Raw genomic sequence first — 70433 nt, 5'->3', positions numbered from 1 at the left:
TTTCATGCATTGGAGAAGGAAATGGCAACCCACTCCAGTGTTCTTGCCTGGAGAATCCCAGGGACGGGGGAGCCTGGTGGGCTGCCATCTCTGGGGTCGCACAAAGTCAGACATGACTGAAGCGACTTAGCAGCAGCAGCAGCATTGTCTTCTTCACTTGTGACCATAATTACTGTCACCATCATCTACCAATACTACCATCACCCTCCAAATTATTGCTTCTGTCACTGTGAGCTTCAATATCACCACTTCTGTCATCGTGAAAACAATTTCCATTACTTACTCCCTTTATCACCATGGTAGTGATCACTAACAAATCATAATAACATCATGACCACTCATCAGTCCATTCCTGCTATTACCATAATCATACAAGCGCTATAATCATCAACCTCACTATAGTGTTATAACAACCACTTTTGCCATCACCACCACTAGTATTGGAACCTCCAACATCTCCTTCATCTCATTTTATAAAGTCGCCCCAAGCTCTCCTTGTCCTATCTAGAAGTCCTCAGAGTGTACCGTGAATTCCCACCTCTTCAAAATAACCTCTTGTAGGCACTGGGTCCCAGCATCCCCATGACTCATCAATTCTTGCCTCAGGGTCAAGTATTCATTACCTTATATGACCTTTTAGATTCTAGACTCTTGCCTCCCCTGCCCTGTCCATTGAAACCTGAAGTGCCTTTCTGCCTGCTTGGATTCCCTGGCTTTTGGAGCCCTGGTTTATCTCTAACTCATGGCCACTTAACCCTGGGCATTCTGCCATCAGTTACAGAGGTCTTCTGGCCAGGCCTGAGGAGCTTGGTATTGGCATGCTCTCAGGGGACCAATATCCTGCCAACATCTTTTCTTGGATTTCTGCTGAGTGAAAACAGACTGGATTTGTAGAGTTGGTCCCTAAAGGCTGGTTTGGTGACTCCCACGCCCAGAGGAAGCTGGGAAAGGGTATTTCCTGGCAGGACTTACCAACAGAGAAACCTGGTATATAAAAAATGTCAGAGGAAGGAGAAAAGATTGTGGGGAGGGGACAAGCTCTTTGCTCTCCCTGGTTTGTTTAATAGAGAGCACAGCATGACCATTGTCCTATGTTTCTCTGGTTGACCCCAGAAATAACAGGAATACTGCTCTTCTATGGAAAGCTGCTGTAGATAAAGACCCTGGACATCCCATGTCTCTTCCATAGAGTGAGATCGTGCGTCTGAAGCATTTGGGAAGAGGGGCCTCCTCTGGTATTACTGACGGTGGTGGCCGTATAGGAGGCAGCCAAGAGCTCTCATCTCTGCCCATGCCTGCATTCTGGCTACTCACTCCAGTTGCCCTCTTAACGCGCCCAGGGAGCCGCAGGTACCTGGGTCTTCTAAAGCAAGCAGTCAACCCTTCCACTCACATGTGGTCCATGGGGATAGAAAGGATGGGCATCTGGATTGAGTTCTGACCCCCAAGTACATCTCTTGCTCTGATCATGTACCCAAAAGGAGTGGATTTTCAATCTCTAGAGCTGAATGTCATTGATCAGAGGGAACCAAGAAAGAGGGAACTAAATCCTCGTTTTATACATTTTGAGGCCAGACCCCTCCCCAAGGCCTGGCATAGGGCTTTGCCCAAGGCAAAGGTGATTGATTTACTGCTTGCCTGCAGAGAGAGTGGGTTGGCGGCTCCGAGGCATGTGAGCAAGGCCGCCTACACTTTTTTTTTTTTTTTAATATTTATTTATTTGACTACACCGGGTCTTAGTTGCGCATGCAGGATCTTTGATATTCATTGTGGAATGTGGGATGCTTTTTAGTTGCAGCAGGCAGCATCTTTAGTTGTGGCATATGGGATCTAGTTCCCTGACCAGGGATCAAACCCAGGCCCCCTGCATTGACAGCATGGAGTCATAGCCCCTGGACCACCAGGGGAGTCCCCACCTACACTTTGAAGACATCCCAAATGCTCATTAAAGTGACAGCCTCCCTCCCCAGATGCTGAGAAAATGGATTGTGAAGTGACTCAGGTCAGGGAGGTGGCCAGGTAGAAGGGAAAGAAGCAGTAGCTCTTTGCCACTACAAGTAGACCCTATGGAGATAATAAACACAGGTAATATACAAAACTTCCTCTCCATTATTATCAATGGAGAAAAGGGGGAATTCATTCTCTACTCTTTCATTCATTCATTTGTTCTACATTCTTATTGACCAATTACTACGTGCTGATCACTGAGCTGGACCTTGGAGACACAACGATAAATAAGACTTGGTTCTTAACGTTAAGGAACCCATAGTCATGGGTTTTCCTCCATGAAAAGAGATGAAGGAAAAACATGTCCCTGTCCTCTCCAGCTCATCAAGGGTCAACCACATGTCTGAGCTGGTGCCCCTGAGAGGGCAGTGGGTGAGATTCCATCAGGTAAATGGACAAGTGCAGTTATACCCCGACAGGGAAATATCCCCTGCAATTGGTTCCAGTTATCCATGAAGCCAAGCAGCTTTGAAAATGTGGGGAGAATAGTAAGGGGGAGAGCAGGCCCTAGTCTGTTCTGATCCCCTCCTCCAGGGAGAAGCAGGTTGTGGTCTCCTAGGGCCAGTGCAGAGCAAATACCTTTTACCTCATCTCCTGGCTAGGTTGGTCTCACAAGTTGGGAACTGCTCCCAGTGGAAGAAGCACTGAGGGTCCTAGGAGAGAGGGCAGAGGTCAGAGGCAGGGGATGGTCTGCTCCTGAGGTCAGATTCCAGAGCAAACAGCAAGCTATCTGCCTTTCCAGACTCTGAAAAGTTGGACATGGAGGCAGGAAAGAAGGATAAGAGGTTAGGGTCCTCATGGTCTAGAGAAGGGGCCTCTAGGGTCTAACAGGCACCCCTGGGACATTGTGTCCGAGCCTTTGCTGGAAAAGTAGAGGCCAGAGGCAGCCCTGAGACCAGTGAGTGCAGCCCTGAGATCTGGCCACACAATCAGAGTCCCAAAGGCACAGTCTGAGCTGGAGGAAACCTGGCAGAGCATATGGTCGTCCTCTCTCATTTAGAGGAAACTTAAGGCTCTGGTAACGTAAGGACAACCATCAGCTCGGGTCTCTTCTGTCGGATTGCTTGGTGGTCTCTCCTGCTGCTCTGACACACACCATCTCTCCTCCAAGGGCCTCTGAGCACAAGTCCTCAGCTGGGCAAGTCCCCTCCTCCATCCCTAGGGTGCTAGTGTGAGTGGACCTTGGGAACCATTTCAGATTTTAGGGGGAGGGGTGGGGTTAGCTGTGCTGATGGCCACCTGCACTCTGGTGAGCTCTAGGCTCCCTGCATCTTCTACTCCCAACCTGCCCTCCACAAGAACACTCCTGGACCTCTGTCCTGAGCCATTCACCTCCTCTTGGCCCAATCTTTTCAGCCCACTAGAACTTTTGAGTTTCTGCCCCTTCATGCCTTCTGAGCTCATTTCTTTCTGCTCTTTTGCCAGCCTCTCCCAATCCACCCACCTTGACCTTTTTCATCTCTAGACCCACCCCTGTGCCCACCTCCCTCAAATATGGAGTCACTGGCTTCTTCTCAGGACCTAGGCCATGCCCTAGGGGGTGAGGCTAGTGTGACCCTAGCTACTCTGTTGCCTTCAGGAGGCAAAAGAATCCTGTGTCACTTGAGTAAGTCACGTGGGGACCAAAGCAGGACTGGTGGTCTGAACCCCAGGGTAGGGTATATGGTGTGTCAAGGGCTGGCCGGGGACGGGGGCTTGCACAGCCTGGATGGCGGTTTTTTCTGAGTCCAGCCCTGGGAAGATTTCTTGAGCCTCAAAGGGGCCTGGAAGATGAGGCAGGAGAGCATCCAAGGGCATGGGTTAGGCTTTGACCCTTGCTGTCCCTCTAGCCAATGAGCCCAGTCCTGCTGCTCCCTTCACCCTGGCCCACACACAGTGCAGACGTGGGGCTCCTCTTCAAGTGTCCTTCTGTCTCCAGGCCACTCCTGTCCTTGGCCGATTTGGGAGTGAGGTTTAGAAGAGAGGAGAAAAGCCTTCTGGGAATGACAGTGACGCTCAGCCAGCAGAGGCACACACCTGGCTCAGGCCCACACTTCTGCAGGCTGATTTACACATGTGAACACACTCCCCATGTCCTGGTTATTTCTTTAGTCATCCAGGAAACGTTTATAGAGCAACTCCTCTGCCTCAAGCACTGGGCTAGATGCTGGCGTTAGGACAGCAAACAAAGACTTAAACAAGTGGTCCTCACCTGTGCAGAGCTTCCAGTCTAGCTGGGGAAAGGCACATACTTTGACAAACATGGTAAAGACATTACATCGTGATAAGTGAAATAAGACAAAATTCCACTGGATGATAAGAAAAGAGAGTGGGCCCCCACTTGGAGAACTGCAGACTGCACTCTGTTCAGGAGAGCTGCAGAGCAGCACGGTTGGGGGCTGTGCCTTCATGGAGGAGAGGGCAGCTTTTCCCAGCTCTCACAAACATACTTCAGGGGCTGGCAGTGGCCCGAGACTAACCTCACCTGGGGTCAGTTTCACATCTATCACCTCATTTTCAATCTCATGATGTCTCAAGGCTCAATGTCATGTTCACAGAGTGCACAGTACCCTAGCATACACTTGCACCATCACACACAGGCTCACAGGGGCTCCAGCACCTCATTACAGACTTGACTTTGACACACACTTACAGAGCCCTCACAGTCACACACAGACTGTCACACTTGAACAGTCACATGTACAGTTACAGTCTCACTACAGTCACCCACCATCCTTCACCTCCTGTTACACACATGATTTCTCTCACACCGTCACCATATACCTATGGCTTCACTATAGTTGCAGAGTCCCTCATACCCTCTCTCTCTCTCACACACACACATACACACTCTCTCGCACACATAGGCAGCCACGCTCCTGTTAGGCTTCTGGAGACAGGCGTGTGCAGCCCCTGATCACAGCTAAATGTCAGCGAGTCCCTCTCCTCCCAGTTAGAGATGAATTGTTGCTCAGGAGATATTTCATCCTTAATGCCTCCTGCTTGAACTGGAGCATGCGTCTCGAGGAGGTTACGTTTTCCCAATCCGTCTGCTGCCCCCCTGGCTGGCTCAGGGAGCTGCGCTCCTGCCTCTCAGCTTTCATGGGGGGAGAGGAGGGCTCCCTCTCCCCTTACAGCCTCTCCTCCTTTCCTCCCCGCCAGCTCAGCTCTTGGCAAAAGAACAAAGCCCAGGCAGCCGCGCAGGCCCCCTCCTCAGTTCCCTACACAGGAGGTGTCCCCAGAGCCCAGGGGCCATAGCCTGGCCACACCCCACCCCCACCCCAGCTGCTAGCTGCATTCAGGGCCGATGTGGACCCTGTGGCTTAGAGAAGAGCAGAGCAGAGAGAGGGGTATGGCATTGAGGGACAGCCCATCTTAAAGGTCTTCTGTATCTGCCCCCTCCCCGTCATGAACTTAAAAAAAAAAAAAAAAGGCTGAGTGACGCTGCTGTGAGGGTAAACGGGCACCACCTTTCAGTAGGCCAGTGGGGTAAGATGCATCCACAGCCTCTACAGAACGTATGCCTTTTGCCCCGCAATACCATGTTTATGAATGTATCAGGAGGAAATAAGCAGGCGTAGTCCAGACGATTTAGCTTCAAGGGGCTCATCCCAGCCTGGTTCATAAGAGTGAAAAATTGGACAACCTAAGCATCCCACAGTAGGGATTGGCAATGGCACAGCCATCAACAGAAAACCACGCAGCCATTAAAATGATGGTGTGGAAGAATGTTAGCATCATTGAAAGGTGTTCACACATAATGGTAAGTAAAACAAGCAGGTTGCAAAACAGTATGCGTACTAAATGCGACGTGAGAGCCTGGATGGGATCCTGGAGTAAGTAAGACATTAGTGGGAAAACTAATGAGAGCCAAATAAAGTCTAGAGTTAGGTTAATAACAATGGACCAAAGCCGCTTTCCTAGTCCTGGAAAATGTACCATGGTAATGTGAGATGTTAGCATTAGAGGAAACAGGGTAAGAGACATATTGAAACTCTCTGTACTATCTCTACAAGTTTTCTGTAAATCTAAAATTACTCCAAAATTAAAAGCTTATTTAGGAAAGCATTAGATATATATAATGTGATCCTCTAGTTTGGTTTTTTAAATATATATGTCAGTAAAAGAGATAAGCAACAAGGATTTACGGTAAAGCACAGGGATCTATATTCAATAACTTAAAAAAAAATAACTTCATAATCTGAAAATAGATATACATAACTGAGTCACTTTGCTGTATACCTGAAACTAACACAATATTGTAAATCAACTATACTTGAATTTTAAAAAATAGTATATATATCAAGGTCTAGAGAATAAGCACCAACATGTTAACTTAAGTAATATCTGAGGGGTGGGATTATGAGCACTTATAATTTTGATCATTTGAATGTTTGTTCAGCTTTATTGATGTTATATTGACATATAACATTACACATGATGTACAATGCATTGATCTGACATACGGATATACTGCATGCAACTTTAGCTCTACCTCCATCACATCACACAATTACCATTTCCTTTTTATTCTCACATTTACGATCTACTCCATTAGCAATTTTCAAATATACAATATAGTACTGTTAATTATAATCATCATGCTGTGCATTAGATCCTCAGATCTTTTTTTTTTTTCAAATAAAGGAACATGTACCAACTGGTGAAATAAAAAAAAGGTCAAACCTGAAGTGTCCCTGGGGACTCTGAAAGCAGCTCAATTCCCAGTCAACCCACCCAGCCTCCTTAGTCCTCTGAAGGTCTTGAACTCAGCCATTATGGACAGTTTCCTTTACTTCTAATTCTAATTGGCATGACCACCCCTCACCTCTGGAAACTCCAGAATTTCAGGATCTGAAATTCTCTTCTTTGATCCTAATCTCCTATGCTCCAACCTCACTCATTCCCCCCATTCCTACTGGCTCATTCTCTGGTCCCTTAAGGCCTCCACCTTCTCCCACTCCATTGCCCCCAGTCTGGCCTTTCTTGCTCCTTTCCTACCCTGGCTCCATATCCATTATATGAACAACGTGCTTCCTGCCACCCTGTTAACCCATCTTCAGCCTTAAGCTGCACTGCCATCTACTTTTCTGGCTCCTACTCCTGGACACTGTGGAGAGGGTGGAAAAAAACCCAGCCCATTCATGTGGCCTCAACTCCTCCTACACCAGTATGTTCAAAACAGAACAAAAATTTTCTCTTCATCTATAATTAACTCATTACAGTTCCACAACTATTACAAATTTCTCTGCAAGACTTCCACTCTAACTTATCAAGAATACTTCGTATTACCAAGAATACAAAGCCCATTCTTCAAATAATATTCCCCTCTCCACCTACCCCAAACCCACCAGTCCACCCTAGAATTTTCCTGGATAATCACTTACCCTTTTCCCCCTCTTCTTCTCCTTACTGAGAACCCAGTCACCCCAGCCTCTTCCCAGAATTTTCTCCATCGAGCATCTTCCACATATTGTCCATTTTAGCTCTCCATCTTTCCTCCTTCTCCTGGATAAACTTTATGAATGAGAAATCACCCTCATTACTTCTAGTTCTTGGTCATCAACTCTTCCTGCGATATCCCACCACTCTGTAGTCACTTGTGGTTAACTGTGGCCTGAGAATAACCAAACCCATTGGCCACTGACTCTGTCTTCCTCACTGATCACGCTTCAGAATTTAATACCAGTTTCTTTCCTAGAAACTTCTGTCGTCTCCAGGCCACTAACTCTTTTCTTCTCCTAACTTTTTGACTATTCCTTTTTAGTCTTTTTGATTTCTTTCTCTCCTTCAATTTTCTAAGTACAGGAATCTCCTGGGATTTATCAGGTTGGCCAAGAAGTTCTTTCTGGTTTTTCTATAAGATGGTATGGGAAAACCCAAACAAACTTTTTGATCAACCCAATAGTTTTCATCTTATCTTACTCCACCTCCTGGTCCATTGCAGGCAAGCTCAGCACTCCCCTGGCTTCCACTAGCCATCTCTTCGGAAGAATCCCTAACTTACAGCTTCTGCATTCCCATCTAGAATATCCAGCTTCCTGCTGAGTATCTCTGAGTGGACGTCCCAGAGCACCTCAAACTCTCTGTAACTACAGTCATATTCTCTGTCCCCTATCCCTGACAAACCCTACCTTCAAACTTCTAGTGTTCTTTCAAACAAGCTGAACATCTGGAAGTCACGTGGACTCTACACTCCCCCTTCCATATCTCTTCCATATCTTCCAAATCCATTCACTGGTCAGGTCTGGGAAATTCTACCCTAGCCCTGTCTCTTGCTCACAGCCTTTTGTTTTCTGTCTTTTCTGCCCTCATCTGGTTCTGACTTTCTTTACCTGGACTATGGCAACATCCTCATCCAAGACCATCCTGCCTTTCATCCTGCCCCATTCACCCAGTCCTAGCAGAGCAACAGCCTATAGCCCTTACAGCTGGGGCAACCATAGACTTTATTACCCAAACTAGGATGCTTTTAAGAGTCAAAGGGGACTCTGTAAAATAATAATAACAATGGCAACAATGAAAAGTTAAGAATAAAAATTAGCAATGACAATGGGACAACAGACATAAATTGGAAATGCCCTGGGTATATGATCATCTTACCCATCTGATCACACTCCTCTCTTGCTCAAAGACCTTCCATAAATCCCACTAAATTTAGATTCATGCTAGCACTCAAGTCCTACATTTCCAGCTTCTGTCTCATGCACACCCTTCTTCTAATAAGAACTACTCACTGGCCCTTGAACATGACTCATGCCATCCCAGTCACATGCCTGTGTTCATGTTCTGCTTTCCAGAAATCCTTGCCTTTAACCCTGCCCCCCAATCCTATTCGTTTTAAAACTGAAACCATAAATGACCCTCCATGAAGTCTCCCCTCATCCTCTTCTTGCACCTTTCCTGTAGCACTTTGCATTTCCTCCTTCGTAGAATATTATTCCTACTCTTGGCTCTATCAAAAATGCCGAATAGTGGCTGCACATGGCTTCACTCCCAACCAGCTCTTTGCCTGGGCAAGCTGTTTACAGTGTGGCCTGGCATTAAAAGATGAGCTGGGCCAATCCGACATCCTCTCCTGGGAATTTGAACTATGAAATACAGAGAGACTAGAGCAGTTAGCAGAGGTGATGTAGAGAGAGACTCAGAGAGGCCGGCTGGTCAAATGCAAGTCACAGTTATGAGAAATTATGAGGATACCCAGGAAGCTCTCGATGCTGCACGGGGGTCAGAAGCAGTTATGAGCTGGGGCCCTGGGGGCCAACCTGAGTGGGAATCCTGATTCTTCCACTTCCTGGCTTGAACTTGGGGCAGAGCACCTAACCTCCTTGAGCCTCAGTGTTCTCACATGTAAAATGGGGATAACGAGATTAGCTGACACACAGTTCTTAAGAGGATTAAGAAAGAAAGAAAACCAATCTGTCTAGCTTTCAGTAAGTGTTCAGAACTTGTTAGCTGTCACTCCTTCTCCTCCTGTAACAACAGTTTAATGAACATTAATGAGGAGAGACAAACAGATAAAAGAAGACCCAGTGGGGTGCCTTTTCACCTTACCATGAGGGAGAAGTCAGTGCCAAGAGCTGCCTGGGGCCATTGCTTCCACAGAAAGACCTTCCTTTTTCTTTTAAACTTGAGGGAATCTGTTTCTTGTAAACAGAAGGACTCCTGCCGAGACAACTGTCTTTCTCTTGGGTTACAGTCTTGGATGATACTCCTGCCTGGGCCTTGAACACAACTCATGGTCAATGCTTAGTGAACAAATGAATAAGATTCCAAGTCATTTCTAAGGAACCTACAAAAAAGCTGTTCTTCAGGGACTTAGAAACGCCAGGGGTACACATCTGGGAGAGAGTCAGCCCCCTGGTTCATGGCCTCAACCCTCAAGCTAGGGAAGAAGGCAGGCCAGGACCAGGATCACTCTGGAGGACCGATGCTGAGGGGTGTCCTGAGTTCCTGTCTTGCCTGCATGCTGCTAGGCCTGGCCTCTTCCTTTCCTCACTCCCTCTGGGCTCAGGAGGAGGAGCTGCAGGGTCACAGGAGGGGCAACTGGGGGAAGAGAGTCACTGGGTCAGGTTGCCAGTCTGCTGAAACAGGGCCAAGACCTCAGCTACCAGCCTCATCCCCTCCCCTCCCAACCCCGTACCCAACTCCAGCACACTCAAATCTATTCTGACCCTTCCCTTCACCACGCTCTTTCTTACTATGTCATTGCACATGCTGTTCCTGCCCTCTCAGATACCCTTCCCTGCCTGTACCTTGACCAAAGCCTCCTACCAGTCTTTTAACACTCAGTTCAGAGCTGGCCTCCTGCTGGAATCTTCCCTGGATCTCCCAGATAGGGTTAAATGCTCCTGCTCTGTGCTTCTGTGGTCCTTGTGGAGACTTTTATGAGCCAAGGCTCATCACTCCAGTTATCCACGTACTTGTGTGTCTTTCCCCAAGAAGGTCTCAAGGACAGGAATTTTGTCCTATTCATCATTGTGTCTAGCAAAGGATCTGGCACATAGTAGGCTTTCACCAAGTGTTGACTGGATGAATGTATGAACAGGGTAATGGTTTCTTCCAGCTGGATCCTGTTTTCTCTTCTTCCCTGGATATCTTGACATCATCTGCAGTTCTGTGAACTGTTTCTCCCAAAGGTACTTCTATCTACCCACAGTCCCAAGCGACATCTGGTGTCTACAAGGTAGGACACGGCAGGGTTAAGGGTCTGGAGTGTTTGGGGGTTAGAGATCTGGGGCTTAGGGATGAAGCAGGGACCACAGGAGAATGAGGGCAAAGTGGGGTGGGCTGGGCGCTTGAACGTCTTTACTGGCCATTTGGGTCCTGATGGGTAGGCCCAGACTCTCTCTCCCAGACAGGCCTCTGACTGGGCTCCCAGGCATGGCTGCCACTCTCCTGCCCTCCTACCTCCCCAGGCCCACGGCTGAGCGGCTGGCAGAGGCAGGACTGGGCCAGCCCGAGCAGACAGCCTTGCGCGATTGCTGGCTCCAGGCCTCCCAGCCCAGCTTGTAGCTCCCCCCAGAGTGGCGGGATTGATTGGCTGCAGCCGGAATGGGCACCAGTCTCCCTGGCTTGGACAGAAACGGGGCCATCTGTTACACCTCTAGTTAAAAGTACATAAAGTTGAGCATTTGTGCGCCGACAATACCACCCCTGACACCCTCCACGCGGCACAGCGCTCCGGCTCCTTGGCAGGCTTGTGCTCCATGACAGGCCGGCACAGCAACGCCTACACGCTGGCTGGCATCACGGCTCCACCCCCCAGCGGCCTAGCCCAGCTGGGTCCAACCTAGAAGCCCTAGATTCTACCTATATCAGAGGATGGAGGAAGGAAAGGGGACGGGTGGAAGGGTGTATACTGGTGGGTGACTCGTGGCCCAAGCTCGGGGCTCCTGAGTGGCAGATGATGCCAGACTTAAGGTCTGATTTGGGAGAACCTGGTACAGCTACTCATGCCAGTCCTAGGGCATGGGGCTTCAGGTGGGCCTAGGCTGGCTCTGAGCCCACACCAGGCCTTGCATTTCCTGGGCCAAGCCAAACAGAAGAGTCCATCTTGTGACCCAGGTCACTCATGCCTCTTGAGTTTGGAGCCCATGATGGCATCTCACATCAACCCAGAAGACAGTTCTGTTCAAGGCCGAGTTCTGGACTGTGGCTTTGGGCTCGGAATTCTAGACTCTGATTTCTGAACCCCAACTTCTGGTCTCTGACTTTGGGTCAGGACACTCAAGGCATTCCACAGACATCTTTTCCACTTATGTCCTCTGGTGCTCTAGCCAGGCCAGCCTACTGTCTCCCAAAACTGTTACAAGGAGTCCCGCCTGCCTCTGTCCTTTTGCCCATGCTTTCCCTCTCTCTAACCTGGAATACTCGATCTCTTCCCTCTAGCCTCTCAGTCCTTCCCATCTTCCGAGACTGAGCTCTAGTCCCAGCTCTGCCAGGCAGGCTTCTCTGGCTACAGGGCTTTTGCCTGCTCTGATCTCCCAGAGGCCTCCTCCCCAACCCAAATGGTTTTTTCCAAGGCTTGTTCAGTATGAGACTGGACTACTCTGCACAGGTGGAAGCTGGGCTGGCCTTTGCCTTGCCCACAGACTAGAAAAGAGCTGGGAGTGTGAGTGGGGAGGAGGCTTTATAAGTGCCAGCCTGAACTCAGCTCAGTTGCAGGGAAAGGGGGACAATGACTGCAGAGGTGGTACTGGCTCTCCCAGGGGCCACTTCATAGCTCTGATGGGCACAGCATGGAAAGCGAATGGCCAGGTAGACAGACAGCTTTTGACTACTCATGTGTTTTTTTTAGTACACATTTATTAAACACATGCTACATGCTTAGTTCTGTGTGGATCATGGAGGAGAAGGAATAGTTTAAAAAAAAATGAGATTAGACACAGTGCCTGCCCTCAATGAGCTTACTCATTAGGAAAGGCCACAAGACAAGTTCAAATAATAACTATAATTTGAACTATAATTAACTAACCAAAATCAACAGAAGTGTCCTTTATCTTGTGCAACAATAGACAGTCAGAGATGGAAAGGATCCAGAAGGTCAGAGACTTTAATACCCATCCTCAGCCAAAAGACATTTAATACATTGCTTGAGATAATGTGGGTAAAGCTCTTACTTGGCACAAAACACACGATGGAATTGAGTTGGCCAAAGTTTGTTGGGGTTTTTCTGTAAGATGTTATGGGAAAACTGGGATGAACTTTTTGCCCAACCCAATAAAATGATGAAGAATATGATGATGGCAATAAGACTGATTATTAGCCTTCCAGCTGGTTCGAAGCATACTCTACCTGTTGGGAAAGCTCACTGCCCTCCCCCCACCCCTGGCAGTTCATTCCATTGTTTACACTTCTACATATTCATTCATAAGGGTAAGGCGAAATCATTCTCTGTCCCTACTGCAATTGTGGTAATTCCAGCCCTGGGGCCACAAAGAGGCTGGGACTAGGATAAGACAAGTGAGATGCCCAAGCACAAAATTTCAGGGGTTGTACACAGCACTGAGAACAAGTACTTCCTTAAACTGTGTGCCCTAAGCACCTTATTTGCCTCATCCTAGTCCCAGACCTACCGCACAGTGAGTGGGTACCCTTCCCCAGCCAGCCCCAGGCTGGGAACTGTCAGATTTCTCAAGTACCCTTAGCCTTCAAAGAAGCTCCTACCAGAAGCCTACATGAGGGGGTGATAGGGGCAGATGGGGACTGAGAATTCTAGGAGGGTGTTAGTTCCAACTAGGGGGACTTATCTGCCCATCCCAATCCTTTCCTGCACCACACCTCCTTTTGGCCTGGCCTGGTTGCCCCCAACTCCCACAGCCCTGGAACAAGGGAACAAGGGACTAAAGGAAGGCTGGTGTGCCCAAATCAGTGCCGGAAAAACAAACAGGAGGCATGTGGGTTCTAAAGTACATTGAGCAGTGAAAGTCACTCAGTCGTGACTGACTCTTTGTAACCCCATGGACTGTAGCCCACCAGGCACATCTGTCCATGGACTTCTCCAGGCAAGAATACTGGAGTGGGTTGTCATTTCCTTCTCCAGGGACTCTTCCAGACCCAGGGATCTTCCCTGGGGGATTGAACCCAGGTCTCCTGCATTACAGGCATATTCTTTACCATCTGAGCCACCAGGGAAGCTACTGAGCAGTGGGCCTGGATAAGAAAGTCATGTGACTGTTTCTTCTTCTCACGGGTATCCCAGGTAGGAGATGTATGTGTGTGTGTGTGTGTGTGTAAAACAGAATGGGAAAGCTTACATGCCATGGACAACTCTGGAGGTCTGGGATGAGGGGACATTGAGGGGAGAGGTGGCAAGCAGGAGGGCTGGGGGAAGGGAGAAGTGGAGTCTAAAGACAGGTAGATCTGCTGTGCTACTTTCCAGCTGGATTCCTCAAACAAGCCACTTGAACTTCTGAGTCTCAATTTGCTAGCTGTAACCTGAACTTCAAAGACTGTTATCTACCTACAGGGAAGACCATGTCACCTACTGTGACATGCCAAGATCCTGACTCCAGGGGGAAAAAAAAATGCTGATTCCGGTCAGTCACGTTCATCAGGCTCGGGGTGAGGCCCAGGCAGGCCAAAACCTGGCCTCTGCTCAAACTGGAGTTGCACTCTGCTCCCCAGCCCGGGCTGGGATTCAGCCTGGGGGTCTATTTTGCCTAGAACCACTTTTTGTGGCCTCCTTGTTTCTCTCTATCCCCCATCAACCCCCGTGCTGACAAATCCTCCTCTTTTTCCACTCCAGCTTATAAAGTCCTGTTTACCCCCGCGGCTTCTTCAGCCTCCCAAGACAGAGCCCTGAGACGCAAGCGGCTATAGGATTTGTCTTCCCATTTTCATAGTCGCAGACCGAGGCCCGCAGCGAGTTAGAAACGCTGGAGGGAGCTTGTTTCGGAGCCCCTCCCCCAGGCTGGGGCCCGAGGGGCCACTGAGAGACCGCGGTCTGGTAAGGGCACCGTGTGCTGGGGGTGGGCGCCGGCGCAGCACCCAGGGCCTGCGCTTCCCCCCGGCCGCCAGCAGCAGGCGTTGCGGCGGAGGCGCCCTCCGTACCCGAGCATTAACTTAAGAATAGCTCACACTAATCCCTGGCTGTGTGGAAACAGCGTTTTATTAAATGCTTCACACAGATTTGGTATAATAAAGATGAATATATTATATCCTTTGCCTCCCCCAGAGTGAGACAATAATAAGAGAGGAGGAAAAAAAAACAATAAAGTGAAACATAAATACAATGTAATGGGACTTGTGTCGAGGGACACGTGGCCTGTCGGGGCTGCCATGCTGCGACCTTGCAGCGGGAGCTTGGGACAGGGTCGCCTGGATTCCAGCCTTCCTTGCCCAGCCAGCGGTCCCCTCCTGCCTCCCTCCACTCCCCCCAGCCAATTCCTCTGCCGCTAGGAGGACCTTCCCTCAGAGAGGCGCCCCTGGAAGGGGTGAAAGAGTTGGGCGTCGTCTGGCCATACCTGTACCCTGGAGGGGGCCTTGTGCCTTCTCCTCTACCCCACAAGACCTGGTCTTCTGAAGACGTGGGCTACACAGGACAGACTGAGCAGATGGATAAACTCAAAAGAGGAAAAATCCAGGTGCGAAGGCTTCATTCAACCTGGGCTCTGCTTGGGAGAAGAGCTGCCCTCCGTGTCCCGCCCTAGGGGGCTCTCCCTCAACAAGCTGGAGGTCCCCGCCGGGTGTCCTTTCCATCCTTCCCGGGGCGTGGCCAAAATCGTTTACCTGAAAAATTTTTCAAAGCTTTCCCGGCACACAAAAAAAGAATGCTTAGTGATTCAGCCTAACCCCTCCTCACTCAGGTGGTGGCCAGCCCTGTGAGGGCTCGATTTGCCAGTCCAAGGGAGGCTGCCTGGCTCAAATTTAGGAGCGACTCCTAAACGGAGGCAGGTTCGAATCCCACCTGTGCAGTTGACCAGCAGGACGCAGTCTTAACCTCAGTTTCCTCTTCGGTAAAATCAAGATGTGGTGAGGACTGGAGAAGTTTCTAATGCCTGGAAACCCATCAGCTGTAAAAAAAGAAAAATAAGCAGCTACCAGCTGCTCTTGAAATATTCGTTAAAATAAATGGTCGTTTCGGACCTAGTATTCTCCCGAAACTCACTCCTCAGGCCCCAAAGCAGGCAACCCCTTTTCCCAAACAAATCGAATGACTTAGTCTCTCATCCATCACTCTCCCTAAATTTCTTGACCTTTGCCCCGTAAAGGCTCAGAGAGGTTAAGAGACTTACCCAAGAACACACTGAGGGGCAGTGGTGGAGCCGTCTGGGGTCCAGGTGCCATCAGTCCTCACTTGCCTCTGCAAAGACACCCCAGCCTGCCTCGTCCCCAGCGGCCTGGCCTCCGGAAGCCCAAGGAACCCAACCAAGAAAAACAAATGCGTAGAGACGGAGGAAGTGGAGGAGGCAGCGGCAGAAGACGAGGATTCTGCTGGGATGGAAGGAGGGATAAGGCAGGGAGGGAGGGACGCGAGGTGCCTTCGGCCGGACTTCTCGTCGGGCTGCCCAAGACCTCCGGAGACCAGACGGGGGCCTCGGTCGAGCCGGCCCCGAAGGGCCACTGGTGTCAGCTCGAGGGTCTCCGGCGGCCCGAGGTTCACTTCGTAGGAGTGGGGAGGCTGATGGAGAGAGGGCGGGGCCGACTGCCTGGAAGTGAACGGTTCTGGAGAAGAGCCGGAGGAATCAAGCGACAGTGGATGTTGGACGGGATGAGTGCAAACCCTCAAGATCAGAAACCCAGGGGCTGGTGGAAAGTGGAAAAGCCAGAGGAAGCTGGCTCTGCTCAAACGAAATAAGGTTGAAGGTGGTGTGCATTTAGACAAGACCCCGATTCTGGGAAAGACTGAAGGCAGGAGGAGAAGGGGACAACAGAGCAGGAGATCGTTGGATGGCAACACCGACTCAATGGACATGAATTTGAGCAAGCTCCAGGAGATGATGAAGGACAGGGAAGCCTGGCCTGCTGCAGTCCATGGGGTCGCAGAGTCGGAGAACAACAGGCCTAGCGGCCTCCGGTGCTCCTTTCAGCGCCGGCTGACGCGAGGTGGGGGCACGAGGGTGGGCTGCCGCCTGGGTCTATGGGTGGGTGGGTCAGTGGGGGTGGGGTGGGGGAAGAAGCACAACCTGGGGATCCACCGTGGGTGAAAAGTCCCTCAGCGTCCCTGGAGCTCCATTCTGAGCACAAGGAAAATCCCGGCCCAGACGAAGGCAGCCCCTGGGCACCCGGGCTCTGAGCACAGGAGCCCACCTTCTCCTCTTTGCTCAGAGCCACTCCGCCCACGTTTTCTGCGCGACTGGGCATTGCCGCAGCTCAGTTGCCCACAGGTCGGGCCCCTTCCTCCCCTATTCCGGCCCTGGTCCCGCTGCCTGTTTTCTCTTGCCTGGGATCTTAAGAGCGGCTTCACTGGGACAGCCCTGCCCAATAGGCGCCCTCTTACCGGTGGGGCCGGAGGGATTCGGGGGACCAATGAGTCTCCTGGGATTGGGCCGGGCAGAACCCAGGATGCTAGTAGGCAGGAGTCTTCTATCTGGCTCCCTCGTCAAGCGCGTTAGTGACCCCCCTCCCCGCCTTCCCCTCAGCCGGAAGGTGAGGCGCTAATGCAATGAGCCCCCGCGTGCTGGTGCTGAATTATTCACGTGCAGTTTATTATGAGAAGCCTGACTCAGGCCTTTCTGGAGCCCTCCTAACCACGCTCGCTGGCCGGCTCCTAGGTCTCCTCCCCCCTCACCGCTTAGGTTCCTCCCCCATCCACCTGGCCTGGCCCAGGCTCCTCTGCCTGGCGCCCTCCCACTGGCAGAGACCTCTGTGGTAGCCTGACCTTTAGCGGTTTGGGGAGCTCAAGGACCCAGGAGTTAGGTTTAGTAGGCGATCAGTTCTTGGTGCTTCCGTAGATGGCATAGTGGCATAGTGAATGGAACCCCTATTGTGGACCCAGGACCGGCAAGGACTGGGGTGCAGCCTGTCCCCAACTCCCCCCTGCAGTCCCAAACAACCATCCCAGAAGCCCACCAGCCCATGCCCCAGGCTGCAGACCTGCTGAGGTGCACAGCGGACCAACCAACCTCAGCAGCTTGATGCCCAGGCCAGGGAGTGAGGGGCACTCTTTCTCCCCTTCTGGGTTGGCACTTCTGGCCTCCTGCTCAGCTTTTCTGCTTACCAGGAAAGTGGTCCTCACTTCTGCACCTACCCCAGTGCTTCTGGATTTTCATGGCTTATTTCAAATGCTACTCCCCGTGGGACAGAACCAGACACTACTCCCCCCACCCCACCACCCCCGGCCCCTATCCTTTACCCTCTTCATAGTCCCTTGGGCTACTGGGGAGGAGGTGTATTTCCTGCCACTCCTACTGGCCCATCTCTCTCCTCCTTCTGTCTGTTCTTCTCTGCTTCTGGGCTCAAAATAGGATGGGAGCCTTTTTTTTTTTTTTTAAAGAGAGAAGGTTAACAAACTCCATTCCTGAGTCAGGCCATACCACAGCTGGGTCCAGAACTTAGGACACTCCCCACCCCCATGGCCAAAAAGCATTAAAGAATGAGGTCTCTGTGCCCCTTCATGTATATTAGAGGTACTAGCCACAGGAGTGCCTCACACATCTGCATGCAGCTGGAAAAACAATGCACCTACCCTTCCCTTACTCCCTTCTTCGTCTCTGAGGGGGCACAGGCAGAGGTCCCTGCCTAGTTCTCCCTTTTATCTATTGTTCATTTAGTTTATTCATTCAACAAATGCATAGAGAGTTCTTCATATATGCCAGGCTGACACAGGTTATGGAAAGGAGTTTCAGGTTCCCAAGTTCACAGCTAGGTGGAGAGAAGTAGAAGGACAACAACCAGCAGTTCCTGGCAATCTGACAATGTCTCCATGGGGAATGTTTGAAGGGGCATAGAGGACAGAACAGGCAGGAAAGTTTCCCCAAGATGAGTTGAGCACTAAAAACAGCAAGAAGTACCAGGAGGGAATTCCTTGGCAGTCCAGTGGTTAGGATTTCGCACTCTCACTCTCAGGCCCCAAGTTCGATCCCTGGTCAGGGAACGAAAATCCCATAAGCGTGCAGCATAGAAAAAAAAAAAACAAAAAAAAAACAAGTGCCAGGAAGGGCAGCAATAAGATTTACTTCTGGTCTCAGGGTGAGGGAAGCAAAGGCCTGGGACCGAAAAGAGGGCTGCAGGAATATGGTCACTTGGGTCTTGAGCATCTTTCCTCATCTCTATCTGTCTGTGTTACTCAGTGGTCTGTTGATCCCCCTACACTTTCAAAGGGCAATCAGTTACCCCATGCAGGACCAAAGGGCCAGAAAGAGGTTGACTCATATGGTGGGACCACCTGTCACTAGGCTCTAAAGGAGTTCAGTTCATGAAAGAAGTTGGGGAGGTGAGAAGAGAGAAGGAAGGAAGGGTGCTCTCCAAAAAAGTGCCCTGGTCTTAGAGCCTGCCCCCATCTCTCTTTGCCAGAAGAGGTCCCGAGAGCTGGTCATGGTCAGAGACAGCAGGGCAGGTCCAGAAGCAGGCTTGGAGCCTGGCATGAATTTCAGAGCAGCTGGCTCCCTGCTCCCCAGGCCTGCAGAGAGGCAGCTTCTCTCTCCCTTCCCCTATTGGCCTGCTTCTGGCCTTAACCTTTTCTGGATCTCCAACCCCTTTTGAGAATCCAGTGTGTTACATAATATTGCCCCTGAAAAAATATGAACACTTGGGCTCATACATAATTTTACACACAATTTCTGGAATCTGCAGAGCCCCTAAAGTCCATTCAAAGAAACTTTGGGCTCCGATTTAAAATTTTATGGTTCTAGGATTAAGATTTGAGTCAGGGGGAAAAAAAAAAAACAACAGTCTTTAAGTCCTAACTACTCCCAAACAGGCTGTGTGACTTTGGCTGTGTTACTTAACTTCTCTGGGCTTCATTTTCCTTATATGTAATCAGGGTAATAGCAGTAACTACCTCATAGGGTTGTGAGTAATAAGTGAAATCAATAAAACTCTTAGTCGGAAGCCAAGCACATGGTAAGGGCTTATGGTGTTTATTGTCATGGTTATTATTGTTGTTGTTACTGCAGAAGGTGGCCCAGGGCAGAAAATAAAAACCAAGTGGGCAGTTCTGGTTCCGCCAGGGTGGCAGGAGTCTGCTTCTACAGCAGAAGAAACACTCTCTGAATTCCATGAGGAGTGTCACAGTAGCAGGTCCCTGGGGGACAAAAATGATCGCACTTGGTGGTCAAGTTAACTCATTTCCAGCAATGTCAGAACTTTTTTTTCTCAGGGAAGCTCTGGCCTGAAGGCCAACATGATGCTTACACAAATAATCTGGAAATGAATGAAGCTACCAAGACAATCTGGATTAAAGCTGACAGAGCCTTTGGGGATTTATTTGAATTACTCTCCCATGCCAAGGAATAACTCCTTGTGTGTCAGTCTACAGTTTCCCCTATCCTCACAATTCATGCAATGTCCTTTCCCTCCTCTTTGTCTGAGGAGGGAAACTAGGGGAAAAGCAGATCTGGGGCAGAATAATCCCTTCCCCTTGCAGTGGAGCTGGAATAAGGCTGGAATACCCTGGTGGTATAGACAGTAAGCAGGAATTCGGGAGTCAGGATGCAATATTGACCAGGCTCTGAAGACGGGCATTCCCTCTGTGGAACAGACTCTGGGACCAACTCCAGGGGAGAAGACAATGGCCCCGCTGACTGGAAGCTGGGGAACCCTATGGAGCCTTCCAGATCCAGCATTAGGTGCCTGGAAGGGGGTTGAGCAGAAGGTGAGATCCTGGAGCAATGACATATTCCTTCCAACCAACCCCTACCCTACCTGTCTCTGAGTTACTCCCCTTTCCAAATCTCACGATCTCCAAAACTCCTCTGAGGTGGGACCACCAAAGCCCAAACCTTTCCCCTCGACACAATTGTCTATACTCCATTTGCCTGACAAAAACTCATTCAACCAATACTTGAGGGTGTCCCCCTTCTTGCCTAGCCTGTGAATGTCTGAAGTGGACAACCCCCACATCAAGGGCCCTGTCCAAAGGGATCTCCCATTCTGGCAGGAGAGGGAATGAGGCTGAGGGCAACCCCCAACACAGCCCCTAGCTCTGCAGATGGGTTTGGGCTCTGCCGGTGGGTTTGGGCTCTCATGAGTTCAAAAGAGTCCACCCTTCTACACATTGGGGTCTGGAGTGAGTTGGGGGAAAACAAACCACACAGTGGACTGGCTTTTGAAGATAATCTCAATGAGGTGATGGATTTAGGGGACCCTGAACAAAAATGGGCAGGTGATACCATGTGCCCCCTGATTCCCCAGCTATGCTGGCCAGAGCTGTTTGGCCAGCCAAGAGTACAACCAATTAGGCCAAAAACCCCAAAACCGTGGGATTGGACAGCAGGTACCTGCCAAGAAGGGAAGATGATTTGGCAATGGTGGTTAGAAGGGGTAACGTAGCAGATGATTTCGGAATGTCCTGTGTACTTTGACACAACGTGGCCATAAACTAAAGGTCCAGGGAAATAGGGCTCCAGGGGAGGCACTCTATGCTGCCCCTCTGCTCCCCAATTCACATGCCTCACCTTCCTGGCAACCTCACAATAATCCCGAATTCTGCTGGTCCTGAGGGGCTGGGAGACAGGAGGAGCAGGGTTGTCCTTGCGATCCTGTCTTGTAGACCAATGTCAGGTGTGGAGAGATGAACAGACTGGAAGAATGGGGGAGGAAGAGTAGAGGTGAGAGCTCCTCCGGAGGATAAGGACCAAAGAGTCCCCATTCCCTGATGTGGAGGGGCCTCCTCTGGATATGGCTTGCCTGAGGCTCTGGGTCATGGCTTTGGGGGTTATGGCAGGAATGGGCTGTGGGCGAGAGGTGAGGTGGAATCCTAAGAGCAGGAAGTGAGAGGAGAGAGCAGACCCCTTTCCATCTCAGAGCTTCCAAGCCAGCAGAGTTCAGCTCCCCGGAACCCTCTTCTTCGGGTCCCTCTTCACCATCTCTGGACTCTGACCCCAGGCCCAACCTCACCTCATGGCTCCCAGAGTAACACTGATGCATCAGAGACTGGCCTGCCTGGGGGATAGTTCTGCATCTCTGGGGGAACATTCTCACCATTCCTGCTTCTAAAGTACCTGTGCTTTCCCCAAAATGCAGGACAAAGACAGGGAGAGGGTAAATAGCTCTTCCCAACACTGCCAGGCAGGCCTGGGGCAGTCACTGGGGTCCCAAACAAGAATCCTCTCTCCCTACACTGTCCTTTTAACCGGGAGATAAAGACACTGATCTCTGATGCTCAGAGGTCCCTATGCTAGAGGCATCCAGGAAAAGAACCTGTTCCCTGCCCTGCAGCCCAGCTTGGTCTTCTCTCTGGAGCAGGTAGGACAGGGCAAGAAGCCCAAGAGGTCCTATTCTTCCCATCCCAGCCTCTGAGCTGGGCCACGGTCCTCTGCACTGGCCTCTCTGGAGCCGTCTCTGGACCAAGCAGGGCTGTCAGACTGCGCTGCCTGCCCCGGAGTTTACAAACAAAGCCAGGGAAAGGGCTGGGGCCGTGTATGAGGACAGCAGCTATTCCTCCCTCAGCTGCAGCCAGTCCCCTCCTCCCCTCCTTTCTACAGGGGCAGACACAGAAAACTAGGGTGGCAGGGCAAGTAGCTGCATACAAACCAAAGGAAGGACTCAAGAGAAAAAAAAAACAAAAACAAACTAGGGGCACAACCCCCTTGGATGCCTCAGGGGAATGAAAAACAGGCATGCCCAAATACCCACAAGTTCACATACGTTTACACAAATATATCCGTGGAGAACCACACACATATATACATATCCGAACACATAAACACATTCAAATACCGATGCACACAAATGCTCGCTTGATACGCAGAGTTCGGGCCATAGGATTGCCAGAGTCCAGTCTCACTCGAACCCCAGCTCCCTGCGGGTTCCTGAGAGCGCAGCCCCAGCAGTGACCCGGCCCCCTCTGGGCCCCCCGCCCCGCATCCGGAACAGCTGGAGTCGGCCTGGTGGTTCACTCAAGCCGGGCGCTGGGCTGGGCGGGGCCGGCAGCGGGGCCCCGGCCGGGGCCCGGCAGAACGCAGCTGGGAGGCCCTGAGCCTGCCCCGTTAGCCCCGGCACCCGGCCTGGCTACCTCGGTCGGACGCCGATCACCAGACGGGCCGTGGCCCCAGTCGGCCCGGAGAGCAGAGGCCGGAAAAGAGTGTGCAAGATTGCGAGAGGAGGTAAGGCTGTCGCTTCGGCTCCGGCCAGTGGAGAGGTGCCTAGAGCCATCAACAACTACCCCCGCTCTACCTCTCCGCTGGGTAAGGCTGTGTCCTCGGACTGGCCTCCTCCCCCAACCCCTGGGACTCCTCCACCCCTGTGTCCTGTGTCGCTTCACCCAGGGCTGCAGAACCTTCTCGGACCTACCGCGGGCCACCCCGAGGGCTCCAGATTCCTTCCGCCAGGCGCGTCGCCCAAGGCCGTGGGTGAGGGGTAAGTGGGTCTAGGGGTAGGGGCGCTGTGTCCTTGATCTCAGCTCGACAAAGTCTGCTCTGGGTGGCGACGGGGCCCACCCAGGCTCCCGGTCTTACCTGGCCCGCGCGGCGGCTGCATACCTCCCCGGCTGTGCTCTTGCCGCCCTTATCGGGCGCCAAATCCAGGGTTGGAGAGCCCGAGACCTCCGGGCCAGCGCTGCCATCACAGCCAGGCCGGCGGGAGGCGGGTGCTCCGGGAGCGCGGCTCGCAGTTTGGGGTGGGGGCGGCGGCTTTTCTGTCGCCGGAGGTTCGGGTGCAATAAAGGCGCGGCTAATGTAATTTACAAACAGCTCGGGCCGAGCGCGGCGCAGCGCCCGGACTGACAGGCGCATTAGGCAGGCTAATTCCAGCCGGCTCCTCCTACCCCAGGCCCGCTAATTAATGAGCTTCCCAACTTAGAGCCGCCTGCATTGGACAGAGAGTGAAAGAGAGGACGAGGGAGAGGGAGCGAAGGAGAGAGACGGGGGGAGCAGAGAAGAGAGAAGAGGGAGGGAGAGAGGGAGGGAGAGAACGGGAGGAGAGAACAGAGAGAAAGAAGAGAGAAAGACGGAGAAAGAAAGAGAGACAGAAGTGCCGCTGCAGATAATTGATTACTCCTCGATCAAGGCTAACTTGTTAGCAATAGTCAATTGCCCCATCTCTCCGCCTCCCCTCGCAGTACGGGATCGGCGCCCTCGCCTCGGCTCTTCCAACTGCTGCCGCCAGGACCGTGGGCCAGGAACCGCCGCGGAGCCACCTGACACCTTTAAATAGCACCGGGGCTGGCGAAACTGGAGCCTCGCGCGGCGCGCCCCGGCTCGGGCCTCGGATTGCTGGAAGCCCCGGCGGCGGCAGCGCCCGTGTCAGCGCCCTCCTCCTGGGGCCCCGTGCGGCTCTGCTCGCCTCTGCTGTTGCGCTAATCGGCCCCGAGCCCGGCCCGCGCCCTGCCCGGCGCGGCCTCCTTCCCGTCTGCTTCCCGCCGCGCCGTCCGGCGCCCGAGCTGCCCGCGGGCTGGGTCCCCGAGGCCCGAGCCGCCCGGGCCGGGCCCCCAAACGAGGCCGAGATGACTTCCAAGGAGGACAGCAAGGCGGCGCCGGGGGAGGAGAGGCGGCGCAGCCCGCTGGACCACCTGCCGCCTCCCGCCAACTCCAACAAGCCGCTGACGCCGTTCAGCATCGAGGACATCCTCAACAAGCCGTCTGTGCGGAGAAGTTACTCGCTGTGCGGGGCGGCGCACCTGCTGGCGGCCGCGGACAAGCACGCGCCGGGCGGCTTGCCCCTGGCGGGCCGCGCGCTTCTCTCTCAGACCTCGCCGCTGTGCGCGCTTGAGGAGCTCGCTAGCAAGACTTTTAAGGGGCTGGAGGTCAGCGTCCTGCAGGCAGCCGAAGGTAGGCGCCGCCACTGGGTTCCCCCGCGCCCAGCACCCCGCGACCTGTTCCGTGTGTCCCACGCTTACTGCCCTGTGTCTCTGCCCGCCTCACCCCACACGCCGGTCGTCAGGGCCCTCCAACCCAAGCCGCTGCCACTGGGAGTGGAGATGCGTGGAACAGGACCCAAACCCTGTCTCCTAGGGACCTCGGGATAGGCTAGAGTCGAGTGCCGCGGAGGGGAGGCGGGAACCCAAGATCTCTCCGCAGTCTGCCTGGCTTCCTCTCGTTCTCAGTGGCCTGGTAACTCCTAGCCCTGTTCCTGGGGTGCAGAATGGAGAGCCTTTGCTGGGACCTTTTTGGTAGCAGTAGAGTCGTGTTGATTGCGACGAGGTGGAGAGCCAACATTCACACCCAGTCAGAGCATCCCTGTCTGGCTCTCTTATGTTCTAGCGACTTCGGTTCTTTCAAACGAACTCTCAGGTGACGGGGCAGAGATCAAAACAATTTTTCCTAGGGACTTCCGGTAGACGAGAGATGGAGGAAGGGGGCTTGTCATAGCCTAGGCTTGCCCTAGTCCAGGTGGCCGAATCTAATCCGAGAAGGGAACAGCGGCAGACTGATGGCCGGATGGGTCTAGGTGGGGTGAGTAAGAGCCGGGGTGGGGTCTCCTTTCCCCGTGCGCAAGACTATACTCTGGTTTCCTCGCAGGCCGCGACGGGATGACCATCTTTGGGCAGCGGCAGACCCCCAAAAAGCGACGAAAGTCGCGCACAGCCTTCACCAATCACCAGATCTATGAGTTGGAGAAGCGCTTTCTCTACCAGAAGTACCTGTCCCCCGCCGATCGCGACCAAATTGCGCAGCAGCTGGGCCTCACCAATGCTCAGGTCATCACCTGGTTCCAGAATCGGCGCGCCAAGCTTAAACGGGACCTGGAGGAGATGAAGGCCGACGTGGAGTCCGCCAAGAAACTGGGCCCTAGCGGGCAGATGGACATCGTGGCGCTGGCCGAACTCGAGCAGAACTCGGAGGCCGCGGGCGGCGGCGGCGGCGGCGGCTGCGGCAGGGCTAAGTCAAGGCCTGGCTCTCCGGCACTCACCACAGGCGCCCCGCAGGCCCCGGGCGCTGGGCCCCTGCAGCTTTCGCCAGCCTCCCCGCTCACAGACCAGCCAGCCAGCAGCCAGGACTGCTCGGAGGACGAGGAAGACGAAGAAATCGACGTGGACGATTGAGCAGCGCCCAGCACCTTCCACCGCCCCCGGGCTCCGAGCGCCGGATGCCCGCCGCCTCCCGGACCGGACCGCCGAGGGGAGCTGGGACCTCCTCTGCAACTCCCGCCTTCTCCCCGTCCTTGGCCCGGACTCGGCTCCCGGCAGCCGCCTCTTCCCTCTCGAAGCAATAAACCCGGGCTGGCCGGCGGAGCCGGTCGCCGCGCGCGGCCTCCACCGCCCCGGGAGCCCTCGCCGTGCAATTCTGTATGGCTTCTGTATAAATATTTAAGCCTATATACCGGGTTCTTCCCACCGCAGCCTGACTTCTTCCTTTCTTTCATTTGTTAAAGTTTCGGAGATTTCCTTGATTTCAAAGCTCAGGCTGCCGGCTTTGCTGAGGGCGAGGCAGAATCGAGGGTAACAAACACTTAACCTCGAGGTCTGGGGGAGGGGGCCGCCCCGACTTTTTTTATTTTTCTCTGCATGTGGCGAATGCACCGGCCCTCTCCCTCCTCACCTCCCTAGACCTATTGCAGCTGATTTCTTTTATTCCCTTCTGCGTTTATTTCCCCCCCGCGTGGGAAGGGACTGAGGGGGACAACCGGGTCCTGACTTGCAAGTTTCAAATCAATGTTTTCTCCCCCAAACCTCCCCCTCCGCTAGAAAAGTCCGTTTTCGATGCCATTTCTGCCTCCTAATGCCCAGAAATGTTATTTTAAAGATTCCTTCCCACCCTCTCTTGGTTGCCTTGGACTGACTACTGGGGTCCGGGTCTTAGGGACAAAGCAGGGGGAAATCCAACAACCAACCAACGAAAACGGAACCCAAAGTCCAAGCATTATTTTTTACTCTTTTTAGAATTTCTTTGCATGTGACAGAGACTGAGAGGAGGCCCGCCTAAACCCTCACCCACCTCCTCCACAGCTCTGGGTCTGTCTTGCAGTCTCCAATGCCCTGCTCCTAGCTCGTCTTGGCCAGACAAGGGTGGCTGGATGAGGGTGGGTCCCGCGTGCCACTCCCCTTCTCCTGCCCTGCCCTCTCCCTCCCGGACTGTAACTAAGGCCTCTTTCTCCGATAAATAAAGTCTTTGCCATTTTACTAGAACCGGCGGTGACCGTGTCTGAATGAGTGGACCTTCTTCAGTGAAGCCGCGGCAGGCTCGATGTCTCTCGGCTCCTGCTCTCGGGCTGCCTAGGCCTTGGCGATTTGGAGGAGTTTCAGGGCGGGCGTGAGAATGAAGGGTGAGGGGGAAGTGGTGAGAGAGAGGAGGCGCTTGTTGCCCACGAACACGCGGCAGCTACCAAATGGTGAGGGGGCGAGAGAAGCGGGCTTCGCCAGGTCCGGGTAAAAAGTGAGGCGTACAATACTGGGAGGAAATCTGTGCGTACTTTGAGGGCGCCACGGGTGCGAAATTAATTTATGTGGGGCAAAGGCTGAGGGTAGGGGCACTTGCCCTGGGGTTCGTGCATCGCAGCCGGGACCCAAGGGTATTCTTCCTGCGCTCCCCGGGACACCGGCTAAGCCTTGGGTGGTACAGCTCAGTCGGACAGCGGGGTGGAGCCTGAGGGCTCCCAAGTTTCGGTTCGCCAGAGGGCCTCAGCCTTGAGGGAGGGAAGAAAATAAAGCCAAAGGCACGAGGGCAGACTAAATTGCTGACATGGGCACAGGAAGATGTGAGCCCGAGGCGTCTGTGAGTTGGGATGGATTTCTGGTAACGCTCACAAATTCTGGGCCCCGAACGCTGCTGGGGACAGAGACATAAATCTACCAAGAACTCTGCGGGGGGTTGGTGGGGGGTGTCCCAGCGTCCCGAATGCGGCTGGGGCAGGAACAGGGGCAGCTTTCACTTTTCCGAACGGACCGGGTTTCTCTCTGGGCTTTTGTTATCACTGGGCTGGCGAGTGGCCGCTGTCACTAGAGGAAGGTCCCGCCTCCAGGCCACTCGGCTCTCTTTCTAAGCAAAATTGATGTGAGAAATGCGCATCTGTTCTCGGGCAGGCGCTGGGCCCCCCGGGCCTGAATCCGAACGTGCGAGTCCACGAGGAAACTAAGGGAGAAAAATAGGAAAAGGAGAACAGAAAAAAACACTTCAAAACCTGATCGAGAAAGTGGAAAGCCACAGAGACGAGGGGAGAAAGAGGAAAAGCTACACACGGAGAAACAGAAACACAGACGGAGAGAGAAAAAGGGAATGGGGAAAAGAGAGGAGCGGCGAGAGCGAAAGAAGGAAAGAGGCGGCCGGGCAGCCGGGCCGGCGTGAGGCCGGTTCCTCCCGGGCGACATAAATCGCCCTCTCAGGATGGATGGGTCTGTAATTCGGAGCGCGGACCATGAAGGCCGGGACGAATGGACCCGGGCGGCCGCTGACAGGCGACAATAGCCGGGCCCAGCCCCCCGCGGCTCCGGGTGCGGGCGCGGCCACGGCCCTCCGCAGCCCAGAGCGCGCCGGCGCTGGCGACCATATGGTTTTTGAATTTTCTTCACAATTTGTAGACAATTTGATGGATTAGGTCCCCGCGCGCGCCTCCCCGGCACAAAGACGGCGCAGGGACCGCGGCGCGGCGGTCACTCGGGCATCTGCGCCCGCCGTGCGCACCCCGCCCCCGCCCGGCCCCCGCCCCGCGCCCGGAGCCCGAGGCCGCCCGCCCAACACGCCCATGAATCCCAATGAAGCGGCCCTGGCACCTCCGGCCGCTCCCCGCTTCGCGGCCCCGGGCCCGGCCCTGCTGGGTCCCTTCGGGCTGGGGGCGGCGGCCCCGGGGCTAAGCCCACCCGAGCTGCGGGGCCCGCGGGGCGCGCAGCTAAGCAGGCGCATCGGGGCTGAGGAGAAACGGGGCCATTTATCCGCCCGTCTAGTTAAAGCGGGTTATTTGTTTGCTTCCCTGGCCTCCCCCTCCCCTCCCCCTTCCCTCCTCCCCCTCCTTCCCCTTCTGCCTTTTATTCTTTTGTCTCTAAATGGATTTAATGAGCCTGAAAAACATGACAATTGAATATAACCAAGAAATAAAAAATAACGAGGGAGGAAGGAAGGAGGAAAAGAAAGAAGGAAAGAAGGAAGGGGAAGGATTAATAAAATAAAGGGGAAAATCCACTCAATTCAGCAAATGTTTGTTGTGCATCTTTTCTGCACCAGGCCACGCTGGGGGCTGGGGAAATGCAAACGAATCAGATCCAGTTCCGGCCCTCAAGGAACTCCCAGTCTAGCGGACGGGGCCCGCCGTACCCCAGCGAAGACAGAGGAGACTGGGCCGAGAGGCAGGGAAGCGCCTTTTGAAGAGCTCGGAGAAACGACTTCGGGCTCGGGGTAGAGGGGGCTTCAAGGAGGAGGTGGCTTTGGACCCAGGCCTGGAAAGACGAGGAGGAATTCGTTGTTTCTATAGGCCAGAGAGAAGGCGGGCGGAAGGAGGGACTGCAGTCGTCGGAGGGAAGGGGAGAGAGGCGAACGCTGAGCCCTGGGCTGAACCCAAGGAGGCCCGGGGAGAGCGCGCCGTGAAGGGTCCCACACCATTTGGGGAGCGGATTCAAGCCGCCCCGGCTCAGTCTTCTCGGCTGCGCTGGATTCCATGCCTCCGCCAGGCTGTCCGTGGACTTCCGGAGCCTCGCTGACAGCGCGCGTGGCCTTGGAGGTCCGACTCGTTCGACCGGGCAGCGTGGTGCGGGGCTAGTCTCCTGGCTCCATCGCGCAGGGAGGCGGCGGCGACCGAGGGCAAGGGCTGAGGGACTTGTCTGGGGACTGGAGGGAGGAGCTAGGATCAGGGAGGCCTGGGCTCTAGCTCACCCTCTCCCAGGCAATCCTGGCTCCGACGAGAGCAACTACCCGCGCGCCGCCCCGGGCGCTGGGATGGCCTTGGCCGAGCTTCGGGCGCTACAGCAAGAACCTGTGATGTGAGAGGCCCTCCAACCCAAGTGCGGGCCCTGGTCTCCTCGCAGGCGCCGGCCCGGCGGGCCTCGGGTGCGGCTGTGCGTGGCGTGTTCACTGCATGTGTGCGCTCTGTGGGGGCTGGGCGCGTGCATTATGTGTTTATTCTCGGAGAGTGAGTGTACGTGCAAGTGTGGCCTAAATCGTGTGAGGGGCTGTGGGCCCTGCGCCCATTCTCGGGGCGAGGTTCGTTAAGGTTTGGGACCCTCCAGGCCGCCAGCCCTGTTGCCCGAGTTACTTTACCGCCCCGGGCCGTCGCGGGCCTGCGTACTCAGGATTCTGGCCTCTCTGCGGACCCACTTTCGCTTCCCCGCTGCCCTGGAGAAGCGACCTGGCTCTGCCTCTTCCTTCACGGCTGGGTCTGGGGCCTCGGCCCTGTTTGCCAAGTCCCGGGACGCGGGCAGGTTCTGCTCTCCGGCCCGGGACCCCGCGGTGCGCGGACAGGCTGGGCCCCTCTGCGCTATCCGGCTAGCTCTGCTTTCCCCGCTCCGCCTTCCCCGGCCCGGGGGGTCGGCGGGCGGCGCCGGGTGAGACCAGGAGGCGCAGTTCCTTATTTTACGAGGTGTCGGGCCGGTGTCAGACGCAGCTCCGATAAGTAATACTCCAGTCTGAGGGACCAGAACGTGGTAATTAATCCCAAAGACTTAAGTGTATTTTAGTTCAGGAGAAAAAAAATCACTAATTCAATCGTCCGGAAAATTGAAGTTTGATGCATGAGTCCCCCCTGAAAGGGACGGGCTGGGGCCGCGCGCCTCCCCTCCGCCCCTGCCAGTCGCTGCGGGGACCCCCTCCTCCCCACCCTTCTGAGCCTCCAGGTCCAGGGAAGTCCACTCACCCCGCCCTGCATGTCTCCAACAGCTAGAACCCAGGGGCACCTTGATTTTGCTCCCTACCCCAATAACCAACCCTTTTTCTGGGGCGCAGAAAGTAGTTTGTGCTGAGAATACAGATGTTCCCCTCACACACACACACACACACACACACCCCTGGGAAAGGGGCCTAAGGGAGCGCAAGTGTAGGGGGAGTGGTTAGATAAGGGGTCCAGAGTGGACAGGCGTGGGGGCTGCACGATATGTGGGTGAGGGGACCCGGAATCTGAGCAAACTGGGGTCACGAGGGTCAGCAGGTCGGAAGCGGCAGTAGTAAGGTGGAGAGGACCCTGGTCGGCTGTGGGAGGTGTCTGTGGGTGTGCTGGGTGGTGATGGTTAGGCTGTAGAACTATGGATGGTTGGTTTGTGTGGTAACTGGATGCCTCCCTAGACTGTGCGCCTGTGCCAATGAGGTCCTGGGCAGAGGTCAGCAGACCTGGGGGAGCTGGGAGCCTGATCCTGGGTGGGTTTACAGTGTCTGCCAAAGATGGGGCTCAGGACTGGAGCAAAGGAAGGTGGTGGTCCTGGGCCTGTGCATGTGTCTGAGAGGGGAGTGCTTCTCTGGATGGAGGAGAATTCCCACCTGAGTTTCCCTGAGGCCCCACTTCTGCACCCCCAGATTCAGGGCTGCCATCCGCAAGTCACCTTGGTGACTAACAGCTGCCAGTCCAGGAGGAGACCTTGGGGCTGAGGGTGTGTGTGTGTGTGTGTGTGTGTGTGTGTGTGGCCATGTTCTCCAGCATCAACAGGGTGTGTCACTGAGTGTGTCAGGAGAGCGTATGCAACCGAGAGACTAGGCATGTCCAGCTGTCTGATGGAAACGGAGCATGTGCAACTGGGGGTGACTGAGTGTGTGCTGCTGTGTGTGACTAGGTGTGACTAAGTTTATGCAATGGACAGAAAAGAAGTAAAGCTGTCACTGGGGTGGGAGTGACCAGTGGGTGAAGTGCTCCTGTTCTGGGTGTGCGATGTGTGCAGGGATTGAGTGTGCAGATAACCAAGAGAATGAACACTGATGTGGAACTGAAGCTGCAAACAAACAGAATCCTAGCGCCAAACAGCTTGACAAGCTGGCTACTCAAAGTCTCAAATTTAGAGTTACTGGGGGGGGCGGGGGGATGGGGGGGTGGGAGTGGGGGTGGGGAGGAATGGAACACATGATCGGAAGGGAGGGGGGCTTATGAAAGGAGTGGAGAACCTCCGTCTGAGCCTGAGTCTACTCTGAAGGCAGTTGAGGCAGTGAATAAACACTATAAGCACAGGCTCTGTTTTTTTGGTTGTGTGGGGGGGGGAGGGTCGGGGGGGGAGTGTCTTCTGTATGCTGTTGGGTAATGGCTAAGATACAGCCTGCCCCCTCCTACTCAAGTTGGTCCCCAGGCTGAACCTTAGTGCAATTTGGCTTTGGCTGTACCAGTCCCAGGTTTCCCTGGATGTCCTAGCTTCCCCCAGCTAGGTTACTCCTCCCTGTGGGGACTCCTTTATGTCCCAAATGGGGAGGGTACAAATGGCAATGTTGATGTGTGTGTATAGTGGATGGTGGGTAAGTGATGCTGCTGGCAGTCTCGGGACTGAATGAGTTCTGCCTGCTTTGGAATCTGGTGTGTGTGTGTGTGTGTGTGTGTGTAATGTGTGCAGGGATTGCTGTGCATTGGTGTGTGCAAGTAGACATGTGCAGGCTTCCTCATGGAGAGCTGGATGTGGTTAGTTGTTTGTGAGGAAATGTGGATGTGGCAGGGAAGGAAGAATAGTCTCCTGTGAGTATCCTGGGGCCTCTGTGGGTTTAATTATCAGCATGTACAGATAGAGATGAGAAGAGTTGTCACCACATCTAGGTGTGGTTGTGCCATCTGAACCCAAATGTGCTCAAAACTCAAGGACTCAGGTCGGAAGCAGTGGGTTCTAGGGCTCTGTGGGGAGGGATCTAGGGCTGGGAGGCTCCTCTGCCAAGAAATAGACCTTCCCTGCTTCCTTACCTTTCCCCTCAACATAGAGCCTGGGAGGGAGGGTAGGGTGGAGAAGAAGTGACCCCTCCCATGTCTCAGAGGCTGCTCAAAGTGAAGTGCCTGGGTCACAGGGACTGTTCCCTCTCTCCTGACATCTGTGATGGCACTTATTGATCTGGTTGCCTGTGGACCCCCTGGGATCACATGCCCACGTGAGAGGAGTGGAGAACCTCAGTCTGAGCCTGAGTCTACTCTGAAGGAAGTTGAGGCAGTGAATAAACACTATAAGCACAGGCTTTGCTTTTTTGGTTGGGGGGGGGTGTCCTCTGTGTGCTGTTGGGTAATGGCTGCCTGCCATGGCAAATCCAGGGCACATACAACGCAGACACACACTGTCACACAGACATCCTAGAAACAAGGCAAACACACAAGGCAGGCACTAAGTTGCACAGACTCCTAATGCAGAAACCCAAAACACACCCACAGGGACAAAGACATATGGAATACCCAGAAACAGTGCAGTCACAGCACATGCATGGACATACAGGTAGCCAGCAGCACACACAACAGTTAAACAGAGAGGCCTTTGCTGTGAAACAGTTACTCCAGCCCCACTGCTATACACACAATACAGACAGAGGCACAGCCCACAACTACCACAAGCACATATGTGCCTTCAGACATTCTGTGCAACCAAGTTGTGGAGAGGGAGCTAGCTGATTTAGGCGACTTTGGGGGAAAAGCTGCCAGGGTTCTGACTGTTCTGAGCAGAGTCCAAAAGCGCCTGAAGAGAGCAAGTCACAGACAAAGGTTGTGGGCAGGGAAGCCGAGGCTGCCAGGGAGGGGTCCCAGCCCTTGGCCTAGGAGAAAACCAAGTCCCCAACCACTCCAGAAATGCAATCAAAGCTGCCCACCGCCCACCCGCCCTGCACAATGGCTCTGGCTGGAGTCGTTATCATTTTTGTTAACTTTTTATCGACTGTTTGCTAGATGGCATGTCAGTAAAGTGTATGATTTGAGATGAAAAATTAGGCAGATTAACCTGAGGGGAGAGCCTGATTGATTACTAAATAGGATCAATTTGAAAGTTTTAGTCCTGGCGTTTCTGCAGAGCCTCTTAATACTTCAAACTTCAATTTTACGGGCGATTGAACTAAGCATGTTTCTGACAAAATTGATATATGTATTAATTTGCTTTAACTGGTGATTAATTACTCTCCACTGAAAGAATTATATGGAGCTGTTTGCCTGCGATTTGCATATTAATCAAATTCTAGTTGATAATTCCACTGGTGGGGGGGTCAGGGGCGGGGCGTGGGTCGAGAGGGTGTGAAGGGGTGTTGGCGCCTGTGCAGGTGCCGGTATGTGTGCCCCAGTGTATGTGGGGGGTTCCCCACCCCCTCTTTGCTCGCTCCTGCTTAGCTGCCAGTTTAGTGCATTAAAACCAAAGATGCAGAACGAGTTTGCCCGGCTATTTGGCGGGAGCAGAAATTGCCTGTCCGGTTTTATGATCTGCTCAGCCTGAGCAGCCGGGTCCTTAATGTCCCCTGTCAAAGTGTCCGCGATTTAAAGGGAAAACGGCCCCCGCTTTAGCGCCGAGCTAGCCTGACAAGGGACGAGGCAGGACCGAGCACCCCTTTAAATAACTCCCCTTCCAGAGGAACTGTGGTTTCCAGATGGCACCCTAGCTCTGGGGACCCTCAGAAACCGAGCTACGTCCTTGGAGAGGTCCTGGCTCCTGGGATGCTGTAGCCATGAAGCGTGCCCCCTCGACGCATACACATGGGGCCACATACAGGCACAGTGGAGACCCTGAGACATGGTCAGACACTGTCACTTGAGCTGATGGGCAGGAAGCCACCCTCTTAGACACGCGCAGTCACACTCCTGTTCACTTAGGCCCCCACTCTGGGACCTGTCCATAGACACACTCAGCTACCCCCACACACACCCAAACACAGAATGCCACACAGGCGGGGAGCACATATAGACACCCAAGTCACGTCCACACGGCCTTTAAAGCACACATGGTCACACACAGACACGTACATTTTCAGATCCACAGGCAGACCTCATCCACACACACAGCCAGGCTTGGAACCCTCTTGCATGGGGAATTCGCAGGCAGCCGCATACACCCCAAGGCCTGCTCCCATCTTCCCAGGCACTTTGCAAGTCCCCACCGCCCCTTCCTGGTCCCCTTGCCCCGCCCGACTCTTTAAGCTAAAGGGGGCGGCGCCACTGAATCAACTTTTCCCATCTCTGGATTCAAAGGGTAGGAGTGTAATTAAAACCAGATAATTAATGAGACAATATTCCTCCAGCTACATCTTTAATGAACAAACCCCTTCAGGGCAGCCTCTTCTTCTAGGCTCATTAAAGAGAAGAAAGTTGGGCGGCTCGCGGACTTCCCAGCGCGTTAATAACCAACCCGGAGTGGGTGCCTCGGATGAGAGCTAGGGAGCCGCCCGGCGCTTCCTGGCCACCGTCCTCCCACCACCACTCTGCACCTTGGCCCGCCCCCACTTCCATCCCCTCCACCCCCGATCCCCACCTAGCCCCAACCTCTCGCGCCTCCCCAGAGATCCCGCCAGCCGCAGTTCAGTGACTCCCAGCTCCGCCTGCCCTCTCTCTGGCGGCCTCTCGCCAGCACCAGGCAAACTGCGCTCTGATGTGAGCGGCCGTCAGGCCTCCCATTTTCCCTCTCGCCCTGCGTTCCGGGCCCTCTGGCTGGCTGGGGCCGGCTCTGTAGAAGGGAAATCAAGGCAAGGTAGGGGCCCGAGTCTCCCTTTGAACCTCAGTGCCCTAGCTGGGTGGCCTAGGACTGGCCTTTGAGCTGCGGTCCTGGGAAGGGATGGGCTAGAGGTGGGGGTAGAGGCGCTGGTTTTCCACGCGCACCTCATACACTTTCAGGAACGCGCACTAGCAACCACATGCACGTGCACTCGCGCGCACGCTATCTTGCATACACAGGCGTGCCTACTCGCGGGCGCACACAAACGCACCGTCGCGAAGCCTCGGGTCCAGACCGTGGGCCCCGACACGGGGGGCGAGCCTGGCTTGAGCCTTCTCCCCTGCCGCCTGAGGTCGCCCTGGCGTCAGTCTTCTCCAGGGTGGGAAACTTCTCGCTTGGCGCGCAGCCTCCTGGGCCTGGAGCAAGCCTCTGAGCCAGATTAACTAGGAGCGGGCAGCACACAGGGGCTCGGGACCGGGGGAGCCCTAGCCAGACCCAGGCGGGGGCGGTAGCTCTGGCGGCGGCGCCAGTGTTCGACTACGCTGGCTTTTAGGGATGAGTTATGTGGCAATGAGCGGAGTAAATCTGCATGCGCAAAAGATGCTAATTACTCTTAATAGCCTACCCAGACGCCCCGAGACTGGAAACCCAGAAACGTAAATCTGCTCCCGATAAATATTTTTAATTGTGAAATTTCCTGGAAAGAAGGCTTTGGTTGCGCGGACCGAGGCATTTGGCTTTGGAGGGAGGAAAACGGCCCCGACTCGGAAAGCGGGGTCCGGAGTCAGGAACTCGTCGCACAAGGGCGCCTGGGGCAGGCTGAGCGACCTGAGCCCGGCTGGCCGGCGCTGGGTAAAGTTAGTGATGTATCGCATTAATTACCAGTGTGAGCTACAAATGGTTCGAGGCCCAGGGAAAATTAATGGGAATCCAAATTCTAATTATGTAGCTGTTGTTAAAGAGTTTAACTAGATAGTCACGGAGAAAATTGGATTATGCATAGAAATATGCAGCCGGCGCACGCGGTCCGGGACAGGGGTCCGGGGACTCTCAGCCACCTCCCCCACCCCCGACCCCGCCCCCGGCACCGTAGGACACTCCTTTCAGAGGAAGGAAAAGACCCACCCACCCGCTCCAGCGTCTTAAGATCCGGCGTTTTCAGCTGGGCGGAACTCAGGATGGGAGGAGAGGCCAAAGAAGCTTGCGGAGGCTCGGGCTTGGATGTAGGGTCGGTGTGGAGCTCCGGGGCTCCTGGACCCCTTGGTCTGGGTGAGGGTTTGTGCCCACTTCTCAGGTACTGCGTCCGATTCTGGGCGAATTCATCCTGCACCTCTTTCTGACAATCATACAATTATATCTGGGAGGTGTGGGTTTATTTTTTTTTTCACTGTCAATTGAAGGAAATAGCCACCAACAGGAAGCCCAATTACACCCGAAGCCTCGTCATTCACTTTATTAGGAACTCTGGATATGTTTCCATTTTCGCAGGAAATGAGCTCTGATGAAGCAGCACTAATACCTCTGGCCTCAGGGAGGAGGAGCGGACTCTCAGGGGAGAGCTCTATTCCCCGGGAGGCGTGGCAGCGCGTGGTACTTCGGAAAGGGTCACCTTGGGGCGGCGGTCACCCAAATCTCCACTTCTCCTAGTTTCTCCCAGAATCCTGGATTTGTTTTGTCCCAGGCCACCCACTCGGTAGGCCTCCACTTTCCAGTATCCCCGCGCTCCGCCCTTGGAGCCCCCACCACGCTGCCACTGGCGGGGACAAGGATCGAGGGCCTATTCTGTTGAGGGGACTTTGCAGGCCTAAAGGGAAATCGAGCATCCTTTTCAAGCCCACCTACCCCATCCCAGGAGGCTGGCAACCTCCGAGGATGCGAAGGTTTCTGGAGCTTGGAGGGTAGGCCTGGGTCGCAGGGGAAGAAGCATCACTGTTCCACGTCCCAGTCCCGGCTCCCTGCAGTTTCTGAACATAGGTTTCTATCTCCCATTAAGGAGAAGGCAACCTCTCCCCTCCACCCCCCCGCCCCGCCCCTTTAGGAGAGGAAGCTGGCGGGTCTGGGTCTCACCTAAGAGTTCCCGGTTCGCCGGGCCAGGCCTTGTTCTGCGCTTGTCAAGGCTGCCAGCGCATGACGGTTTCTAGCACCCTTCATCGGACCTCTATTTCCTAGACGGCGGGATGGGATTAACGCTTGCTATGCACTCGGCCTCTTCAGGTCCTCCTTTCCGTCCACAGCGGCTGCGGATTGAACTCGGAGGGCTACAGCCGGGAAGGAAGACCTCTGGGTCAAGCCTCGGCATATGGGGAGGATCCCACAAGTTTGGGACATCAGTGTCTCAGTAATTTACAGGTCTTGGCGAGAAGCTAAACTGGGGCCCGATGGATCAGTTCAGGGAAGATCTCAAGCAGAGGAAGGGGCAAGTGACTCCGGGCTGTCCTGGACAGACCAATTCTGACCCAGAGAATTGCGTCTGAGTCAGATGCAGTTAGAGCCCATTCCCCTTTCATCCTGGACTGGGCGGGGGAGGGCTGTGGAGGGAAGGTCTTCAAAGCTTGGGCAGATTTCCTAGAGGGAGTAGAAGCCGTTGAGGGTTCTGAAGGAAGAGCAAAGAAAGAGGCCAAAGATCCGGAGATTTCTCTCCTTGGCTTCCGATTGCACAGGGTGGAGTATGGAAGGCCCAGGGCAGAAGGTGTTAAACAGACCCACAAATCCTGGGAGAAAAGCAGACAAATGGACAGAATCGGACTTTTTTTTTTTTTTTTTTAAAGTTCCCAGGCCAAATTCAGATTCTAAAACCCCCAATTCTCCCAGTGGCCTCGGAACAAAACTTATAAATCTGGAGGTTTTACAGGTTTTAATCTGAAGATATATTAAAATAACTGAGGATCCTCCGACCCTTCTCCAGCTCCTGAGGAAAGTCTGGGGGATTCACCCTGTATCCCCCACAATATGTGCCATGCCTTCGCTCCCTTCTCCTCGCCCTTTCCAAGCCCTTCTGGGAAATATGGTTGCTTCACAGCCCCCACAAAATACCAGGTCCGTCCTTCCGTTGCAGTGAAGAGGACCCTCAGACTCAGCTGGATCCTTTCTGTAGCCCTCCCTAGTCTTCAAGCTAAATTCGGAGCACTGGAGCTAGGCTCTTCAAAAAGCCTGCGCTTCTGTGAGACGCGGGCTTGGAGTGCCACCTAGTGGCATTTGTGGAGACGTGCACCAGCAGCACGCACCCTTCAACCCCCGCTTTTCCCTCAACCCCACCCAGAACCCCAAAGTCTCACCCTCACACCTCAAGCCCTTACGTGATCACGCTTCACCTCCACTTTTTGGCGCTGAGCCATTAGGAGAGGGCCATGGCAAGAAAAGAGCAAGGGTGCAACCGAGGGGCACATCCTTGGAACCCACAGATGCCAGGGACGTTCTTTCAGGGGGTGGATATGGAGTAAGGCTGAGAAAGGCGCAAACCCGTGTCTCTGCTGGTGCGCCGGGGGTACAGGGGCCGTTGAGCGTAAAAACGGTCTTCCTTGGGCTTCACTGTGGCTCAGACGATAAACAGCCTGCAATATAGAGACCCTGGTTCGATCCCTGGGTCGGGAAGATTCCCTGGAGAAGGGAATAGCAATCCACTCGAGTACTCTTGCCTGGAGAATCCCATGAACAGAGGAGACTGGCGGGCTATACAGTCCATGGGGTCGCAGAGTCGGACACAACAAGCGACTCACACTTTCACTTTGGGGCGTCTCAAGAGGCTACTTCTTCTTCTGGGCAGGTGCCATAAGGGGAAATTATGAGTGCCTAGTTGTCCCTGTTCCTACTCCAGCCAGGCACTCCATTGCAGTCACCCTGGACTTCGGAAGCGAATTCAGAACCCTCCTCGCTCCCAAAATTCAGGCCCTCGCAACGGCCTCCACGCGGGAAAGGTTAGGCAAGCGCTCCCTCTGCTGTCCATAGTTCGGTACTGCTACAGGCTACCGTGCTGCCGCAGCCCGGCACTCAAGGCAAGAGGCAGATCTGTGTCTCTGATCCTGATCTGATCTGCTGGCAGACATCACAGCCATTCCTCTGCCGTCAGAAAGGAGGTCTCTTACCCAAACGGGCATAAGAGGCTTTTCTGATATTTATGGGTTTGCACAAGGAAGAAATGACTCTGCTCCAGAGTTCCACCCCTACTGCTAGTTCTGTGCTCTTTCTGCTGCTGGCCCACACCCCCAACTGACACAGTGTCTGGCAAGTTATAAATTTCTTCCTCTATACTATGATTGTCAAGCCTGACAGAACAGGCTGTGTTTCATGGGTAGTAATCTCTAGATGGAAAGTCAGGGGTTGGATGAGTACCAGCAGGTCAGTCCACTCAGAGCTATCTAAAAAGTGGTGAGAGGTGATGACAGTGGGTCTGGCACTTCTAGAAGAGCCAAGACTCCTGAATTTTCAGGTGACCACCAGTTCTTCCCTGGCAGAGAACCCCCAAGACAGCCCTCTCATGGTTGACACACACTGATTTCTGCATTTACCAAGTACTTCCTCTTGCTCACCCAGGCGGCCACCATCTCCTGTTGACACTGAACACCTGACCTTGGCACAGCCACACTCACCAGAGCCCCAATCCTCAGATCCATTCCCACCCCTTGCAAGACATTCTCCAGGCCTGGACTATTAGGAGAAGCAAGATCAGAGAGGGCAAGAACTCTGGTCAGCTGTGGGATGAGGCAGTCTGTAAAGGTCACTGTAGGCCTTTGCCCTTGAATTTGGCACTGTCCTTAGAGAAGAGAGGGAGCAACCTGTGTGTGTGTGTGTGTGTGAGACAGAAGGAGGGGTAGAGGGCTTTGAAGTCCCCCCCAAATAAAGTCTGGTGACAACCTTTCACTTTAGGTGATGCTCTGTGATTCTGTATAGGTCTCCCAGACCTCTGATCCAGGCCCCCGCCTGCTCACCTGGACACAAATCAAAGTAAACCACAAATATTGGGAATTTCCAGTTACTCTAAGTAGCCCATGAAAATGAGATGTCTTAAACTCAGGCCTTAGATGGGGAAAGTGGTAGAAGTGGGGGTTTCTGCCCTTTTCCTTCCTTATCCTTTCTCTCTTGGGGTCTTCAGTAATTTCCCATGAAGGGGCATGGCACTTCCTCCTCTCTCCAGTGTGGACATCTGGGGGTCCTTAGAGTCACTGCACTTCCAGCCAGGACACCTAGTGTACCCTTTTCTCCAGGTCTAGGATAGGAAGGCAGCAGGGGAGCCTTGGCTGATGTGCCTGGCTGGATGCCAATCTGAGCTTGGGAAAATGCAGATTTTAGGGCTGGTACTCCAGAGCCACCCAAATGGAATCCCTGGGAACCAGCCCTGAGACTCTTCCCTTTGGCGTGGGAGCCCCCTCCCTCTATGCCCCTTCCTGGATTCTTGTGCATGCTGGTCTGTGAGAAGTATAGAACCTCCCCCCTTCTCAGACAACCCCACCCTCAGAATGGCTTACCATGGAGGAAATCACACCTGTAATTAGGGATCAGACAGCTTGGGGGTTTATGCCTGTGACTTCCTAGCTGTGGGACTTTGGCAAGTCACTTCATCCCTCTGAGCCTCAGTTTCTCCGTCTGTGAATTGGGGACAGTAATCCCTGCCCTCCTGCACTGAGGGCTGGATGAACCTAATGTTCCCAAAAGATCTTTGTAAAATCTCAGTACAAATGCCAGTTATTATTCAAGAACTTCAGAGAGAGACATAAGATGTTAATCAGTTCAGGAGGAACCTGCCCCCCAGCCCCCAATTCAGAGATTCCTCCTCCTTTTGGGCATGTGAGGACATCCCACTCACAGTGCCCTGAGGTCTCTACACTGCTCCCACATTTTCTTCCCAGCCCACCTCTCCCACTGAAGAAATGTGACTGATCTCTGTGGGAAAACAAAGGAGAAAACAGCCATGTCCTCACCCTTCACACGAAGGGGCTTACCTTGAGTCAATTTCCAGTATTAACAAAGTGGTCATGGGTTAAGTTCACTTGTCAGGTGTGAGGGGTTGGGGAGAACTTGTTAAAAAAGACACAGGAGGCTGAACCTGGATCAGGAGTTGGGAGGGGGTTGCTGGCTGGTACATTTTTATCACACTCTCCAGGCAGTTGGGACTCCTCTGTCACGGGGGAGACCCACTGCCTTGAACTCTATAGTGTTATTGGTCATAAGTAGGCAGTGGGGCCCTGCCAGAAAAGCTCCCCCCAGAGACTGCCGAGACCCCCAGAGATCCCTGTCTCTGGTTTCCTTCTATGGCAGAGGCTGGGGGTGGGGTCGGGAGTGGTGAGGTAGGGAGGTAGGGTAGAGTAGTGAGCTGGGTGGACGATGGGGACAATACCCTAGAATGACATTGACCTAGAACAACAGGAGGCAGGTCTGATGAGAAGAGCAGGGCTTTAGGTGTGGGACAGGGGTCTCACTCACACTGGCCTTGAGGTCTAGGCCCTGACCTGTCTAAAGCCAGTCTCTTCATCTGAGAAATGGGGGTGACTCTCAGACCTGCTCTCTTCTAGAGTGCTCTTGAGTAGCCATGATTTCCAAAGAGGGAGTCGCTTTTTCACCAACGTATAGATGGGTGCACATGTATGTAGAAATAAGAAAAGAACATGCATCTTTTTCTGAAACTTACTCTTTTTTTTTTTTTCACTTCACAGTAGATCCTGGGTATCTTTCCATGCCTAGATTTTATGGTGGTACCTTGTAAACTGTAAACAGCAGAACTGTTGAAATGTTGGTTGATTTAAATAACAGACAAAACATTACCCTTTGGGGAATAGTGTGGGTGTGCCCATGTCTTTGTGATGATAAGTTGGAGGAAAGGGAGGGCTTGTGAGCACGTGTAGGTGCTTCAGGAGCTGGTGATCCAAGCAGGATGGGAGCCTGCCAATTTTTAAAAGTACCAAGGCTACAGTAAAAAGGCAAGTATTCAATTTGTAGTCTTAAGCTCCTGGAAAGCCGCCCTCAGCTGCCTCTTAGGAGTCTGCCTCCTTGTCAACTGGCATTTGAGGGGCTCATACTCAGGCCTTAGGAAATGGGGAGACCCACAGCCACCTCTGGGAGGTCACAGAGGGTATATGAAGGGATATCTAAGCTGCTATAACAAGGAGGCCCCTGAATACAGAGGCTAAATGGGATAGATGTCTGTTCCCTCTCACAGAACAGTCTGTGTTTGTGCGCTCAGTCGCTTCAGTCGTGTCCAACTCTTTGCAACCCCATGGACTATAGCCCACCAGGCTCCTCTGTCCATGCGATTCTCTAGGAAAGAATACTGGAGTGAGTTGCCATGCCCCGCTCCAGGGGATCTTCCTGGCCCAGAGATGGAACCAGCATCTCATTATATCTCCTGCATTGGCAGGTGGGTTCTTTACCACTAGCGCTACCTGGGAAGCCCCATGATAGTCTATATGCTGTCACAATTAACAGCAGATTCACCAGGTTGCCTGGACTCAAATCCTACCCTTTGGGACCTTACAAAGTTAACCTCTCTGTGTCTGAGGTTCCTCATCTGTAAAGTTGGGATGATAATAAATAATGACACAGTAATTCTGCCTATTAGGATTTTTGTGAAGATCAAATGAGTTAAGCCCCTCCAAAAATTTATTTATTGAGCGCCTCCTATGTATTGGTCACTGTTTGAGGTACATGGTGGCTCTCACGATGGTGGTAATTTAGTTGCTAAGTCATGTCCGACTTCGCAACCCTACGGACTGTCACCCACTGGGTTCCTTTGTCCTTGAGATTTCCCAGGCAAGAGTATTGGAGTGGGTCACCCTTTCCTTCTCCAGTGGCTCCCATCAGTGGGCTCAAATTGGCTGCTCTAGCTCCTGCCATCATGTCTGCCTCCCAGTCAGTAGGAAGAAGGAAAGGATAAGAGGAGCACATACCCATTTCTTTTAATAGCAAAACTTAAAAGTGGTCTACAGCTGACCTCCTCATAGCTATCAGAATTCCCTTCCCTTCCCTTACCCACCTCAGCTGCAAGGATGTTGGGAAGTATAATCTTCAGCTATGTGACCACATGCCAGCTAAAACTCAGGTGTGATAAAGAAAGAAGGGGCTCATGGAATTTTGTAGAAAACTAGCATTTTCTTCGTTCCTGGGGGCAGCCAATCTTCCTCACATAGAGCCCCTGAGGAAGACAGTGACAGAGGGAGGGATGAGAGGGAGCCTGAGGGAAAAAAGTCATAGAGGGGTCACTTAAGAAGGAAGGTCCCTGAGGGAATTCCCAGGTGGCGCTAGTGGTAAAGAGCTTGCCTGCCAATGTGGGAGACTTAAGAGATGCAGGTTTGATCCCTGGGTTGGGAAGATCCCCTGGAGGAGGGCATGGCAACCCACTCCAGTATTCTTTCCTGAAAAATCCCCATGGACAGAGGAACCTGGTGGGTTATAGTCCCTAGGGTCACAAAGAGTTGGACACGACTGAAGCAACTTAGTACTCATACATGCAGTGGTTAGGACTTTACTCCGGGTTCAACCCCTGGTCAGGAACTTAGATCCCTCAAGCAAAGAAGGAAAGTCCTTGAGACAGGGATAAGGATATGGGAGGGCAGAAACCAAGACCAGCTTGATGGCCAGGATCTGGGATCAGGGAGATGTCCTGGGGACAGCGGACAGTCTTTATCCATTTGGATCTTCCCCTCCCTCTGGGTTCTGAGTTAAGGTCTGTGGACTTCTGTGCTGGGGAAAGGTGTATTATTCTTTTGTGCTAGCTCGAGCCCAAGAGGAGGAAGACTAATGCCGGAGGGTGCCTGGGGAGTCCTGAGTAGTGGGAGTGGAATCAGCCACAGGCCAGTGAGAAGTGGCCCAGGGTTTCCACCCCAGAGGGACGATGCACTGAGATTCCCAGGGCCCAGGAGAAGCCACCAACAGGAGGCACTGGCTGGGCAGGTGTATGGGCTACAGACCTGACCTGCAGGATAGTGTGAAGGGTGGCGTTGTGTGACCACTGATGGAGCTGGGGACTTGGGGGCATAGGGACAATGTGATGACACTGAAACCCGGGCTTTCCTCACACCCACCCCCTCAGCCTGTCATCTGGCTGTGTTCTGTATGGATCCCTAAGCTGACAAGAGCCTCTGGACCCGGCATTCTTTACCCAGTGCCCAGAATCCCCTGCAGCTGTGCTTGAGCGTGTTTTTCTGGGTGATGACGCATCGTGCGCTGTTAGCAGATTCCTAAAGGGCCTGTGAGTCAGCAGAAATCAACAACTGTAATTTCTCTTTTCCTGTGTCTGCCATGAGGAAAGCACCTTGACCTGATTCTGAAACTCCTGTGACAGTGCATATAAATGTTTGTATATGTTGAGTTTGAGGATGAGCAGGAATTCATAGCCCCTTCCCTGGGAAGACAGCAGCGAGGAAATGGCTGAGGTTCCGGCCAAAGCCCTCCTGCCAGAGAAAGGGGAGGTAAGCCCCAGAGGCAAGGGAGGCTGGGACAGGTGAGGTCCATGCCATCACCAGCAGGAGGGTCCCTGGAGGAAGAGAGGCAGCCCACGGGGGCAGTTTTCTGTCTTCTGTGGACCCAGCCAGAGAAGGAGGTCAGAGGGAGGGCGCATAGCAGAGGGAGAAAGACAAATGGGGACTTGGCAAGTGGAGGTGAGATCCAGCGGGTGTTTCCCCCTTCTTCAGCTCTAACCTTCGATAAACCTGGATTCCCCGAGACTGGAGATTTTAGACAGCGAAATCTTTGGAAGCATGAGACAGGCTTTCAAAATGTACCTGTTGAGTAACTGAATAACTGAATAAATAAAGCAAAAATGACTTTGTGAGGGTACAGCCATGTTAATAAAGAAACAGGAAACGCAATCTTTGTTAGTCATCTGAAGCAGGGCCCCAGTCATTCCAACATGGGGTTGCGCTGTGTGCCAAGAACCTCCCATTCAATCCCCAGATCAACCTAAAGACACAGGCACTGGGAGTTGGGATGTCCTTGTGCAGATGGGGACATGAGGCTGAGGCTGAGGCACCATGCGATGTGGCAGTTTGCAGCCGATCAGAACTGGACCTGCTTCCTGACTCTGTTTATGGGGTTGGGGGAGCACCTTACATCCCTGCCCCTCTTCTCAGGTCCTGGAGAGGTCCAGAATCATCCAGCTTCACTTTCAGCATCTCTTTCCCCGCTTCCTAGGTGAGTGGTGACATCTGTCTCTCCAGCCTCTTGCAACTCCAAGTGTGGTCCTGAGACAACAGTACCAGCTGGGATCAAGTTAGAAAAGCAGAAGCTCGGCCTCTCCCAGACCAGCTGAGTCAGAATCTGCATTTTAACAGGATTTCCCTGCGTGATTGGTGAAGTTCAGCTCTCGATCTCTCTCTCTGCCATCCCCCGGTAAGGGAAGCCTTGCTAACCTCATTTGTAGGAAGCCACTTCCTCAGGGATGCTGGAGGCAAGGATGCCTGTGTCATCCAAGACCGGCAGCCTCTCTGGTCCTCCTTCAGATTTCCTAGGACTTTTTCCTTTCAAACCTTCCTTCTCCTTCCAACCAGAAAGCCAGACCCAGTGGTGCCCTCCCCACCACAATCCCTGCATTGCCTTAAAACAACAGTAATGAAAATTTAAATCCCAGAATAGTTTTAAATTTACAGAAAAGTTGCATAGTATGGAGTTTCCATATACCCCCTCACCCAGCGCCCCCTCTTGTTAAAGCCTTGAATTACCATAATGTATTTGTCCCAGCTAAGCAAAAATAGGCAATGGCACCCCACTCCAGCGCTCTTGCCTTGAAAATCCCATGGACGGAGGAGCCTGGTGGGCCGAAGTTCATGGGGTCGCTAAGAGTCGGACACGACTGAGCGACTTCACTTTCACTTTTCACTTTCATGCATTGGAGAAGGAAATGGCAACCCACTCCAGTGTTCTTGCCTGGAGAATCCCAGGGACAGGGGAGTCTGGTGGGCTGCCATCTATGGGGTCGCACAGAGTCGGACACGACTGAAGCGACTTAGCAGCAGCAGTAGCAAGCAAAAATATTGGTGTATTACTAATTAAAATGGACTGGAATGGACGAATTTAACTCAGATGACCATTATATCTACTACTGTAGGCAAGAATCCCTTAGAAGAAATGGAGCAGCCATCATAGTCAACAAAAGAGTCTGAAATGCAGTACTTGAATGCAACCTCAAAAATGACAGAATGACCTCTGTTTCCAAGGCAAATCATTCAATATCTCAGTAATCCAAGTCTATGCCCCGACCAGTAATGCTGAAGAAGCTGAAGTTGAATGGTTCTATGAAGACCTACAAGGCCTTCTAGAACTAACACCCAAAAAAGATGTCCTTTTCCTTATAGGGGACTGGAATGCAAAAGGAGGAAGTCAAGAGATACCTGGAATAACAGGCAAATTTGGCCTTGGAGTACAGAATGAAACAGGGCAAAGGCTAATACAGTTTTGCTAAGAGAATGCACTGGTCATAGCAAACACCCTCTTCCAACAACACAAGAGAAGACTCTACTCATGGACATCACCAGATGGTCAATACTGAAATCAGATTGATTATATTCTTTGTAGCCAAAGATGGAGTATCTCTATACAGTCAGCAAAAATAAGACCAGGAGCTGACTGTGGCTCAGATCATGAACTCCTTATTGCAAAATTCAGACTTAAATTGAAGAAAGTAGGGAAAACCACTAGACCATTTGGGTATTATGTAAATCAAATCTCTTAGAATTATACAGTAGAAGTGACAAATAGATTCAAGGGATTAGATCTGATAGACAGAGTGCCTAAAGAACTATGGACAGAGGTTTGTGACATTGTACAGGAGGCAGTGATCAAGACCATCCACGAGAAAAAGAAATGCAAAAAGGCAAAATGGTTGTCAGCGGAGGCCTTACAAATAGCTGGGAAAAGAAGAGAAGCAAAGACAAAGGAGAAAAGGAAAGATATACCCATTTGAATGCAGAGTTCCAAAGAATAGCATGGGGAGATAAGAAAGCCTTCCTCAGTGATCAATGTAAAGAAATAGAGGGAAATAATAGAATGGGAAAGACTAGAGATCTCTTCAAGAAAATTAGTGATACCAAAGGAATATTTCAGGCAAAGATGGGCACAATAAAGGACAGAATGGTATGGACCTAACAGAAGCAGAATATATTAAGAAGTGGCAAGAATACACAGAACTACACAAAAAATATCTTCATGACCCAGATAACCATAATGGTGTGATCACTCACCTAGAGCCAGACATCCTGGAATGAGAAGTCAAGTGGGCCTTAGGAAGCATCAGTATGAACAAAGATAGTGGAAGTGATGGAATTCCAGTTGAGCTATTTCAAACCTCAAAAGATGATGCTGTCAAAGTGCTGCACTCAATATGCCAGCAAATTTGAAAAACTCAGCAGAGGTCATAGGACTGGAAAAGGTCAGTTTTCATTCCAATCCCAAAGAAAGACAATGCCAAAGAATGCTCAAACTACCACACAATTGCACTCATCTTACATGCTAGTGAAGTAATGCTCAAAATTCTCCAAGCCAGCTTCAACAGTATGTGAACCATGAACTTTCAGATGTTCAAGCTGGATTTAGAAAAGGCAGAGGAACCAGAGATCAAATTGCCAACATCCGTTGGATCATTGAAAAAGCAAGAGAGTTCCAGAAAAACATCTATTTCTGCTTTATTGACTATGCCAAAGCCTTTAACTATGTGGATCACAACAAACAAACTATGGAAAATTCTTCAAGAGATGGGAATACCGGACTACCTTACCTGCCTCCTGAGAAATCTGCATATGCAAGTCATGAAGCAACAGTTAGAACTGGACACGGAACAACAGACTGGTTCCAAATAGGGAAATTGTAGTCAAGGTTGTATGTTGTCACCCTGCTTATTTAACTTATGTGAAGAGTATATCATGCAAAATGCTGGGCTGGATGAAGCATAAGCTGATATCAAGATTGCCGGGAGAAATAGCAATAACTCAGATACGCAGATGACACCACCCTTATGGCAGAAAGCAAAGAACTAAAGTGCCTCTTGATGAAAGTGAAAGAGGAAAGTGAAAAAGTTGGTTTAAAGCTCAACATTCAGAAAACTAAGATCATGGCATCTGGTCCCATCACTTCATGGCAAATAGACGGGGAAACAATGGCAATAGTGAGAGAATTTATTTTTCTGGGCTCCAAAATCACTGCAGATGGTGACTGCCGCCATGAAATTAAAAGACGCTTGCTCCTTGGAAGAAAAGCTATGACCAACCCAGACAGCATATCAAAAAGCAGAGACATTACTTTGCCAACAAAGGTCTGTCTAGTCAAAGCTCTGATTTTTCCAGTAATCATGTATGGATGTGAGAGTTGGACTCTAAAGAAAGCTGAGCACCAAAGGATTGATGATTTTGAACTGTAGTGTTGGAGAAGACTCTTGAGAGTCCCTTGGCTTGCAAGGAGATCCAACCAGTCCATCCTAAAGGAAATCAGTCCTGAGTATTCATTGGAAGGACTGATGCTGAAGTGCCAATACTTTGGCCACCTGATGCAAAGAACGGACTCATTGGCAAAGATCCTGATGCTGGGAAAGATTGAAGGCAGGAGGAGAAGGGAACAACAGGATGAGATGGTTGGATGCCATCGCTGACTCGATGGACATGAGTTTAAGGAAGCTTTGGGAGTTGGTGATGGACAGGGAAGCCAGGCATGCTGCAGTCCATGGGGTCTCAAAGAGTCAGACACAACCGAGCAACTGAACTGAACTAAACTCCATGTTATTCAGTTTCACTAGATTTTCCACTAATGTCCTTTTTCTGTTCCAGGATTCCATTCAGGATACTTCGATACACTTAGTTGTCACATCTTAGTTCTTCTGATCTGTGACAGCTTCTCACACTTTTCTTGCGTTCTTAATGTCCCTAACTGTGGAGGAATACTGGTCGGGTATTTTGAGACTCACAATTTGGGTTTGCCTGGTGGTGCTGTTCTCCTGGTTAGACTGGGGTTCTGGGTTTCGGGAAGAAGACCAGAGAGGTCACGTGCCCGTCCTCCTCACATCCCACCTCATGGGGGACATGTAATCCACAAGACTCTTCACCAATGATGTTAAACCCAGTGACCTGGCCGAGGTCCTGCCTCTCCTAACCTGCCCTTTCTTCTTTCCCCAAGTCTCTCTCATTTCCTTCCTGGGAGTCTGTCGACGTTTTGGTAGTTAATGATATGTTTGTGCTGCAGCATCTCCTCCACCCCCTCTCCAGTGCCTTCCTCCCTGTGCCACTTAGGTTGTTGCTCTGATGCTTTTATTACCGATAAGGTGTCCTGTCGGAACACATCCTCTGCCAACAGAAGCACTCATGCAGTCACATGTCTCCTGCCAGCATGAAGCCTCAAAGCTAAAAGGAAGCTGCCCACGGGGGCTGGGAGGCCGGGCTTTGAACAAGCCCAGATAACGCTCCAGGTGATTTAGGAATGTGTAATCTACTCCCATTGAAGGAAAAAATTAGTGATCAGGAACAGGGCAGGACTAGATGAGTAATGGAGGGAGATATCCAGACACACCTGAGTGTTTGCATTTCTTTATATTTTATTCTAAATTCTGAATTATCCCTTTCAATCATATTAGGCTGTAATTATGTGCTGCTGCTTTGACAGCAAGCCAGTCATATTTTCATTTTAGAACAGCAACATTGAATGGGAAACAGCCGGCTGCCCTTCGCACTTTGAGCCTTCAATCTGCCTGTGCTCAATCAGGCAGCCCCCATCCCCACCCTAGACCCAGGGCTTCCTGCTGCCAAGTAGTCATGGACAATGGAGACGTTAAAAGCATATTCCAGGGACTCCACCAAGCAGACTAGGTGCTCAGGAAGGCAGGCTCTGGCCTCCAGGTGGAACTGACTTTTTATAGAGTCCTAAGCACAGGATGGGACAGGTGCCCAGGACTCAGGCTGACCCGCCTCAGCCCCTACAGCCCTAGCAAAATCTGTAGAATCATGTTCAACTTCCAGAATTCTCCATTCAGTGCTAAGTCTGTATGGTTCCAGGACTGTCCTGAGATGGTAAAACATTGGTACCTGCCCTTCCTGAAAGGGCAAGTCATGTACCTGCCAGGCAGGAGTCTGCCTATGGAATGTTCTGTAGGATTCTTAGCCACCCTACACAGGATGCATGATGGGTCCAGATAATGTGTTAGTTCTTCAGTCATGTCCAACTCTATGCAACCCCATGAACTGTAGCCTGCCAGGCTCCTCTGTCCATGAAATTCTCCAGGCAAGAATACTAGAGTGGGCTGCCGTTTCCTTCTCCAGAGGATCTTCCTAACCCAGGGATTGAACCTTGGTCTCCTGCATTGCAGGCAGACTCTTTACCACTAAGTCATCAAGGAAGCCTAAAAAACACTCTGTTCATCCATTTAATATGCCACTGGCCAGTACTCCTTTAGGGGTAGTTGTGGTAGGGGGTGGGTGGGACAGTCAGCTGGCACCATCACAAATGCTGGTTGCTCACATGAGATTGAGTGAGGAAAAACGTTCTCTGTGCTCATTTACAAAGAACCGGCCCTTTGATCCAGCTGAACCACACACAAGGAAAGGTGAGGGGCAAACAGGCCCCGAAGGCTATCAGCACCTTAGTCAACTCTGATGGCAGTGAGTGGAGACCCACCCAAAACAGCTTGATACAACAGTCGTCGAGGACTTCTCCTTGAGCCTTCCCCAGAGGCAGGCTGTAGAAGCTGGCGTACAGTGTGACCTCCCCTCCACCAGACATGGCTGATCAGAGCAGAGGTGGATATGACCCAGACTGGACCTGAGCCTTTCTCCTCATTTGGACGAGGGCTGGAGGGTAATCAGGACATCTCTGTGGCCACTTGAATGTGTACACTCCAGGGCTACGAAGGCGCCATGCTCAGCCTTGTGCACACAGAGAACTGGAGGAAGCTGGCCTCAACTAAGATGCTTCAGACCATGGGACCCAGAGAGAGAAGGGCTTCTGGGTGCTCCTGGGGTCGGAAGTGCCACCTGTCCCTAGGGTCCAGGAGACATCTGTCCTACCCTTATGGCCTAAGTTAGCCTGGGTGAGTTTCTGTCACTTAGACCCAAAAAAGCCTAAGACAGAGGGTATTGTAGGAATTCAGAGATTGTCAGAGAAAGGAAAAGCAGGAAACATACTGGGGCTCAGGAATTGGAAAAATCATGTCTTTCTCAAGCTGCCCATCTGCTTCTTTTTCTTGTCTCTATTTATCTCAACAGAAAAGTTTTCTTTTTCTGTTTCCATCAATGAATCTCAAACCCAATGGTTGCCCTAGTCCTGAATCTATGCAACCTTTAGTTTCAACCATCAGACTGTAATCTCAGTGAAAGTGAAAATCACTCAGTTGTATCTGGCTCTTTGCGACCCCATGGACTGTATAGTCCACGAAATTCTCCAGGCCAGAATCCTGGAGTGGTCCTCCAGGAGATCTGCCCAACCCAGGGATCGAACCCAGGTCTCCCACATTGCAGGCAGATTCTTTACCAGCTGAGCCACAAGCAAAGCCCAAGAATACTGGAGTGGGTAGCTTATCCCTTCTCCAGCGGATCTTCCCAACCTAGGAATCAAACCAGGGACTCCTGCATTGCAGGTGGATTCTTTACCAACTGAGCTATGAGGGAAGCCCTCTAGTTAAATATGAGAAAGAAATTCTGCTTAGCCTGGGAGACAAGGAGTCTCACACAGTATTTTAATCAGGGACCCTTTCTTCCTCACTCCTTTCTTTCTTTCCTTTCTATCACAGAAGTCCATCTCTAAGTAGCCCAAGGAGAAAAGTGGGCATAGACTAGTTCACACCACTGACATGAACAGACCTGGAAAGGACTCAGGAACAACTCGGCTGAGAAATACCAACAGGGTCCCTGGGGCTCTAGTCTTCTCTTTGTTGGCCTCATTATCTCGTATTAGACCTTTGTGTGGAGTATGGGGAAGGCTGACACCTCTAGGCTTGTATCACCCAGAGTAAATAAAGTGATCCCAGATTTTTCAAAGACCTTCTCTCTCCTGTTACCTGTATGCAAAATTGCAGTTAAGGAGCTAATAACTCAGTCAGAGTCACACTCCCTTCCTTTGGTTGATCACTGTAGCCAGGAGTGCAAGGATAGTGTGAAGACAGCTCCTCAATGCCCCCATGGAAGGGAGGGGGCTCCTTAAAGAATAGAGCTGGTTAGGAGGGTCCACTGTCCTCGGTCTGCAGTGTGACACCCACCCCCGTCAGGGGCCAGGGGTATGGTCGGTAAGCATCAGGGAAAGCTGGGTTGTGGTGATGGATTCAGATCCTCCCCTTCCGTTTTCTGATCACTCTCCCTCGGATCCTTGTCTTTGCAGATCTTAATCGTTCTGCCAGAAGCTCTTTGGTTTCCTGTGTTCTTGTTCTCCCTGTAACTTTAGTTTCCCACTATGACCTACTCTGCCTGGACCCAGCCCCCTGGCTCTTGGACCCTTGCTTACACTCTGGGGGAAACTGGGGAGAGTAGACCTTGGCTCACAGGGGCCACTGCGGCCACAGGAGGTCAGTTTATGGGGGAAATGTTTGTACCTGGCCCAGTGTCCCTGGCCCAGGCATTAGACCTGGAAGATCCCAGGTTGGACTGACTTCTGTTCTAGGGAGGGTCTTAAGAGTGAGTAGCCCTTCTAGCAGCAATTATAAGCTCCTCTCTGTGTTGATTTCTGTCATCCCCAAGTCTTCAGCAAAGTTCTGTCAAATGCTAACAATAACAGAAAGACATTAAAGGTCAGAGGCCTGCAGGCAAACCCTGCCTTCCACACCGAGACACGGGGAGACATCCGGATTACTTCACAGCTCCAGTTGTCTCTCAAACAAGTCTGTTCAGACATCTTTAAATATGCACTTTAGCACTTCTCTCTGCCAGAGTGTTGACACTCGGGCTGGCTTTCCCAGGGCTGAGTGATGCCTCGACGGGCGTGTGTCACCCCTTCCTGGTACTCGGAGGTTCAGGCATCGCCAAGAGGCAGGAGGCTGAGCCAGAGGAGCATTCCTGCTTCTCAATCAGTATCTTTTCTGTTCGCAGATCGTTCAACACCAACCACTTAGTCCATGTGGACAAATCTGTCCAGACTCTCAAAAGATACAGTTCCTAAGGTGAGGAAAGAGGAAGGACGGTCTTCCTCATACCCTTTGCCCACCTCCTCCTATCCCCCACCTCTCAGCTCTGGCTGGGATGATTCTGAGAGTGGATACAAAAGTGGAAGGTAGGGTGTTGCAGTGAAGTCAGATGAGGGTGAGGACCCTGACCCTGGGTCTCCCTGAGAGCTTGGGGTGGTGCTGACTTTGGGACCCATCTCACAAAAATATGAACTAGCATCTGCTGCTGCTGCTAAGTCGCTTCAGTCGTGTCCGACTCTGTGCCCATAGACGGCAGCCCACCAGGCTCCTTCATCCCTGGGATTTTCCAGGCAAGAATACTGGAGTGGGTTGCCATTTCCTTCTCCAATGCATGCATGCATGGTAAGTCACTTAAGTGGCCCCATGTCTGACTCTGTGTGACCCCATAGATGGCAGCCCACCAGGCTCTTCTGTCCACAGGATTCTCTAGGCAAGAATACTGGAATGGGTTGCCATTTCCTTCTCCTAAACTAGCATCTAATAAGGTTTAAACCAATGCCAGGCTGTGTTAATCAGTAACTCTCTTTAAACAACCTTTTTATGTTGAAAAAATCTTAAACCTACCAAAAGAATAGTATAATAAACTCCCAAATGGCCTTTTCCAAGATTCACTGATAACTAATATTTTGCTGCATTGGCTTTTTTCTCCGTCTCTTTCTCTAGCACATACACACACAGCTGTAATTTTTAAAATGTATTTATTGTTTTGACTGTGCTGGGTCTTTGTTGCTGCTCGGGCTTTCCTGCAGTTGTGGCGAGCGGGGTCCACTCTCCAGTCGTGGCGCACAGGCTTCTCACTGCAGTGGCTTCTCTTGCTGCAGAGCACAGGCTTTAGGGCGCTCCAGCTTCGGTAGTTGTAGCTCCCAGGCTTAGTTGCTGTGCAGCCTGTGGGATCTTCCCGGATCAGGGATCAAACCCATATCTCCTGCTTTGGCAGGTGGATTCTTTACCACTGAGCCACTAGCGAAGCCCTGTAATTATTTTAATATTTTTTCCTGAACTATTTGAGGATTAGATACAAATGTCATATCCCTATATACTTCAGCAGCATATATCTCTTAAGAACAAGGATATTTTCTTACATATCCTTAGGACAACTACCAAACTAAAAAAATGTGGTTGATAAACACTATTATCCAACATAGGGTCCACATTCAAATTTTGCTCTTTGTCCCATACTGTCTTTTAGAGCATTTGCTTTTTCCCAACGCGGGACCCAATGCAGAATTACGTGTTGTGGTTAGTTGTCACATCTCTTCCGTAATCTGCAAACATTCTTCTCATCTCTTTTGTCTTTTATAATGTTGACTTTTTGGAAGAGTTTGGATGTCTGACAGCTTTCTCATGGTTAGAGTCTCATGTGCGTTTGGACAAGGATGCCAAGCGAGTGACGCTGCAGCCTCCTTGGTGCCTCCATCAAGAGGGCCCAGGACGTCATTTGGCCCCACTATTGGGGATGTTTAACTTGGTCACTAGGTTAACGTGGTCTCTGCCAAAGGTTATTTTTTTCCCTTGAAATTAATAAGTGCTCTGTTAATTAATGAGAGGTGTTTTGAGACTGTCTTTCCCCCCATAACCTCTTGCCCAATAGTTTTAGCATCCACTGCTGATTCTCTCCTGTATCAACAATTACTGTGACAGTTGAGAAACGGAGTTGACGCCTTTCAACGTCTAGAATCAGTTGCTATTTATTATCTCATTTCACAGATTAAACCACTGAGGCTCTGAAGGTAAAGTAAATTGTAAAGTCAAGTCACTGGGTAAAGTCATTGTCCCACAAAGTAGAAAGGCCACAAAGCTGTGAGATTCAGACTCAGGCCTGACTCCAGGGCCCATCTGTTTGCCCTTCTTCTCTCCTGCCACTCCACTGCTTCTCCAAGCCATCGGCTGTGGAGGTGATGGGATGGTCTCTCAACCCTGTGTGCCCCTCTGAACACATTATTCCTGTTTCTTTCCCTAAATTTGAGGCTGAGGCTCTGGTCACAGAGAAATGGGCCTCAGGGTCATTTTTGCAACACCCCCCCCCCACCCCGCCCCAACCATGTCCAAGCCTTCCTGCCTCAGTCTCACCTTCTTCCTCGGCAGCCTCTCCAGTGACCAACCACCAGTTTGCTCCCCTTGTGGACACTGTCCTGGGGCCAGGGCCTTCCAAGGCTCCTTTGCAGGAAGGCTATTCTGGTCATGGGGGCTGGGAGGGCCAGATGACTCACTCACTTACTTGTTTGCACTTTATCTCTCACCTGCTTCCAGAAAGTCTTTGAAGTAATTGAAGCCTCAGGTTCCTCAGCCTGCTGAGACAAGGGAATGTCCCAGCTGGAGCATGGCTGGGGTGAGGTGGCTCGGCTTGGCAGGCCCTGGGTTCCTCCGGAGGTTGGAGGAGGGCCGGCCTCCGTGCATGATGGGGAGGACATCAGGCATGAGGCTGAGGAAGGGAAGCTGGACCCAGCCCTGACTGACCACCAGCCTAGAGGGCCAGAGGGGCTGGAGTTTCCACTCTGGATGACGGAATGTGGGAGGAGGCCTGGTGGCAGGCGGGCCCTGAGACCAAAAGTTCCCAGAGTCTGACTGGGTCCACTTCTGGGATTTGCTCAGTTGCTTTCTTGAGTATAGAGAGCCCTGCTGGATATTCCTGGTGGCCAGTCCTGCGTCCTCCAGCTGCCCCAAGGCCCAGGCCCTCTCCACCAGGAACCACCAACTCCTCATCTCTGGGGGGAGGGCCTTTCCCCTGGGGTCCAGGTGCCCCTGGCCACAGGCCAAATCACTTGTTGGGTCCCTGTCCTCCCCCACCCACAGCTGAGTTGGGCCCCAACCACCCCACCCTAAAGCGGTGGAACACCCTGACGACCCACTGCCTTGACAGCCTCGAGGAGGAAGCTCCTGCCCCCACCCACGGGAGGCCCTTCTTTCCCTGCCCCTCCCTACACCATTTCCGGCCTCTTACCTGGAACATCCTGACTTGCCCCAGGCTCCCCTCAACTCAGGTTTCCTTAGGGGGCAGGTTGATGGCGTCCCCACATTACACCAAGTTTTGGCAAGTCCAGCCCAACTCTGACAGACTTTCTGTCACACTTCCCTACAGCTACTTAATCCACTCTTTACTGTGTAATGGAATGCCTTCCATTTAGGGAGGTGGAGGGGGTCTCCCCCAGGCGGGATTAAACGTGATGACAGTTCCTAAAGGCAGCGGCTGGAATCCAGGCTAGAAAAGTAAGGCAGAAAGACTGGAGGGCGACCTCCAAAGTTAGGGGCCAGCATCTGCCAGCCTGGGTTGTGGTGGAAAGGAGGAAGGCGGGGCCTTGGCAGGAGCGAAGCCCACCCTGAAGACAAACGAGGGGGCTCAGCAGACAAGGTGAGAGGGGCTGAATGAGAAAAGGAGGGGAGCGAGCACAAGGAGTGAGGCATGCGCCATGCAGGGCATGGGCAAGGCAAGCTGGGCACCCAAAGCCAGTGCTCTGGGACAACCCAGAGGGAGAGGGTGGGGAGGGAGGTGGGAGTGGGGTTCAGGATCGGGGGCACACATGTATACCTGTGGCTGATTCATGTTGATGTATGGCAAAAACCGTCACAATATTGTAAAGTAATTATCTTCCAATTAAAATAAATAAATTTAAAAAGAGCTTCAGGGCTAGAAGTGCGCTGGCCTCAAATCTTGAAGGCCAGAGGACAGGACAGGGTGCAAAGAGGGCAGGGTGGTGGGGGAGGCAGGAGGCGCCTGGGCAGACAGTTGTTGACCACCATCTGGGATAAAACCTTTTCATAGGTTGAGGTGCATCTGTGTGGGAACAAGTTCCCTGTAAGAGGAATCACTGGCTGCAAGGAGCAGAAACGTGCTCAACTTGCTGAACCAAAACAGGATTTACTAGAAGGAAACAGCAGCAAACCTGTCATACACTTTAAAAAATTTTTATTATTTATTCGATTGCATCCGGTCTTAGTTGTGACATAGAAGGTCTTCACGGCGACAAACAAACTCTAGCTGTGGCCAGCGGCATGTGGAATCTTAGTTCCCCAGCCAGGGATGAAACTTGTGTCCCTTGCATTGCAAGGCGGATTCTTAACGCCAGACGGACAGCTAAGTCCCTGTCATAGATTTCAAGTTGCAGGAATGAAGCTGAGCCTAATAAGGAGCTAGATACAGACATTTGAAAGTGATAACTGGGGTTATTATCCCCAGATGTCAGCAAGCTTACCCACTTGCGTGTCATACTCTCTCTCAACGGGTTTGATCTGCATCTCTTTGCGCCTTGTAGTGGACATTTGCCATTTTGGGGCTACTCAACATCTATATCCCCCCAGTAGAGCACCCCTATTTCCTATGGAGGACTGTTTTTAAATATACTCTGGATTTTGTTTTTATTCAGGAGTGATGAGGCCAGCTGGTCAGGAGATGATTGCCATTGAAAAGACCATTTGTTACTGTTCCCAAGAGAGGAGGGCATGCCTGCCACACAGGGCCCCAAGGGGAAGTACTGGGGTCACTCACGAGGCAGAAGGAGCCCAGGGAAAGCATGGGCACAAGACTTGCGGTTTCTGGGGGAAAGGTTTAGAATTTGCAAAGTTGAATAATCTCAGTGGGTTCTGGGATCTAGGATGGTGTATAGTTGTCTGGTATCTGGTATCTGGGTCCTGGGATGATCAGGCTGAGGGATGTCGTGTCCTGGAGTGTAAGAGCCAGATAGGGGTGTTGTTTTGGAGTATGGACTATGGGCTGGTTGATTAGTATATACATGAAAGTCACATTCCCTGTACTTCCCTGGTGGTTCAGTGCCAAGACTTTGCATTCCCAGTGCAGGGGGCCTGGGTTCAATCCCTGGTCAGGGAACTAGATTCTGCATACTGCAACTAAAGATCCTGCATGCTGTAACTAAGACCCAGCACAGCCAAAATAAATAAATACATTTAAAATAAAAAAAAAAAAATTTAAGGTATATATATATATATATATAAAGGCATATTGCCTGTTTGTAATCTCTAAGAACTGGTTAACCCTAGAAATGAGCAGTATCTCTCCAGTCAGTAAGGCCCCAGCTGCCAGAGCATCAAGAATATAGAAAATCAGAAATTATAACGAATATAGGAACTTATCCCACTCCCATTGGACATGACCTTGGTGGGATGGTAAATGCAGGCATTCTTCCTCCATCTATAAAACCAGAGATGATGGGCATGAAGCTGGAGCTATGGGCACAGTTTCTGTGTCTCACAGTCACTCTTAAGGAACTAAGAACTTAATGTTTCACAATGTCCAGAAAAAAATCATCTAATGACCCCACCTCCTACTCCAGCTCCTACAATACAAATGCCCAGCACACTAGGGCTTATGGGAGACGATCCATAGAGTCATCTTGACTACAAGGCTGGGAGGAAACCTGGGCACTACCAACTGGGCTGTGGTGTCCTCTGATATTATGATTCAAAACCCCCAAGGATAAACCACTGATGCCCTACAGGACGGACAGCAGAAAAGGCTGGGGCCAAGTAAAGGCTTCTAACCCTGACCTAAAGTTGTGGGAAACTGGCAAGATTATTGCTAGCATGTGGCGAGATCTTAGGGCTTCCCAGATGGCACAGCGGTAAAGAATCCACCTGCCAATGCAGGAGATGCAAGAGGTGTGGGTTTTACCCCAGGGTCAGGAAGATCCCCTGGAGTAGGAAATGGCAACCCACTCCAGTATTCTTGCCTGGAAAAGTCCATGGACAGAGGAGCCTGGCAGGCTGCAGTCCCTGGGGTCACAGAGAGTCAGACACGACTAGAAACAAAGATATTTAAACAAATATGAAGCAGAAAATAGAGAGTGAATTTATGAAGGTCTATCATAATCCCCCCACATCCTATCTTCTTTACACAAGTGAAAAAAGTCACCCAGAGTGGATTTATAGGAAGACTGTCTCATATAGAGAAGGGAGAATCTCACAAGAGCATTTAGCCTGCTAAAGATCCAGGGGATTATGATGATGGCTTTTTGATTAGTTAGACTTTTGGAGCAGTTTTAGGTTCACAGTAAAATTGAACATAAAGTACAGAGAGTTTTTGTAAACCCCCTACCTCTCCTTCCATAGCCTCCCCCTGCTATTAACATCCCCATCCAGAGCGGTACGTTTGTTACAGTTGATGAGCCCACATCGACACATCACTATCGTCCAAAGATCATGGCTTACCTTAGGGTTCACTCTTTTGGTTCCATGGGTCTTGACAAATGTGTCATGTCATGTATCTACGATGATAGTATCATATAGAATGATTTTGCCACTCTAAAAATCCCCTGTGCTCTGTCCATTCATCTCTCCCTCCCCTCTAACCCCAGGCAACCACTGATCTTTTTCCAAAATGTTGTAGAATTGGAAACATATTGGCTTCTTTCACTTAGTAATGTGCACTCAAGTTTTCTCCATGTCTCTTCATGGCTTGATAGCATGCCAGCTTGACAGCTTCTTTTAGGTGCTGGTGATATTTCGTTGTGTGATGGTACCAGAGCTTCTTTATCCATCCACCTCATGCAGGAGGACATCTTGGTTGCTTCTGAGTTTTGGCAATTATGAATAAAGCTGATACAAACTGCAATAGCCAAGACATGGAAGCACCCTAAGTGTCCATCAGCAGATGAATGGATAAAGAAGAGTAAGAACAAAAAGGAGCTCTCTGACACATGTATGTCTGTCTCTTTCTGCCTCTGCCCACAACCTTCAGAAGCAGAATTCCTTCAGAGCTGTTTTACTTCCACCTTCCAAATCTCGAGCAAACTTCTCATTAGGCCAATTCTAGCTCAGAACCACACAAGCAAGGGTGTCTTAAAGTGTACTTCCAGTATAATCAAAGTGACATAGTACCACGGCACCACAGGACCCAGGCTCCTCCTAGCTCATTGCTAGGTATTCTCACCTCCTGTTAACCACCCTGCGTTGAATCTCCTGAGGAGAGGTAGGTCCACCTTGGAGAGTGGCATTTCAGGAGTAGCAGAACCCAGATTGAAACCCAACGGGCTCATCCAAAGGCACATTCTCTCCTGCCTAAGCACATGGTTGCTGGGGGGAGGGGGGAGGGTCACTGGGGAGGTGGCAGCCAAATTAAGGATCCAGATTGTAGTAGTTCCCTCCCTAGGTACAGACCACCAGGGGAACTTGAGCTCATAAAGAAAAATGAGAAGACGTTGAGTAGTATAATACCTGTAAAAGAAAATGCAAAAAAAATGAACCTATATGAAATGAAGCAGAATGAATGGACCAATAAGAACTGGCTTTAATCATAATAAAATTCTCAGATCATGGATGATAGTATAATAATTGTAACATTATAATTGAAATAGGGAATGAGAATGTATAAAGAATCATCAAGTATGAAAAATATAATAGCTGAAGTAAAGAATTCAATATGAAAGTTGAATGGCAGAATAGATTCAGACTGAGAATGAATTCATAAACTGGAAGACAGGGTTGATGAACTCTCCCAAAAGGTATCAGGAAGGAATAAAGAGGAAAAATACAAGGGTAAAGTTAATAGATATGGAAGATAGATATGTCTTTAAAATGAAAGTTCCAGAAGAGGAGGGGAAAAAAAAAAAAGCTGGAAGGAAGGAAATATTTGAAAAAAAATAATGAGTAAATGAATTCCCAGAATTTCCCAGAATTAGAGAAAAGTATAAGATTTCAGGCTGAGTACCAACAAGATAGATTTTTTTTAATCACTTGAACTTATTATAGTAAAATTTAATAAAGTGTGTTATCTCTTATTTAAATAAAAATTTTATTTATCAAATAAAATTTAATAAAATTCTAAAAGCTTCTACAGAATCATAACAAATAAGCAAACAAACATAAAATAAAAAACAACACCCACACACTAACCACTAGGAACAAGTATATTGACATCAGCTTTCTCAGCAGCAATACAGAATGCAAGAAAAAGAACTTTAGAACTCAAATTTTAACATAAAAGTGAAATAAAGATGTTCTAAAGCTTTCAAGTTCTTAGAAGATTTATTTACCCAAAGGCCCTCTTTGAGAATACTTTTGGATACTTTAGGACTTCCCCGGTGGCTCAGATGGTAAAGCGTCTGTCTACAATGCGGGAGACCTGGGTTCGATCCCTGGGTCGGGAAGATTCCCTGGAGAAGGAAATGGCAACCCACTCCAGTACTCTTGCCTAGAAAATCCCATGGACGGAGGAGCCTGGTGCAGGCTACCTCCCATGAGGTCGCAAAGAGTCGGACACGACTGAGCAACTTCACTTCACTTCACTTGGATACTTTAATATATACTTTAAGACATACTTTATCTAATACTTTAAGATACCAGAAAGAAGGCTAATTAAAGAATAGAGTAAGGTATATATTTGTCTAGATAAATAAGACTAAAAGTAAAAGCAAAAAGCTGTATCTTGAGCATTAAAATTCTAGATGATACAACATGACAGGGTTGTATGTCTGGAAGGTTGTGAAGTCCATTGGGAGGCAAGCACATGCTTTTTATGGAGGAAGAGATATAGCTACTGATAAGTTCAAAATTGATAAGGAAAAATAAACAGAAGTAAGGGTTATCACACATAAACTAGGGGTAACACCAGAAGAATGAAAATAGAATGTATAACTTTCAAACCAAAAAAGAAAATTCAATCTATCCAGTGAAAGTTATGGAAGGAGAAAAAAAGAAAAATTCAATATGGTAAATAGGAAGTATGAAATAAGATAGCTGATATGGGTCTTAATACAACAGCAAATAAACTTAAATATAAATGGGTTAAATTTATAAATCAAAAGAATCTCATTAAATAAAAATAAATAGTATATTGAAATAAAATGTTATTTTAAAAAGGGACACAGAAAGGTTGAAAATAAAGAGAAAAAAGATAAACTAAAACATCAATCAAAATAAAGTCATTGTAGCAGTTTTTTTTTTTCTTCTTTTTTGAGCTGTGTCACCATGGCTTGGCTTGTGGGATCTTAGTTCCCTAACCAAGGACTGAACCTAGGCCATGACGGTGAAAGTGCCGAGTCCTAACCACTGGACCACCAGGGAACTCCCTGTAGCAGTTTAGAATCAGACCAAAAAGATTTTAAGGTGAAAAGCATTATAAATGACAAAGAGGGACATATATATTTGTTAAAGAATAAGTCAAAGGGATAAAATAGCAATGAATAGTGATATAGATTAAATTATGTAAGTGACAACTGAGAAAACTTGGGTTTGGGATCAGATCAGATCAGTCGCTCAGTCGCATCTGACTCTTTGCGACCCCATGAATCGCAGCACGCCAGGCCTCCCTGTCCATCACCAACTCCCGGAGTTCACTCAGACTCACGTCCATCGGGTTGGTGATACCATCCAGCCATCTCATCCTCTGTCGTCCCCTTCTCCTCCTGCCCCCAATCCCTCCCAGCATCACAGTCTTTTCCAATGAGTCAACTCTTCGCATGAGGTGGCCAAAGTACTGGAGTTTCAGCTTTAGCATCATTCCTTCCAAAGAAATCCCAGGGCTGATCTCCTTCAGAATGGACCGGTTGGATCTCCTTGCAGTCCAAGGGACTCTCAAGAGTCTTCTCCAACACCACACTTCAAAAGCATCAATTCTTCAGCGCTCAGCCTTCTTCACAGTCCAACTCTCACATCCATACATGACCACAGGAAAAACCATAGCCTTGACTAGACGAACCTTTGTTGGCAAAGTAATGTCTCTGCTTTTGAATATGCTATCTAGGGTTTGGGATGGGAATACATAAATCAATGATGGTAATTAGAAAATTTTAACAGATCCTTCTCAAAACTGATAGTTTAGGTAGACAAAAATTGAACAAAGATAGAGCTTATATTTAAACAATATATTAATAAGCTCAAATTAATAGGTATGTATAGAGAAATTTATTCCTTAAAATTGGAAATATTTATGTAATATTAGCAAAACTTGACCTTGTAGTAGATCACAAAGGAAGCTTCGATTAATTTCAAAGAATCAGCATAAAAAATATAGGTCTCAGACTATAGTGCAATAAAATTAGAAATTTACAACAAAAGGGTAGCTTTAAAAATCTATGTCTGTAAGCTAAAATAATACTTCCAAATTATTCTTGGTTTAAAGAGGAAATGATAAGGAAAAGTAGGGGAAAATAACTACAGTCACAGCAAAGATTATAAAAATAGTGAAAGCAATCAATACTATATGCTATAGATTAGACTTGTAAATAATCTAGTGGGACAAATTAAGGAGCCCTGAAAAAGACTCACTTATCTATAGATACATACAATATAACAGAGGTGGTATTGCATGGTTTGAATTAGTTAGCTTTCCATATAGGAAAAAATTAGATTTTTATTTCACATCATATAAAAACAAAATTTAGAGGTATTAAAGACATAAAAGGCAAAACTAAATTTTTTAGAAAAAAATAGAATATTTTTTTTAGTACCTTTAGGGTAGGTCAAGACTTCTTGAACAAAGAATAAAAGCTCAAATTGTTAATATAAATGCTGATGTATTTCCCCACGTTCAAAATTTTAGGTTACACATGAAAATGACATAGGCAAGGTTGAAAGATAAAGCATAGACTGGGAGAGGACACGTACTGTGCACATTGCCTACAAAGAGTCGGAACACAGAGGACTTTATAAGGAATTCCAACAAATCAATAAAAAAACAAACAGCCCAGTAGAAGGACAAACTCAATGGCCAAGGAAAAGGTAAAAGAATGTCCACGTTTGTTCTGCACAGCAAGGGAGACCATAAACAAAATGAAAACACAACCCACAGAGTGGGAGAAAATATTTGCAAATGAAGCAACAAGGGATTAATCTCCAAAATATACAAACAGCTCGTACAGCTCTACGTAAAAGCCAAACAAAATCCTCCCAAAATGGGCAGAAGATCTACATACACATTTCTCCAAAGAAGACATACAGATGGCCAAAAAGCACATGAGAAGATGCTCAACATCACTAACTATCACAGAAGTGCAAATCAAAACTACAAAGACGTATCACCTCCCACCGGTCAGAATGGCCATCATCAAAACGTCTACAAACCGTAAATGCTGAGAGGGTGTGGAGAAAAGGGAACCCTCCTACATTGTTGGTGGGAATGTAAATTGGTACATATACCTATATCCACTCTTTTTTAGATTCTTTGCTGTATATAGCAGAAACTAACACAACACTGTGAATCAACTTTATGCCACAGATATTAAAAAAGAAAAGAATGTCCAACCATTCTAGAAGCCACGGAAATGTGGATTTTTAAAAAATGAGATACCAATTCAGAAAGATTAGACTGGAAAATTATTTAATATCTGACCAGACCAAGTGTTGTCAATGAAGTAGGAAAAGAAGAACTCACATATTGATGGGAGTATAAACTCAGATATTAGTTTAAGTGGAGGATGTTCACGCACACCGCCCATTTCCCTTCCAGGCGTACACCCCAGAGAAACCCTTACCTGTGTTCACAAGAAGACATGTATTCAAATGTTCACCATTGAGGGAATTCCCTGGTAGTCCAGTGCTTCGGACTTGACATATTCACTGCTGTGGCCCAGGTTCAATTCCTGGTTGGGGAACTAAGATCCCACAAGCCATGTGGCACAGCCAGGAAAGCAAACAAACAAACAAACTTTACCATTGACAACAACAAGTTGAAAACAATCCAAGTGTCCATCAACAGCAGACTGGAAGGGAAGTACAATCACATGATGGAATTCTACACAGCAGTTAAAATGAACTGGAATTAAAATGATCTGTTAACATGGACAGTCTTCAGAACACGATTTATGAAGCCAGAGAGAAGTTGCAGAATAACATGTGCAATATCTGGAGAAAGGGATGGCAACCCACTCCAGTATGCTTGACTGGAGAATTCCCTGGATAGAGGAGCCTGGCGGGCTACGGTCCATGGGGTCACACAGAGTCGGACACGACTGAGTGACTAACATACACACATGTACGTCATATACTATTTATTGAGTTTTAACTTTCTGAAAACAAAATTACATGGCAGTTAAGGAGCACAAAAATGGAATAAAAGTACAAAAGTGTACGTGGGAATGATAACGACTAAGTTATTGACAGCAGAAAGCGAAGAACTAAAGAGCCTCTTGATGAGAGTGAAAGAGAAGAGTGAAAATGTTGGCTCCTGAGGGGCTGTGAGTGCGAGAGAGCCAGGAAACCTGTCTCAACTCCCCACCTGCCCGGAGTGCTGTGTGGGTTGGAACACAAAGGCGAGGGCAGAATGGACTTGAGTTTGGCAGATTCACCGGATTCAATTCCACTGAGATTTTCTGGCCACCAGCTGTGTCAAGCCCAGTGAGACAGGCTGGGGGTACTCAAGGTGGGGCCTGGGGTGGGGCACAGACGTGAATCTAGCACAGTGGAATAGAGGTGGCCAAAGAGGGTCAGGGGAGGCTGTACAAAAGACAGGACCAATTCAGCAAGTCTTTAAGGATAAATTGGTGTTTCCCATGCAGATGGGGACATGGGACACACTTCTTGATTTAATTTTGCAGAGCCAATGGATGAAGAAGAACTAGAGAGCCTCTTGATGAAAGTGAAAGAGGAGAGTGAAAAAGTTGGCTTAAAACTCAACATTCAGAAAACTAAGATCATGGCATCTGGTCCCATCACTTCATGGCAAATAGTTGGGGAAACAACAGAAACAGTGTGAGACTTTATTTTCTTGGGCTCCCAAATCACTGCAGATGGTGATTGCAGCCTTGAAATTAAAAGATGCTTGTTCCTTGGAAGAAAAGCTATGACCAACCTAGACAGCATATTAAAAAGCAGAGACATTACTTTGCTAACAAAGGTCCATCTAGTCAAAGCTCTGATTTTTCCAGTAGTCATGTATGGATGTGAGAGTTGGACTGTAAAGAAAGCTGAGCACCCAAGAACAGATGCTTTTGAACTGTGGTGTTGGAGAAGACTCTTGAGAGTCCCTTGGACTGCAAGGAGGTCCAACCAAGTAAAGGAAATCAGTCCTGAATATCCATTGGAAGGACTGTTGCTGAAGCTGAAACTCCAATACTTTGGTCACCTGATGTAAAGAACTGACTCCTTGGAAAAGACCCTGATGCTGGGAAAGATTGAAGGAGGAAGGAAAAGGGGATGATAGAAGATGAGATGGTTGGATGGCATCACCGACTCGGACATGAGTCTGAGTAAGCTCCGGGAGTTGGTGATAGACAGGGAAGCCTGGCATGCTGCAGTCCATGGGGTCTCAAAGAGTTGGACATGACTGAGTGACTGAACTGAACTGAACTGAAGTTACTGATTGTGGTTTCCTTGGGGAAGGGAAGGAGTGAGGTGGGAGAGAGGAGAGGCACCCAGCAGTCTCAGTTGTATTTTCAAGTTTTTCAATAAAACCTCTGAAGTTCCCATAGTATAATATTAAGATTTGACAAAGTTGAATTGTGGATACACAGATGTTCTTATATTATTCTCTTTTCTTTGTTTGAAAATTTCATAATTATGCAACAAAGTTTAAAGTAAAAGAATTATTAGAAATAGCTTTATACCAATAAGATTTTAAATCTATAAGAAATGTTTATTGAAATACATAAAATGCCAAACTTTGAATAAGAAGAAATAGAAAATAGGCCAACAACCAATAAAATAATTGAAATTATAATCAAAATTAACACATAAAATTTTTTTTTCTCAGCTCAGTTGACTTTGTAGCTAAGTTCTACCAAACTCATAGTATTAAGCATATCTTTTAATTCTGATGCTTTAATATCTGGAGCCTTGCTAACCTTGACATCTGAGGGCCAGCCAATTCCTACAGCTGGTAAAGGACTCACCTTCAAGCACACCTTTGACCTGCAAACTAATCAATCCAGAGTCTACACACCCTACTCCATCTTCTCTGGGCACTTTCTCTCCAGGACACTATTCACCTGCTCTAATCACCAGGGCCAGACACCAGGCCAGTAAGGGCAGCCCCTGTACCCAAGAGTCCAGCCAATTGTTTCAATCAGTCAATCCTAAACCTGCTTGCCTTGCCTTGCCTTATCTCCTCCGGGTCTCATGCCTCAGAGCAACCCAAATTCAGGTCCATGAGGAAACACCTATGAGTGTTACTCTCTTCAGCAGAGAATTGGAGTTATCCTAAGTATCTATTATTAGGAGAAAGGATGAGAAAAACCATGATGTGAAAAATGAAAAATGCATTCTGTGGAGTAAATGGGCAGCAGTTGGAAGCAATGGGTTTGAGGAATATATAATAACATGGGTAAGTCTTAAAAGCAGTAAAAAGGAAAGAATAAAAAGAGATATAAAATGTTCACACATTCTCTCTACTGTATAACCCAGGACTCTGCTCAATGTTATGTGGAAGCCTGGATGGGAGGGAGTTTGAGAGAGAATGGATACATATATGTGTGTGGCTGGGTCCCTTTGCTGTCTACCTGAAACTGTCACGACATTGTTAATCAGCTACACTCCAACACAAAATGAAAAGTTTAATAAAAAATAAAATGTACACACATTCAAAACTCAATATATTTCTCAAAGACACATATATACACAGGGCTTCCCTGGCGGCTTAGCGGTAAAGCATCTGCCTGTAATGCAGGAGACCTCTACAATACAGGAGACACTTGTTTGGTCCCTGAGTTGGGAAGATCCCCTGGAGGAGGAAATGACAACCCACTCAGTATTCTTGCCTAAAAAACCCACGGACAGAGGAGCCTGGAGGGCTATAGTCCATGGAATCATAAGAGTCGGACATGACTTTGTGACTAAACCACCACCATATATACCCAAGGGCATAGGCCAACTACAACATAGTACGTGTCTGTGGGGGAAAGGGGAAAATATTAGCAGCGGTGGTGGTGAAGGGAAGAAAAATACACATACAAGAGAAAGGGCAAGTGTGAGCCCGATTTGGTTGCATGATCCTGCATCACAGCTAAAACACGACACCACACACACTCACAAACACTAAAGCCTTCATCTTATACCAGACCTGTTGGCTTCCTTAAAATCAAGTCTGGGGCATCTAAGGTGGCAAAGGAAGGGTATTCAGGGGGCCCTGGGGTATAAGTACTGTTCTACTACTTGCCCTGCATGATAGGATACTCATTTTATAACTAATTGTTAAACTACACAAATAAGTCGTCTGGATTTTCTTTATTATTCTTTTCCCTCAGTTTTATTTATCTATTTTTTATCTTTGGCTGTGCTGTGTCTTCATTGCTGTGCAGCTTTCTCTAGTTGCGCCCAGCAGGGGCGACTCTTTATTGTGCTGCTCAGGTCTCTCATTGCAGGGCCGTCTCTTGTTGTGGAGCATGGGCTTTAGGGCAAGCATGCCTCAGTGGTTGCGGTTCCCAGGCTCTAGAGCACAGGCTCAGCAGTTATAATGCATGGGCTTTGATCCGCAGCACCTGGGATCATCCCGGACCAGGGATAGAACTCATGTCTCCTGCATTGGCAGGTGGGCTCTTCACCACTGAGCCACCAGGGAAGCCCCTCTCATTTTAAAACATGATCTTTTTTGTGCTTCTCTCGTGAAGTAGACAGAGGGGGCTTTGAGCATTTGTAGTCCACCTCATCTCCCTCTCCCTGTCTCCTTGTCTCTGAGAAGTTCTGAGGAACACAGTTTCAAAACTTTCAAACAGATCCAACTCTTGTTTCACTGAGGGGCAAACTGCAGTCCATGTGGGGTGCCTCTGGACTGCCTGTGATCTTCTCAAGGGGGCTAAGCCAGTTGACTATGATGGTCCAGATGGGGATGAAGGCTCCTGTCACTCTGGACCCCAGGAGGCTTCCCTTAATGTGCCTGGCACTAAGCTGGGCACAGATGGTTGAGGTCTTGTTCCTGCCCCCTGCAGGGACAACTGACCTGTGAAGTCCACCCATCCCTGTGCTTCCTTTACCTGGAAATCCTTCTGCTGTCCCTTTTCTGACCTCATCAGGTCCTGTGCTTGTCAGTCCTCAACCTCACCAGATTCCTCCCGGTAGAAAGTTAAAACGGAGTGACTTCCTGCCAGCCCCCAACTGAACCCACGTTTTATCTCTTTGGCTCGAAGCCATCTGTCAGGAAACGGCCCCTCTACTTTGGGGGACTTACCTGTCAATCTCAGGGTGTGTTTAAAAAGTTTCCATGGGACAGGGGAGAAAAGCAATAAGGTCGCCTGTGAATATTCCTTTCTCTGTGAACATTCTTCTCTCTGAACAGGGAACACCTGCTCCTTTCAGTCACCCTACAAGTAACTTCCTACAAAAAGATGTTAGATCTTCTTTTCATATCTGTTTCATGGGTGATGACCATGGAGGAGATGGTCTTGCCCAAGGTCACCCACAGAGTGAGAACTGGACGACAGAGCCAGCTCACTCCAGAGCAGGTAGATCAAATCCTATCCATCAGGGCAGAGACTGTGGGGTTCACAACAAAGAGTGCATTCCTAACTGAGGAAGGATATTTGTGGAAGAACACCTTTTCATCCCCTCTGGAGAGATACTAGGAACCTGGTGGTGGTTTGCAGATGCAGAAAAACGAACCTCTGCTGCCTAGATGGCTCCAAGGCCTCAGTGGCCAGGTTCTCGCCCCCATGGGTGAGAGAGGGAGAGAAAAGAGGGCTGGGAAGGAGGGAGGATGGGCCCTGGGGATGTCTAGTGTGGGTGGGAAGAACCAGGAAGAATGAAAAGAACATAATTGGTGGCCATTTGGGGAAACTGGAGTTATTCTGAGGTGGTAAGAATTCAGAGGAAAAAATTCTGGGCTTTAAGAGAAAATACCAGGACAAGGCTGTCAGGAGCCACATAAACTCAGGCACGCACTGGCCTTGGCAGGGGCTGCAGGTGTCTGAGGGTGCTTTGTAACAGCTTTGTAAGGTGTAAATAACCAGTCCTTAAGAGTCGGACATGACTGAAGCGACTTGACGGCAGCAGCAGCAGCAGTGGGAAGAAGCTCCATTGCTGTCCCAAGAACAGGAGCTGCTGCTGCTGCTGCTGCTAAGTTGCTTCAGTCGTGTCCGACTCTTAGCGACCCCATGGACTGCAGCCTACCAGGCTCCTCCGTCCATGGGATTTTCCAGGCAAGAGTACTGGAGTGGGGTGCCATTGCCTTCTCTGAGGGACAGGAGCAGGAATGCACAAATAACTGGGGACGAGCTCCCTCTTGTGGTATTTTGTGGTAATGGCAACCCTGGACTCAGGCCTGGGAATCTGGGGAGATTCCCTCAGGTACCAGCAAGAACTGATGGAGCGTTGATAGTGTGTTGAGCCTTGCAGGAGCCTTACACCTACTGTTTCACCTTTACAACAGCTGGAGGAAAACTGCTTCTCTTTATCTGGTCTTGTCCTCCACCCACTACCTTGAGATGCGAGCTGAAAACTCACTTTCCAGACCTGGGGGACCCCTGCCCCTGT

General features: G+C 50.4%; 2 protein-coding genes, 1 long non-coding RNA gene and 1 pseudogene across 6 annotated transcripts; 1 reads left to right on the top strand and 3 right to left on the bottom strand.

Moving 5' to 3' along the window:
* Nucleotides 1–14581: 14581 nt before the first annotated feature.
* On the bottom strand, nucleotides 14582–18732 carry LOC147344198 (uncharacterized). 3 transcript variants are annotated; one of them, XR_015155548.1, is made up of 3 exons: nucleotides 16931–18725; nucleotides 15726–15921; nucleotides 14582–15503 (listed from the first exon to the last, which is right to left on the bottom strand). It is a non-coding gene; the product is annotated as an uncharacterized LOC147344198 (long non-coding RNA). The 3 variants fall into 3 exon arrangements; XR_015155549.1 differs by having other exon boundaries at nucleotides 14582–15219; nucleotides 15398–15503; nucleotides 15726–18718; XR_015155547.1 differs by having other exon boundaries at nucleotides 15726–18732.
* Nucleotides 18733–18754: 22 nt separating this feature from the next.
* LOC147344197 (uncharacterized) lies at nucleotides 18755–23656 on the bottom strand. Its single transcript, XM_086378429.1, has 3 exons — nucleotides 23049–23656; nucleotides 21048–21172; nucleotides 18755–19675 (listed from the first exon to the last, which is right to left on the bottom strand). Exons 1-3 carry the CDS (start codon nucleotides 23322–23324, stop codon nucleotides 19660–19662), a joined length of 417 nt encoding a protein of 138 aa, XP_086234555.1. The 5' UTR covers nucleotides 23325–23656; the 3' UTR covers nucleotides 18755–19659.
* Nucleotides 23657–24034: 378 nt separating this feature from the next.
* On the top strand, nucleotides 24035–26656 carry LBX1 (ladybird homeobox 1). Its single transcript, XM_086378427.1, has 2 exons — nucleotides 24035–24359; nucleotides 25050–26656. The coding sequence occupies exons 1-2, from the start codon at nucleotides 24035–24037 to the stop codon at nucleotides 25571–25573; spliced, it is 849 nt and encodes a 282-aa protein (XP_086234553.1). The 3' UTR covers nucleotides 25574–26656.
* LOC147344195 (uncharacterized) lies at nucleotides 26255–27941 on the bottom strand (annotated as a pseudogene). The gene has a single exon (XR_015155546.1). The product of XR_015155546.1 is annotated as an uncharacterized LOC147344195 (transcript).
* Between the last annotated feature and the right edge of the window lie 42492 nt (nucleotides 27942–70433).

Source organism: Bos grunniens, chromosome 26 (genome assembly GCF_055505025.1).
Source record: "Bos grunniens cultivar Pamir isolate PY7600 chromosome 26, Bosgru_T2T1.0, whole genome shotgun sequence".
NCBI lineage: Eukaryota > Metazoa > Chordata > Mammalia > Artiodactyla > Bovidae > Bos > Bos grunniens.
The sequence above is the reverse complement of the archived record's forward strand: the minus strand, read 5'-3'. Positions and strand labels throughout refer to the sequence as shown.

Bases quoted from the DNA above. Each gene is read 5' to 3' on its own strand.
- LBX1 (XM_086378427.1), top strand. From the start codon at position 24,035: ATGACTTCCAAGGAGGACAGCAAGGCGGCGCCGGGGGAGGAGAGGCGG. The intron at 24,360-25,049 runs GTAGGCGCCGCC...GTTTCCTCGCAG, and splicing joins CGTCCTGCAGGCAGCCGAAG to GCCGCGACGGGATGACCATC.
- LOC147344197 (XM_086378429.1), bottom strand. From the start codon at position 23,324: ATGCGCCTGTCAGTCCGGGCGCTGCGCCGCGCTCGGCCCGAGCTGTTT. The intron at 21,173-23,048 runs GTAAGACCGGGA...CCATTCTTCCAG, and splicing joins GCAGCCGCCGCGCGGGCCAG to TCTGTTCATCTCTCCACACC.